The sequence below is a fragment of the Triticum urartu genome, chromosome 7A (assembly GCF_056163025.1).
Source record: "Triticum urartu cultivar PI428250 chromosome 7A, HENAU_Tu73, whole genome shotgun sequence".
NCBI lineage: Eukaryota > Viridiplantae > Streptophyta > Magnoliopsida > Poales > Poaceae > Triticum > Triticum urartu.
Window position 1 is genome coordinate 42,750,594 of NC_141879.1, and position 72,089 is coordinate 42,822,682.

The following is a 72,089-nucleotide window of genomic DNA, read 5'->3' on the forward strand; positions in this document are numbered from 1 at the left end:
CGCCTCCCGTTGTTACCCTCTCGCCTCCTTCTCTTGCGCCTATAAAAGGGAGGTCGCTCCTCCCAGAAAGACGCACCAGAACTACTCCTTCCATCGCCATCGGTTCCATCTCTGAGCTGCTGTTGTCTTCCTCATCCCTGCTTGCGGCGTGCACCGCACGTCGGGACAGTAGGCCTCCGAGACCGCACCTTTTGAGTCCTGTACGGGAGAAGGGTGATAAGGTTTTTGGGGAGCGCTCAGCGCGACTACTGGCTGATTCATCACGGACGATCCGGTCGCCGATGACTACTTCCCCGACGACGACTTCTTCCCCGACGTCCACGATCTCCTCGACGACATGGCAGGCGAGGACACTGACCCCAAGTCCAGCACTTCCACTGCTGCTATCCCGTATGTGTTCTTACTCTTTCTGTTAGATGTCATGACATAGTTCTTTTCTCTACTTTCCGTCCTACATGTGTTACGTTCTACTTCATATATGCAACTTCATCTAGTGTCTGTTCTAGATGTGTTTAGTTCAAGTTCATATATGCATATGCTCTTTACCTTCTCTCTGTCCGAACGCATGACTTGTTTTATCTCTACTATATTAGTCATGCTTTATCTAGTATTTCTGTTAATAAAATTATTCGGTAAATTGCTCATATTTCCAACAGCGGGTCCACTAGCAAGATGCGTTTTTTCACTATTCCAATGAGCTAAACCTCTATTGCCTAGTTTGGACCTTTGTGAATCAGATTGCTTTGGATTAGTACATGGCGTTTTGGCTTGGCCGGTACAATATAATTCATTTTTATATTTCTTTAAAACAAAGATGAAACAAGTCTCTTGTTCCATAATTAACCGACTGAGTGGATTCCAATGAAAACCTATGCTTATAAGAAATTATGGAATAGTCTTTACTTCATATAGAACTAAAATCCTAATGACTTTAAATTACCTAAGTTTTAGAATGCCTTGTTTAAGAGACTCAGTTTTTTTGGTTTTGATTGGAATTCCTTTCCTTTATGGAATACCATTCTGAACTTAATTAACTATTTTCATTTTCCCTTCTTTTTATCCCCTGTCTTATCTTATATGGGGGATAAGCTCGAAAATGCACTTTGGTGGCCGAGCTACCCGCAGGCCGGTATCAGACCCGTTTGTGCTTGTCGTGATCAGTGCCAAGCCAGTATGCAGCTACTGTATTTGTAGTAGAGGCCGTTGCACAGTGCCCCGTATCTACTAGAAAGTAAACAGTGTGGCAGCTCATGTATACTAGCAGGCACAACAATGCGTGCACAGCTGCCTGGCATGGTCACACGCACACATTGACAGAGATGCATCTGCACGATATGGGATTGACTCCGTCAACATGTGCTATGGCAGAGAGCTGTTTGCGGGGAAATACCCTTTGGCTCTCACTAGTAGAAAACGGGCCTATTGTCCCGGTTGGTAAGGGTCTTTTGTCCCGATTCCTGAACCGGGACTAAAGGGTTGGTACTAATGCCCTGTCCCTTTAGTCCCGGTTCAATCCAGAACCGGGACAGATGGGTCTCCATGTGGCCTGTGCGCGGAGCCCAGGCAGGAGGGCCTTTGGTCCCGGTTGGTGGCACCAACCGGGACCAATAGGCATCCACGCGTCAGCATTTCTGTGGCTAGGGTTTTTGTTTTTTTTCAAAGGGGAGGGGTTTGGGGGTTTTGGGGGGTTAATTTAGGTGTTTCATATATTGTGTTAGCTAGCTGTAATTAATAGAGAGAAGTGTCCTCTCTATGTCCGTGCTTGGTCGACGCTACGTACTATACATACGTATAGAGAGGACTAGACACGCTAGCTAGCTAGTAAGCAAACGAAGGAAACAGAAGATCGTCATGAACATATATGCATACAGAGAGAAGTGATATCGACCACCTCTCCTTCTCCGAGAGATTGGTCGAACAACAAGTTCTCGTATATCTATCCGACACTACCGGCTACATATATACAATAATTATCTCTTACAAATATAATCTCCTAACATACAGACGCATGGTACACATAGTATTCTCCATCTTGAGCGATCACGTGGTCAAGAAAGAATGCCGCCAATTCCTCTTGAATTGGTCGCACGCGAGATAGTGCTAGGAGTTCATCCCACTTCCGAAACATCTAATTTGAAGAAGGGGGTCAATACATATATATATATGAATGAATGAAACTCAACACAAATGATGGTAATAAAATAAAATTGTGAATATTGTTATTTACGCACTTGATATTGTTCGTCAGAGTAGCCCCGCTCACAGGTCGTGTGGCGGATGGACTCGCAAACGTAGTATCCACAGAAATCATTCCCTTGTTCCTGCCACAAGCACTTTACAAGAAATAGAGGTCAATCAAACTGATAAGTAAGAATGCCAAATGGTATTGATGAAACTAGCGCTTGAATCACTAGGAGATGCGCGGAACATGCTACTATAGTACTTACTTTCGGGTGTCTAAATTGCAGCTTCTTCGGCAGTCCCAGAGCTTTTTTGGTGAATTTTCTCCAAACCCTGCCAGACAAAGAAAACAATTACTTGATATATCAGGAAATGAACAAAGTTGCTGATATGGTGGATAATGATCGATTTAACTTACTTCTCGAGCATTTGAGTCATGTCCGCATAGTCCTGTGGATCTTTTCGTCTCGAGTCTAAGACGGTTACTAGTCCCTGCTCAAGCTTAATCTCTAGGAGAATATAGTGGAAAGTGCACACGCATGCATAACTCATCAATTACATTACTATAACCTTGACTAATATATAAGGGAAACCGAATATGCACAAGACAGTAACACTGTAGGATCGAAAGTATGTCTAGAGGGGGGGTGATTAGACTACTTGACCAATTAAAAACTTAACCTTTTCCCAATTTTAGTTCTTGGCAGATTTTAGCTATCTTAGGACAAGTCAAGCAATCATCACACAATTCAAGCAAGCATGCAAAGAGTATATTGGCAGCGGAAAGTAAAGCATGCAACTTGCAAGAATGTAAAGGGAAGGGTTTGGAGAATTCAAACGCAATTGGAGACACGGATGTTTTTCCCGTGGTTCGGATAGGTGGTGCTATCCTACATCCACGTTGATGGAGACTTCAACCCACGAAGGGTAACGGTTGCACGAGTCCACGGAGGGCTCCACCCACGAAGGGTCCACGAAGTAGCAACCTTGTCTATCCCACCATGGACATCGCCCACGAAGGACTTGCCTCACTAGCGGTAGATCTTCACGAAGTAGGCAATCTCCTTGCCCTTACAAACTCCTTGGTTCAACTCCACAATCTTGTCGGAGGCTCCCAAGTGACACCTAGCCAATCTAGGGGACACCACTCTCCAAGAAGTAACAAATGGTGTGTTGATGATGAACTCCTTGCTCTTGTGCTTCAAATGATAGTCTCCCCAACACTCAACTCTCTCTCATAGGATTTGGATCTGGTGGAAAGAAGATTTGAGTGGAAAGCAACTTGGGGAAGGCTAGAGATCAAGATTCATATGGTAGGAATGGAATATCTTGGTCTCAACACATGAGTAGGTGGTTCTCTCTCAGAACATATGAGTTGGAATGGTGTATGTGTTCTGATGGCTCTCTCCACGAATGAAGAGGAGGTGGAGGGGGTATATATAGCCTTCACACAAAATCCAACCGTTACACACAATCTACCAATCTCGGTGGGACCGAATCAACAAACTCGGTCGGACCGAAAAGGTAAACCTAGTGACCGTTAGAGATTTTCGGTGGGACTGACATGCAACTCGGTAGGACCGATTCTGTTAGGGTTTGGGCATAACGTAATCTCGGTGAGACCGATTACACAAACGCAGTGAGACCGAGTTTGGTAATAAGCTAACCAGAGAGTTGGTCAGGTAAACTCGGTGGGACCGATTTGCTCTTTCGGTGAGACCGAAAAGTTACAAAAAGGAAATAGAGAGTTTACATTGCAATCTCAGTGGGACCGATTCTCTCTTTCGGTGAGACCGAAAAGTTACGAAAAGGAAACAGAGAGTTTGCAACCCCATCTCGGTGAGACCGAGATCCTTATCGGTAGGACCGAATTGCTAGGGTTTGGCAGTGGCTTATGACAAGTGAAACTCGGTGGCGCCGGATAGAAAGAATTGGTATGACCGAGTTTGGCTTAGGGTTTAGGTCATTTGTGGATATGGGAAAGTAGTTGAGGTTTTTGGAGCATATCACTAGGCACATGAAGCAAGAGGCTCATTAAGCAACACCTCATCCCTCCTTGATAGTATTGGCTTTTCCTAAAGACTCAATGTGATCTTGGATCACTAAAACATAAAATGAAGAGTCTTGAGCTTTTGAGCTTGAGCCAATCCTTTGTCCTTAGCATTTTGAGGGTTCCACTTTCACATCCATGCCATGCCAATCATTGAGCTTTCCTGAAATAGTCATCTTGGAATAGCATTAGCTCAATGAGCTATATGTTGTTATGAATTACCAAAACCACCTAGGGATAGTTGCACTTTCAATCTCCCCCTTTTTGGTAATTGATGACAACATATAGATCAAAGCTTCGACAAATGATAATAGGCATGAAGTATATCGTCGCTTTGAGAAGTATGTGACAAGTAAGAGCTCCCCCTAAATTTGTGCATATTTAAAATTTGCTTTGGACTGCAAATGCACAAAGAGTTAGAGCCATGGGTTACTCTTCCATGCCACATACATCTTGGTGGAGCGCTTAAAATGATAAGAATGAAATACATGCACTCCTTACCAAGAATAGTGAGTGATCACATAAGATAGATAAGATAATAATATTAAGAAAACATTAAGTGTAGCATATTAAACACATGATCATCGATGTCTCACACAGATAAGGGCATAGTATCTCACACGAAAGCAAACAAAGTTCGAAAAACCACCAAATAAAACAAGAGAGAATAAAAGCAACACTCTCTCTCGAAGCCTATGATCTATACATTTTCTCCCCCTTTGGCAACAAGTTACCAAAAAGTTCCTAGAAAATGCATAGTGCTAAGTCGACACTCAGGCTTGATCTTCAGGTGGTGGTGGAGTCCGGAGCACTCCAAGGACGAATCCTTCTGTAGACGTGGTAGGAGTCGAGGCTGAAGTGGACACTGGAGCTGGTGGAACTGAGGCTGTAGCTGGTGCAGAAGTGGTGGCTCTGGTGTCAGCAACTGGAAGTGCAGACGACCTCGGACCTCGTGGCACTCTGGCAAAAGCATCAGTTGTAGTCTTGCCTCTCTTCTCCTGCATGTCATCCTGGAGCTGCTCCACTGCAGACTGAATCTCTGTCACTTTGACATCCAAGTCATAGAACTTTTGTTTCATGATCCTCTCTAAGCTTGCCTGGTTCTGAGTTAGGGTGGCTAGTCCTTGCTCAATCCGCAGGGTGGATGCAATCAAGTAACCAAGCTGCTCTTGTTTGATTTTTAGGAAATATTCAGATGCCTCCTCTTGAGTAGGCATCTTGGCAGCTTTCTCCTTCCTCACTTTCTCCTTCTTGGCTTGTGCTTGGGCAGATGATGATTCATTCTCAGTCATGACTACTTGATTATCTTCAAGGTCTGGATGGATTGGCAGATGTTCTTTATCCAACAAATATATGCCCGTGCCCATCTTGGAGTTGATGAGCTCCTGGATTTGTGGGGCATATCCACAGCTCCTCTTCTGGTCTGCTGCTGTCCTCTTGATTGTCTCTACCATGAGGCTCATGACTTTGAATTTCTGTGGCACATCAAAGATATGTAGCAAATTGATCGCCTGGCCTCTGATCATCTTGTGATCTCCAGACTTGGGCAATAAGGTGTGCCTCAGTATCCAATTGATAGTGGGCAGCCCTGATAGAAGATAATGTACTGAGCCAAACTTGAACGTATCAAGTGCTTCATTTGGAATCTCCTTGTACATGTTTGACATTGAGTTGTGGTCCATCTTCTTCTTGGAATAAATGTCCAAGTCATCGTCATGCTCTTCTGGGGCATTAATCAGCTGAGCCCATTCAGCAACTGTGGACTGGTACCTTGTACCCTCTGACATCCATACTATCCTGCCATCTGGATAAAAGTGGGCTGTGGAGTAGAACTGCATGATGAGTTCCTCGTTCCACTTTGTGAGCTTCTGACCAACAAAGTCCTCTACTCCACACGCCTTGAAGCTGTCCTGCACTCCAGGGTAGTACTCTTCGTTGTCCTTGATATATTGCCAATCGACCCATCTCATATCACAGACTACTGGCTTCTTATCTAGCAGCACTGTCTCATAAAAATCTTGCTGCTCCTTGGTGTGAAACCTGTAGTCAACTGCAGTCCTTCTCCTAGAAGCATACGGGTCTGCTTCTCTCCACTTCCTCAGCCCTAAATCTCTCCTGAGCTTCATATCCTCAGCCACAGGATGAGCATCGTTGTGGTCTGGGATCTTGGGCTTGAGTTTTCTAAGAACATTCTCTTCCTCTTCTTCTGCAGTTTCAGGCACTGGGGCCTTGTTCTTCTCAGTAGCTGGGATGCTTCTTGTGTTTCTCTTTGGCTTTGGCTTTGGAGCTGGCTTGGCCTTGGAAGCAGCTGCCCCTGATCTTATGGCATCACCCATCAGCTTGGGTGCCTTTGGTGCTGGTGCAGCTACCTCTTCTTCTTCCTCCTCATATTCCATGATGGAAGCCTTGCCAAGCACTCTGGCTACAGTTTTCTTCACCCTTTCTTTCCTCTTTTTGCCTTCAGCAGCAACTGGCTCAATGGGAGTGGGCTTCTCAGTTGAAGTTCTGGCCTTTGACATAGGCTGCCTGCCTGCTGGCCTTTTGATCTTTAGCCCTGGCTTTGTGCCCTGTGCTGGCTCAACTCTCTTGGAAGTTGCTTCCTCTTCTGCCACATAATCCTCATCTTCTGAGTCTGAGGTTCTCTTCTTTCTCTGTCTTGTGGCAGCTTTAGGCAGATTGCTAGGGGTGCTCCTGCTGCCATCATCTGAGGAACTTGAGGGACTAGTGCCCTCACTCAACTGCACTTGCTGCTCTGACAAGTTCTGTCTATCACTTTGGTCTGACATGATGCAAATTTTGACTGCTGACCCTGTGAATAGGTTATAGATGAGATAGAGTGGATGAGCATCACAAAATGCAGAGATTTTTGTAAAAGATTAATTCAAAAACTTAGTTTTAGTTTCCCACTGAAAGCATCTCAGATCTACCGATTTTCAAACTCGGTGACACCGAAGCAGTTTTTGGAACCTAAACTAGTGAACTCGGTCAGACCGAGTCACAGTTCGGTGGCACCGAGACTGCTAGGGTTTCACAGAGGTCCAAAATCGGTCACACCGATAAGTAATTCTCGGTCAGACCGAGTCTCACTTGTGCAATGGCATAAGCCAAATCGGTGGGACCGAGTTTTTCAACTCGGTGGGTCCGAGATGGTTTCGGCGGAAACCTAACCCTAAAATTTTCGAATTAAACCTAATCTACGAGTTCATTGACTGGATAGGAGTTTATCAAACGTGGCAAGAATCATGATGATCACAATGTGCTAGGAATCGGATTGGAGAATAGCACAAAGATCGAGTCCATACCCTAGTTCGGCGGAGACTCGCTACGGCAGCAACGGCGGGGTTGAATTCCCGTTGACGGCGACGGAGACCAGCGACTGGAGGCGGCTGGCGGTGAGGAGACGATCCGAAGACCAAGTTGGCAGAGCAGGCTATCGCGCGGGCGAAGGGGTTCGGAGAAATTTCCAAAATTTTGCCCGTCACTATATATAGCCCGACCCTGTCGGTGTGACCGAGTGGAACAACTCGGTGGCACCGAGATGCAAAACTGTATACAGTTATTGCAACTCGGTGTGACCGAATGGTTCAAATCGGTTGCACCGAGATCGAAAACCTAGATCAACTTAATGATCTCGGTAGGACCGAAAGTGGGATATCGGTCAGACCGAGAATCACAAAGAGGTTTTGGAAGTTTAAGTCTATGACGAATCGGGGACTCCGAGCGCTCCTCACACAGAGTGGTTCGAATCTGACTTGATCAAATTTTGTGATGCAGCATGAATAGAGTTTGAGACGAGAAAAGCATAGATAGCTAGAGGAGGTTCTTAGGCATTCTTGTCCATCCACTTGGCAAAAGGAAATAAAACCAAACAACCAAAACAACAAGTGGATGTCCTCGAATGAGTAAAATATGCAACCAACATGCTCACACAATAAGATGGCAAATGAAATATGTGACAAAGCATGCACAAACAATTCTAGCATCTATCAAGCAATTTGCGATGACTAGGTCATCTATATATGAGTATATTGACTTAGGAGTCAAGTGAGAACACTTGATCATAGGTCATACTCATCGTTTAAGCTCAAGTGGGGTTACCACTTTTACATAAAGCATTGTTGTGTTCACATCTTTAGAGTTGCTTTAGCTCAAGTCTTAGAGTAAAGCTCCCCTTAGATGTGATATCCCCCCTAAGAGGGATGAACTAACCTTGGGTTTTGTCGATGATGACTTCATGTAGATGTCGAAGATGTGGATGCTCAATATTGATGTAGATCACTTGGAGCTATCCATTTGAGTGAATTGCACTTTCAATACCTACATGGGTTAGTCCCACAAGGAACAAACAAGGATATCCATAGACATAGAGTGATGCACACACAAGATGATGTCCATGAAAACTTTTAGGTTACCTTGTCCCTTGTCTTACCAACAAGAGGGTTTGTGACTCCTTGAACTAGTGCAAGATGTGGAAGTTGATTGCACTCGTTCTTGCCAAAATGATAAGAGTGAGGTATGTTGGCGGAGTCACCCTCAAGAACTCTCTAGTTCTTCTTCTTTTGGATCCACATCATCTTGATGGGAATCCTTGGAGTTGTAGTCGTACTTGATGAAGTGGAACTTGAAGTAGTCTTGGGAATCCACTTGACTAAGGTCTTAGGAGCTTCTTCAAATGCATCAATTTCCTCTTGAAGCTTGTCCTTGCCTTTTTGCTTGTAGTCTTGTGGTGGAAGATCATCTTGAGCTTGTGTCCCCTTGAAGGAAGTATCACACTTCTCTTGTTGAGGAACAAACTTTGTCTTGGGGTATTGATCTTCTTCCCACTCAACTCCATTGGCATTGAACTTTCGTTCAAAACCAACACCTTGATTCTTCCGGTGCATTCCTTGCTTGCGCACAATTTCCTCGAATTGCTTATGTTGGGGAAGGTAGCAGAAATTCAAAATTTTCTACGCATCACCAAGATCAATCTATGGAGTAATCTAGCAACGAGGGGAAGGAGAGTGCATCTACATACCCTTGTAGATCTCTATACGGAAGTGTTCAAGAGAACGGGGTTGATGGAGTCATACTCATCGTGATCCAAATCACCGGAGATCCTAGTGCCGAACGGACGGCACCTCCGTGTTCAACACACGTACAGCCCGGTGACATCTCCCATGCCTTGATCCAGCAAGGAGAGAGGGAGAGGTTGAGGAAGACTCCATCCAGCAGCGGCACAATGGCGTGGTGGTGATGGAGGAGAGTGGCAATCCTGCAGGGCTTCGCCAAGCACCACGGGAGAGGAGAAGGACTTGGGAGAGGGGGAGGGCTGCACCAAAGGCAAAGGTAAGAAGTCCTCCATCTCCCCCCACTATATATAGGGGGGCCAAGGGGGGCGCGGGCCCTAGGAGATCCAATCTCCTAGGGGGGCGGCGGCCAAGGGAGGAATCTCTCCTCCCCAAGGCACCTAGGAGGTGCCTTCCCCTTTTGGGACTCTTCCTTAGGGTTTCCCCACCACTAGGCGCATGGGCCCTAGGGGAAAGTGGCGCCCCAGCCCACTTTGGGCTGGATCCCTTCCCACTTCAGCCCATGGGACCCTCCGGGATAGGTGGCCCCACCCGGTGGACCCCCGGGACCCTTCCGGTGGTCCCGGTACAATACCGATGACCCCGAAACTTGTCCCGATGGCCGAAATAGGACTTCCTATATATAAATCTTTACCTCCGGACCATTCCGGAACTCCTCGTGACGTCCGGGATCTCATCCGGGACTCCGAACAACATTCGGTAACCACATACAAACTTCCTTTATAACCCTAGCGTCATCGAACCTTAAGTGTGTAGACCCTACGGGTTCGGGAACCATGCAGACATGACCGAGACGTTCTCCAGTCAATAACCAACAGCAGGATCTGGATACCCATGTTGGCTCCCACATGTTCCACGATGATCTCATCGGATGAACCACGATGTCAAGGACTTAATCAATCCCGTATGCAATTCCCTTTGTCCATCGGTACGATACTTGCTCGAGATTCGATCGTCGGTATCCCGATACCTTGTTCAATCTCGTTACCGGCAAGTCTCTTTACTCGTTCTGTAACACATCATCCTGTGATCAACTCCTTGATCACATTGTGCACATTATGATGATGTCCTACCGAGTGGGCCCAGAGATACCTCTCCGTCACACGGAGTGACAAATCCCAGTCTCGATTCGTGCCAACCCAACAGACACTTTCGGAGATACCTGTAGTGTACCTTTATAGCCACCCAGTTATGTTGTGACGTTTGGCACACCCAAAGTATTTCTACGGTATCCGGGAATTGCACAATCTCATGGTCTAAGGAAATGATACTTGACATTAGAAAAGCTTTAGCATACGAACTACACGATCTTGTGCTATGCTTAGGATTGGGTCTTGTCCATCACATCATTCTCCTAATGATGTGATCCCGTTATCAACGACATCCAATGTCCATGGTCAGGAAACCGTAACCATATATTGATCAACGAGCTAGTCAACTAGAGGCTTACTAGGGACATGGTGTTGTCTATGTATCCACACATGTATCTGAGTTTCCTATCAATACAATTCTAGCATGGATAATAAACGATTATCATGAACAAGGAAATATAATAATAACTAATTTATTATTGACTCTAGGGCATATTTCCAACAGCTTACTCCCGGCAAGGCTTTTGTACACTCCTTTCTCTATAATTCCCTTCAATAAGCTATTTTCTTGCTCAAGTGTAACTTGGCTAAGAGAATCATTAGTGGAATCAAGAGAACTACTAGAAGCAACAATATTGGATTTAGCATGATCATTGTTACTACTAGAGGAAGAATCTTTCTTGTTCTTGTTATTAGACTTGACTTGAGGCATGTAATTGGATAAGAGTAAACGCTTGGCAATGTAAGAAGAACTTTTCTTGCGGAGATCATCATTGATTGCTTTTAAGAACTCATGCTCTTGCTCAAGATTGAGCTTTTCAAAGCGTAATTTCTCATGAGCTCTTAAAAGTTCTTGATGATCTTCGAAGATAGTTTCATGAGCTAACTTAAGAGTGTTTAGTTCTTCAGTTAGAGCCTCAATCTTCTTCTTATCATTGTCATTCGTTTTTTCTTGATTAGCATGATTAATTGACGTTTCAACATAGTATTCATCACTAGAGTTGTCAACAAGCAAATCATCACCTAACAAGTCATCTTCATCACTATTGAAATCAACATACTCGGGGTGTGTTACCTTAGGGCCTTTGGCCATGAAGCATCTTCCAATTCCTTCATTTGGTGAGTCAAATATGTAGTAGGAGTTGGATGACACAAGTGCTAGACCGGCAACACCTTCATCTTGAGTGTCTTCGGAGTCGGAGTGATAACTTCTCTCAGAGTGGCTGTCGGAGTCGGAGCCGGATACCCATTCACCAACATGAGCTTGATGTCTTCGTTTTGTGTAGCTCCTTGATGATTTTTCCTTCCTTTCCGAATCCTTGCTTCTCCGTGAGTATCTTCGTTCATAACGATCATCTCTACTCCTTCTCTCTCTTGGTGGTGATTCTTTGCTTCTTCTTTTTGGAGAATCTTCTCTTCTCTTGTAGGGAGCCATACACTCATTGGAATAGTGTCCGGGTCTTCCACAATTGTAGCAATTTCGCTCTCGACTAGAAGATTTTTTGTCATTGTAGGACCTTGACTTGAAGCTTCTATCTTTGCTTCTGCTCTTGTAGAACTTGTTGAAGTTCTTCACCATCAAGCTCAATTCTTCGTTGAAGTTTTGTTTCTCACTTGATGATGTAGGGGCTTCACATGAGGCTTTGTAGGCACCACTTGATTTGTTGTGAAGTTCCTCTTTATCCTTAAGTGACATCTCATGAGCAACAATTCTTCCAATCACTTCCGTTGGCTTGAGATCTTTGTAATTGGGCATCATTTGGATCAACGTGCACATGGTATCATATTTTCCATCCAAGGCTCTTAGAATCTTCTTGATGATGAATCTATCGGTCATCTCTTCACTTCCTAAGCCGGCAATCTCATTTGTGATGAGAGCAAGCCTAGAGTACATTTCAGCGACACCTTCACCATCCTTCATTTTGATCTTGTCAAGTTGACTTTGAAGCACATCCAACTTGGATTCCTTGACGGAGTCGGTACCTTCGTGCATATCAATCAAAGTGTCCCAAATTTCCTTTGCATTCTCAAGACGGCTGATTTTGTTGAATTCTTCGGGGAAAATCCGTTGAAGAGAATATCACAAGCTTGAGCATTGTATTGCAACATCTTCAACTCATCCGCGGTAGCTTCACGGTTTGGTTCTCTCCCATCAAAGAAGTCACCTTGCAAACCAACACACACAATAGCCCAAACGGCGGGGTTATGTCCAAGAATATGCATTTTCATTTTATGCTTCCAACTAGCAAAATTAGTACCATCAAAGTAAGGACCTCTATGGTGATAATTTCCCTCGCTAGACGCCATACTCTCCTAGGTTGTGAAACCAAGGCTATGACCACCAAAAGCTATGGAGATCAAAGCAAATGGAGACCAAAGCTCTGATACCACTTGTAGGATCGAAAGTATGTCTAGAGGGGGGGTGATTAGACTACTTGACCAATTAAAAACTTAACCTTTTCCCAATTTTAGTTCTTGGCAGATTTTAGCTATCTTAGGACAAGTCAAGCAATCATCACACAATTCGAGCAAGCATGCAAAGAGTATATTGGCAGCGGAAAGTAAAGCATGCAACTTGCAAGAATGTAAAGGGAAGGGTTTGGAGAATTCAAACGCAATTGGAGACACGGATGTTTTTCCCGTGGTTCGGATAGGTGGTGCTATCCTACATCCACGTTGATGGAGACTTCAACCCACGAAGGGTAACAGTTGCGCGAGTCCACGGAGGGCTCCACCCACGAAGGGTCCACAAAGTAGCAACCTTGTCTATCCCACCATGGCCATCGCCCACGAAGGACTTGCCTCACTAGCGGTAGATCTTCACGAAGTAGGCGATCTCCTTGCCCTTACAAACTCCTTGGTTCAACTCCACAATCTTGTCGGAGGCTCCCAAGTGACACCTAGCCAATCTAGGAGACACCACTCTCCAAGAAGTAACAAATGGTGTGTTGATGATGAACTCCTTGCTCTTGTGCTTCAAATGATAGTCTCCCCAACACTCAACTCTCTCTCATAGGATTTGGATCTGGTGGAAAGAAGATTTGAGTGGAAAGCAACTTGGGGAAGGCTAGAGATCAAGATTCATATGGTAGGAATGGAATATCTTGGTCTCAACACATGAGTAGGTGGTTCTCTCTCAGAACATATGAGTTGGAATGGTGTATGTGTTCTGATGGCTCTCTCCACGAATGAAGAGGAGGTGGAGGGGTATATATAGCCTCCACACAAAATCCAACCGTTACACACAATCTACCAATCTCGGTGGGACCGAATCAACAAACTCGGTCGGACCGAAAAGGTAAACCTAGTGACCGTTAGAGATTTTCGGTGGGACTGACATGCAACTCGGTAGGACCGATTCTGTTAGGGTTTGGGCATAACGTAATCTCGGTGAGACCAATTACACAAACACGGTGAGACCGATTTTGGTAATAAGCTAACCAGAGAGTTGGTCAGGTAAACTCGGTGGGACCGATTTGCTCTTTCGGTGAGACCGAAAAGTTACAAAAAGGAAACAGAGAGTTTACATTGCAATCTCGGTGGGACCGATTCGCTCTTTCGGTGAGACCGAAAAGTTATGAAAAGGAAACAGAGAGTTTGCAACCCCATCTCGGTGAGACCGATATCCTTATCGGTAGGACCGAATTGCTAGGGTTTGGCAGTGGCTTATGACAAGTGAAACTTGGTGGCGCCGGATAGAAAGAATCGGTATGACCGAGTTTGGCTTAGGGTTTAGGTCATTTGTGGATATGGGAAAGTAGTTGAGGATTTTGGAGCATATCACTAGGCACATGAAGCAAGAGGCTCATTAAGCAACACCTCATCCCTCCTTGATAGTATTGGCTTTTCCTAAAGACTCAATGTGATCTTGGATCACTAAAACATAAAATGAAGAGTCTTGAGCTTTTGAGCTTGAGCCAATCCTTTGTCCTTAGCATTTTGAGGGTTCCACTTTCATATCCATGCCATGCCAATCATTGAGCTTTCCTGAAATAGTCATCTTGGAATAGCATTAGCTCAATGAGCTATATGTTGTTATGAATTACCAAAACCACCCAGGGATAGTTGCACTTTCAAACACTCACTTGAAGTTGTAAGGAAAGAGTATTATATCTTTGTTTTCATTTATTACCAACGATCGTAGCAAGTTGGCCTCGGTATCTGCGGCATGAAATTTAACCCGAGTTGCATCTATGAGATTTGTGTTAATGAACCCAATATCACCGATTTGTCTTTTCTTCAATTCGACGATCTTCAATCTGCATAATATAGTGAGGATAATTATAAATACATGCAATGAAAGAGCTGAGCTATATAGAGAGACTTAATAACAGATGTAGTACTACTTACAGACAGTAGCAGGTGACCCTTGCTTTATCGAGGGCCAATTGATTGAAAAACTGAAAGAACTCCTCAAATGGAACAAGCAACAATTCAATTCCGACGAGGTCATGCTCCTTTTTAACTCTCACATACAAAGTACTCCTCCCCCCAGACTCTCTGCAGATTTTCAAGTACCAATCATGCAATCTTCGCATCATCGTTGATAGAGATCTTTCATCTTTGACGAGAGGCTTCCCGTACTCGTATATTTGTATCTGCACCTCCACGAAATCATAATGTACATCATCAGGCAGGTAATCTCCAAGATTGCTATAATCGGGCACCATCCTCGGATCGTTAGCGACGATGTCGCTAGGCACATTGAGCGGGGGGCACGATTGCTTCGCTTGTTTGCCGAGCTGGGCAATTTGTTTCCCAGCTCGTCGTTCTTTCAGCCTTTGATCACTGACAATACTTCCCGACCGATCCGCTTCGGCAAATGCCTTTCCAATAATGCGCTCATAGTTGCCATTCGGCAGAGACTTGGGTGGTTTTGTCAGGGTAGCCAGAGTGCGCTTCGCTTTCACCGGATCTACCTTCTCCTCCGGAGGTGGATGTTTCTTTGCTTTCACCCCTTCAAAGAAGTTCCTCACTTCTTCTCGCGCGATATCGGCATTCTCCTCTGGGGTCCTCTCGTATGGTAACTTCTCTGGAGTCTTCAGAGAAGGGCCGAATCTGTATGTCCTCCCGCCTTTGGCTGTACTGCTAGATGCCGGCAGAGCAGACGGAGCGGCTGTCTTCTTTACTTGCTTACAAGGCGGAGGAGAAGGACTACGACAGCCGAAGCAGCCGGAGCGGCGGCGGGTCTCTTCCGCCCTTGCTGATGAGGCGGAGAAGGAGGAGGCTGGCTGCTCGGGCGCGCCGGCGTAGGCGGAGAAGGAGGCGAAGTGCCGCCACGCGCCGGAGAAGGAGCCGGTCGAGTGCCCTGATCGTCACTCGCTGGAGGAGGAGGCGGTGGAGGAGGCGGAGTGCCCTGACTCGCCGGAGGAGGAGGAGGAGGCGGAGGCGTCCAGTTCGGAAGGTTGATGAGCTCCTTCCGCCATAGGCATGGAGTCTTCAGAGCAGAACCCAGCCGAGTCTCCCCTTCACCAGTAGGGTGGTCAAGCTGGAGGTCCTCAAATCCCTCCGTTATTTCATCGACCATCACCCTAGCATATCCTTCTAGAATCGGCCGGTAGTGAAAAGTTGCGCCGGGTTCAGTAGGAAAAAAAGAGCCAACAGCCGCCTTGACCTTCATATTAATCCATTGCGTCATAAGGTGGTAATTTTGAGACTCCGTGATAGCTTCCACGGGATAGCTGGCAGGAGCCGTCAAGACATGCTCCGGCTGAGGCAGCTCGGTGGAAGCCACGCTGCTTCTCCGCTGAGATGGCGGGGTAACTTCGGGGAAAGCTTCGGTAGTTCGTTTGCTGCGATTTGCTTCTCGTTCCTCTATCACGTGTACCCTAGCGTGCAGCGCCTGCAGTTGGGTCTGCTCCACTTTCTTCCTCCTCTCGTGACATTTGTAACCGCCTGTGTTCGGAAACCCAGCCTTCCACGAAATGGAGCCTGGCGTGCCTCATGTCCGTCCAGGATGCTCAGGATTCCCGAGGGCCATTGTGAGCTCGTCGTTCTCTCTGTATGGAACGAACGTCCCTTGCTGCGCTGCTTCGATATAGTGCTTAAGCCTCTTGACTGGTATTTCCATTTGCTCGTCCGTCCAAATGCACTTCCCTGATACAGGGTCCAAGGTTCCCGCAGCCCCGAAGAACCAAGTCCGGCAACGGTCTGGCCAGTTAATTGTCTCTGGTTCGATCCCTTTATCAACCAGATCATTCTCAGTCTTGACCACTTAGGCCGGGCTACGAGGTAGCCACCTGATCCCGTGCGATGGTGATGCTTCTTCTTCACAGCATTTTGCTTGTTTGTCGCCGACATCTTCTTACTCTTTTCCGATGTCTTGTGGGCCACAAATGCGGGCCAGTGATCTCTAATCTTCTCATACCTGCCCTTGAATTCTGGTGTCTCTTTTTTATCGACAAACTTATTAAGCTCTTTCTTCCACCTCCTGAATAGTTCTGCCATCCTCTTAAGAGCAAAAGACTTGATTAATTACTCTTTAGTTGGCTTCTCCGGATCATCCTCTGGCGGTAGGGTGAAATTTGACTTCAGCTCAGTCCAAAGATCATTTTTCTGCACATCATTGACATAAGACACCTCAGGGTCTTCTATAGCCGGCTTTAACCATTGCTGGATGCTGATCGGGATCTTGTCCCTAACCAGAACCTGCACTGAGCAACAAATGCGCTCTTTGTCCGGATGGGTTCAATCGGTTGGCCGTCGGGCGCGATTGCTATGATCTCAAACCTTTCATCCGAGCTCAACTTTTTCTTCGGGCCTCGTCTCTTTACCAAAGTTGTGCTCGATCCGGAGGGCTAGAAAAAAGAACAAAGACTTAATTAATGTGTGTACATACCAAAACAATGAATGCATCAATTAGCTAGTCAACACAGGCTTAACTAATATATATACCTGGCCGGACTCGGTTCGGTCACCGGAGACGTCATCACGGTCTCCTTCTTGCACCGGCATTGGGTCACCAGAGCCGTCCTCACGGTCTCCTTCTTGCACCGGCATTGGGTCACCGAAGCCATCATAATCATAGCCAGCTGCTTCCAGACCATCGGTGTCGTTGAGAAACAACGAGCAGACGGCATCACTTCCTCGTGCGATTATGTCCCCCAACAACTCTTCTTGTACTTCGTCTCGTGCGGTGTCCATAGTTTCTACAAATATTTACAACATGGCAATTATTATTCAAACATGACAGATGGATATATTAGTGGCAAACGTAGAACTAATATTAATTAGTGGCCTCGACGCTGCTTCTCTAGGGTTTGGGGTGGCCTCGACAACGCTTCAAGGATAAAAAAAAGAAGAGGAAGAAGGAAAAAAAGGAGAAGAAGAGATCTTCTCCTCTATTCTTTCTTCTCCTCCTTTTTTTCTTCTTCTTCCTCTTTTTTTTTATCGGGAACGAGGGTCGTCGAGGGCTTCGCGTCACTTGTGGGATGTGGATGTAGTGTCTGACACCGACGGCCACATGTATCTCACACCCACGATACTTGCTATTTAGGGTTTCCTGAACTCCTCTATTCTTTCTTCTCCTCTTTTTCTTGTTCTTCTTCCTCTTTTTTTATCAGGAACGAGGGTCGCCGAGCGGTAGAGTTTTCCTCTATTCTTTCTTCTCCTCTTTTTTTCTTCTTCTTCCTCTTTTTTTATCGGGAACGAGGGTCATCGAGGGTCGCCGAGCGGTAGAGGAAATCCTAAATAGCAAGTATCGTGGGTGTGAGATACATGTGGCCGTCGGTGTCGGACACTACATCCACGTCCCACAAGTGACGTGGGTCGTCGACACCCACGTCACTTGTGGGACGTGGATGTAGTGTCCGACACCGACGGCCACATGTATCTCACACCGATGATACTTGCTATTTAGGGTTTCCTCTACCGCTCGACGACCCTCGACGACCCTCGTTCCTGATAAAAAAAAGAGGAAGAAGAAGAAAAAAAAGAGGAGAAGAAAGAATAGAGGAGAACTCCTCTATTCTTTCTTCTCATCTTTTTTTTCTTCTTCCTCTTCTTTTTTTATCCTCTTCTTCCTCTCATGTTCGACGACTCTCGACCCCTCGGCGACCCTAGACCACCTCTCGACCCTCGAACCGTCGGCGACCGTCGACCCCCTCTCGACCCTCATATATAAAACCTTTTCTTCTTTCTTCTTCCTTCTATTCTTTCTTCCTAAATATATAAAACTTTTTTTAAAATGAAACTAACCTAAAATGTACTAAATCAGAGAACATATATAGATAAAACTTTTCTAATTAAAAATCTAACTTTTGCATATATGTATTTTTAAAACATCATTACAATTGAAAAAATACATACATACATACAAAAACATGTAAAAATACATACATACATATATGGATATACATCAAAAAAATACATATATCTTCGAGGGCCGGCGAGGGCGCGCGCGACGGCGACGGCGGGGGCGGGCGACGACGGGCGCAGGGACGGCGACGGCGGGGGCGAGGGCGCGGGCGACGGCCGGCAAGGACGCGGGCGACGGCGACGACGGGCGCGGACGATGGCGACGGCGGGGGCGGCGGGCGGCGTCGGGGCAGCCTGGCGGCGTCGATGTGCTCGGCGTCGTCGAGGGCAACTGCGAGGGAAATGTGAAAATTTCCTAAGTGCTGGCTTATATAGCAAAGGTATTGGTCCAGGTTCGTGGCTCAAACCGGGACCAATGCCCCCTTCAGTTCCGGTTGGTGCCACCAACCGGGACCAAAGGCCTCTTTTCAGCAGCCCAAAGGGCGGGAAGCGGCGGCCTTTGGTCCTGGTTGGTGGCACCAACCGGGACTAAAGGGGGGCATTGGTCCCGGTTTGTGCCACGAACCGGGACCAATGCCCCCTTTAGTCCCGGTTGCTGGCACCAACCGGGACCAAAGGCCTTGTGCTGCCCCGCGCCAAAACTTTAGTCCCACCTCGCTAGCTGATAGAGCTCGAGAGTGGTTTATAAGCGCTGCTGTGCCTTCCCTCTCGAGCTCCTCTCAAATGCAGCCTTTCGGGCCTAACCCTGCACTGTGTGCCTGTGGGCCTACTGGGCCTCCTGTGGGCCTGAATTCTGGCCCATGGTAGGGTTTCTAGTCGTATTCAGGCCGTGGGGGCCCAGTAGGTGGCACTTTTTTTTCTTTGTTGCTTTATTTATTTTATTTTGTTTCTACTAGCATAAATGCCCGTTGCACAACGGGAGACAAAAAGCACCACCTCACTAACCCAATGACCCATCACGAGACATGACGACATCAACAAACTCCTTGAAATCCTCCAGGCCGAGAAACAACATGAAAAGAAGTTTTGCGCAAAAAAATAAATCATTGTAGTATTTCATAAGTGTACTAAAGGTGCATGCAATTTGAACCACAAAAATATCTACCTAGTTGTGAGTATCTCCACACGCCTTTGCTGGCACTGCTTAGTGATGCCCAACAAATATCATATTTTATCAAAAATGGTAAAGTGCATTTTAGTACAAGGTCCTTGCTTTACTATGGAGGCGACACCAATTTCCATGAGCCAATGTCGACCAAGGTGATGGACTCGGTAGTGGAGCACAGTTCGTGTTCCATGATATTAGGAGTGTTGTACAAAGATCCTCCATCTCTGACTAATATAATAGAAAAAAGTGTGGAATTTGTGTCACTTACAGCTGGGACTCCGAGTCGGACTCCTTGTACTTTGGTGACGGGCGCTAGTGGATTGAGCAAAAAAATAAGAGAAAAGATTTGTTCGGTTGTTCGGAAAACATAGCACATGACCAAAAATGAAGACTTTTATTTTATGATTTAATCATATATTTTTTGGGGTGTTATAGTTAATATTTTGCTCTTGAGTTAAACAATTCCAACACGTCAAATATTAGTATCACAATATCGCATCTTAGTTCCCGACATCAACAATTCAGATATATAGAAATAGTTCACCCATGGCATGTGCACATAAACACAACACCTAGTAATTCAGCTACAAAAAAGTGGTTAAATAAATTTAGAAATAAAGAAAAAAGTCATCAGTTTAGTAATTGAATAAGCCCTGGACCGTGTAGGAAAACTATGATATTTTTTAGCCATAATTACCAATGGTCTTCAATTAAACCACAAAAAAAACAATTGTACGCTTAGTAAACATGAACATCCATATTTTAAGAATCGTGACTAACCGATGTGGCGCGTATGTTATAGGTGGGTGGGATGATGATCCCGCGGCAGAAGATGGAATCAAATGGTCAAAAATTTCGACTGTGTCAAGTGTCATACAAAATTAGTTCAGTTTTTCTATGAAAAACACTCTAATTAGTCTGAGAGACTAAATGCTTCAGTTTTTAACAATAGGGGGTAAATGACCATTTGTAAACATTTGATATAGTTGAAGTTGTGAGCACACCAAAGGACGTAATTTTTTTTCAAGAAAACTACACTTCAATCTTTTTATCATTTGGCATAAAGCCAAAGGCGACTGCCAGATTTGTTCCTTTAAAAACTTTACTTGTTTGATCATCTAATCAGCTTTGCATCTGCCCGAGAGATCCAGCGCTTGGTATGACAAGATACAATACAACTTTGTTTAATTGGCAACGCATGCATCTCACTTTCCTTCTTTATGTTTCCTTCTACTTTCTTTCTCTCTCCTTCTATTTTTTCCCTCTTTTCTCTTTATTATTTCCTTCTTTTTTCTTCCTCTCTCATTTATTCTTTCCTTCTATATTTCCCACGCATGCATCCCACTTTCCGTATTTATTTCTCCTTCTATTTTCTTTCCCTTTCCTTCTATTTTCTTCCTCTTTCCTCCAATTTCCTTTTGTATTCTGTCACACCCGAAATCCCTAATTCCTTCTTTATTCTTTCTCTTTCCTTCCTTATTACGGGATGATTTATTTCCTTATTAATTCCCGAGATGCCTTCTTAATACCTAAAAAAATCCAAGGCGTATATAAATTAGAAAGATTGGATTTAAGCGAGCAATGTGGGACTATTTAATAGGATTATCAACGTTCTATTATCACACAACGTGAGCTATATGAGTTGGTCGTGACATTTGTTGTTGTACATGAGGTTTGAGAGTTCAAATCGCGCTGCAGACACTAATTTTTTGCACTGGGCCGCCTTGCTGGGCCGGTACAATTTGGCATGTCCCAATAAAAGCACCTGCGCGTGGAAAATCATTCATAACTAGTAGACTGCCCGTGCGTTGCCACGGGCTTTGTAAAATTTGTACTATTGTATGTCAACTTTAACATAGATTGAAAAGATAGCCAATAACAAAAAATAATAATTAAACTTCACTTCACTTGCAATATATTTTGACAAAAAATAGAAATATTGAACTCTTTATTTTGCACTTCATTACAAATGATAATAACACTTGAATGGCTTTATTATTTATGCTTAAGATTCAATCATCTCACATGTGTAGGTTATTATCCATTAGAGAGAGGGAGAGGGAGAGAGAGAGGGGGGGAGAGGTTCTGACAGCACATCAGCCCACTTTCAACTCTCATCGTGAGGCAATATAAAATGTCCGGGAATAATACAGCTCTCTGAAATACTGCAAGGCAGCCCCAAGATATTGAGCTTCTAAATTGCTAAGATTTGAGCCAGTCCAGCTAACATGGACTACTTCATTAATACCTACCATCATTCCAGATAACCTGCAAAACAAGAGGCAAAAGACAGTAAATATTGTACAAGTAAAAATTTCAGTTGAATTGAAAGGCTCAGATTAAAAACAAACACATATATGCAGGGTTATTTCATACTGCTATTTTATTCAACACCAATAACCTCCTTGTCAGCATCACAATATATCATCCAAAATCATATTACCAATTTTGGGGCAACTTTATACTACTTACGAATATAAAGAATAATATTAGTTAAAAAAACCTTGGATTGTAATAGATGTGAAAAATACTACTATGTTTCAAGGAATCATATGGTGTGAGTATCGTCTGAAAGCTTTTAGGAGAAATAAGGATAGAGAGTTGTTTTGTTCAAGGTAACAGAATGGCTCTCCTTACATCATCATCATTCATCATTGTTACATGTATAAATCGGGATAACACACAATTAATAAGAGGAATAAGGATAGAAACTTGTTAACTTCAACACACTGTTCATTTGCTTATACTTGAAGAAATAAGACAACATTGCTTATACTTGAAGAAATAAGACAACATCCCCTGTGACAAATTTACTTTTATTGACAAACGAATTCCCTCCATTTGTTAAAAAGACACCTATTTGGTTCACCTGGAAGGCAAAGGAGAATTTCATAACATGTACTATGGTACCTTGCTAGAAAGGAAAAAGATAACTGGTATACTTGCCTCAAAATCAGAATATGATAGAATTACATAGAGCTATTTGTCCGTTTCAAAGATACAACTTTTGTAAGGAACTGTGTCAACGAATTCCCACAGAAAATATAGCATCTGATTCCAAGAAATGTAATAGCACACTAAATCACATTTATGAATGCGTAGGAATCTGTACTCTTTAGAAGAAATGGATAGAGCAAATGATCATGGTCCAATGCAGGTTCTGCAGGTTCTATTGTACACATTTTTTATAGAAAATTTATCAGAAACACAAGAACAAAATATGTTTGAGTAGGTAACAAAATTTGTTTTACTCCCTCCGTTCCCAAATATATTTCTTTTTAGAGATTTCAAATGGACTACCACATACAGATGGATATAGACATATTTTAGAGTGTAGATTCACTCATTTTGCTCCATGTGTAGTCACTTGTTGAAATCTCTAGAAAGACAAATATTTAGGAACAGAAGGTGTAGAAGATAATGACTCCTTAATGTTGAAGCACATAACTGAACTCTACTGATTAGTGGGATATGAATCGGAGGTACAAGACAAGAATGAAGTAATAGGTTTTATTTCTGTTACTCACAAACTACATGTACAACATTGAGAAGCTCCGTGTGAATCAAGCTTACAACAGTGAGCATTAAAAAACATACTCTCTTCTTGCTAGCCGGTGTTGAGAACACCTTTGCGGCAATTAGTATTGAAATGTTCTCCTTGATAGGTTCATGAAGAATGCCAGAAATGAGAATCTCATCCAGTATTTAGACCTGAAAATTTCACCATTGGTACTCATGAGAATTTCTCAGTACTAAAAAGAAGGGTATAGCTCTCGCAAGAAATTTCATATAACTCGATTGCTGGTTCTTCGGTGTCAAAATTTCAGCATATATGTGAATATTAAATCGACCTCACATACCTAAAGAAATTAGGGAAAACACTAAGGTTGCAGTGTGGCTCCCGTGTCCTTGACAGTTTTGGCGTTCCCACCGCGTCCACGCCAGTTGTGGCGCGACGCCCACATCCTTGGTGGCGGCCACGGTGCCCACATCCACCTGCATCCACGTTTGGGCTGTACTAGAGTATGCGGCGGCACTGGAGCAGCCACACACTTGTATCCGTCACTACTGCATGTCATTGCAGATTAGAGATATACAATTTAGGATCCAGAGACGGAAGAAGATACCTGGGCCGCTGGCACTGACCCAAAAATACCTAGGAGCAAACCCCAGCAGCAGGCCCTCTCATCCTCTTCAAGGCTGTCTACCGCCTCACGCTACTCCTTTTCTCACTTATCTCCACCGGCACTCACCTCCCGCTGGTGCCATCGGTTATGCCCTTCATCTGACAACAAAAATAATTTGTTGTCAATATATATTGCCAATTAGGCATGAACAATCATTAGAAACTCAAAATTCAATTACTATAAAAGAACAAGCTCGATATCAGATTACTTGGTCTTTCGTAGAGAAAAAAAATACTAAACCAAGCTTCATTATAAGGTTAAGATTTATTTTAGGGTAGAGAGACTTTAGATGGTTTCTATTTCCCTAAATTCTAAGCCCAATGTGCCTCAATGTCCCTGTTTCTTACCTCCTCACTCACCGACCAGATCAAGAAGAAGCACTCAGATCATGTTTCAAGTATTTCAAATTTAAAGGGCAAAAAAAGTTAACAACAAAATAATCTCGAATAACAATGTCACCGCCAATACCAAAATTAAGAAGTACGCTAGATGGTCTATCCGAATTTGTGAGATTTTGATATATCTGTAAGTTATTCAGAGATAATTTTGTAATTAACAGAATAAGATAAATTATGCTACAACACATTGCATGTGGAACTTAAGCAGTACCTCTTAAAATTATCTTAAAGAAAATTCGACTCTGGTGAGTATAGATACTCGGCATATACTGCTCCGAAATCTAAATGGACTATTTTTTGTAATGAAGAGATATATTTTACTGCAACACAAGGATGAATGATATTTTCTGACCTTCAGTCCATGTTTCGTGGACAACATTTTCTACATTAGACAAGCACAAACTGAAAATCTAGAGCTAAGATGTACATGTAATAGTTAGTTTACACTCTTTCATACCAAAGTATATGATTTGATCACTTCCAAGTTCGAACATTACCTTGTCTAGTTCATCAGATAGAAAAACATTACCTTGTCTAAGACCTCACTTCTGATAACGTTTAGGTGCAGACCTTTGCTCATATACACTTTCTGAAGTAGGATTTGGATCTGGAAGGTTATCACATAGAAGTTCAATTCAATTAGAAAATATTGATAATACCACAAGGAATAGGCAGGAACCATTAAAAAATATGTGACTGCATCCTAGCTCGTGCTTCTCCAAATTAAACCATGTGACTCACCTGAAAAACTTCTAGATTGCGACCAATGCCACAATTTATGTCGTCATCTACTAAAAACTATGTGCAAGCTCATGTCCTTCTCCATGATTAAATTTTATTAGTTTACCAATGCTAAATTATGTATAAAAACCAAGCTTTTTTTAAAGGCAAAGAAGTATAGAACAACATGCAGCCTGATCTTCTCAAAACACGCACTAAGTAAAATAGCAATAATAGGGGTGGAGGTGGGAAGGCCATGGAAATAAAAGGTAGATTGGATCGAACCTGCTCTAAACAGGTCATCAGAGTCAGTCCTGCTGCGTGAGGCGGTGAAGCTCGACAGCAGATGGCCATCATGACCCTGAAGGTGCACAGCGCCTCCACAGGACACACACGCTCAACTCACTACATATTACTATGTATATTATACAAGGTCAAGGCTGATTCGAGTAAGGTTGTTACCTAGTAGTATGACAATTATAACCACTTGCAAACTCTACAAGCGAGAGACAGTGTTACTTGCAGGAGCCCAAGTGTGAGACTTTTTCAGGTAACTCCATGTATATGTGTGCAGTAATTTGCACAAGAACGTAACATCACTCTATATGCAATATGATTTCAGAGTGAAACATATGATTATTTGCTATTGGACCAACCAAGTGTGGTTTCAACTCCACATGAGAAATACCATGTAGGAACTGAAACATACATCCGGGCATACAAAACCAAAAAGTCAAGCAAGAATTTGATAGGGCATCTAAGGCACGATAACATTCAGTCACGTTGGTATGTAGTGTTGGTAGAGCGAAATGTGTCAATGCCATGATAACATCCACATGTCCACCATCATGACTCCCCGGCTCCTCCTGTCAACCACGCGCCTCTGCCAGCAGCAGCACCGGCAAGAATACCCTGTGTGGTCATTAGAAATCTGTGGGGTCTCCCTTAACCTATTCAGCAAGCTACCATCGACCTTATTGAAGTCCATAAGACAAAGAGACGAACATCTTGTTCTGCTGAAAAGCAACAATATGCTGGAAGACGGCCGCAACCGTCATGTGCTGGAAAACTCCCAGTTCTAACTTCTAACAATTCTAACCTCATTCTCCATGCATAACCAACCTTCATGTACTATATGTAGTGGTTATCTATGCTAATCATTTTTTTTGGATTCAGAAAACTCCACATTGTAAAACAATTCTGGACACCTTAATGCAGGAGTTCAGTTTATAAAACTGGAAGAAATTCTTGAAATTTTCAAAAAAAATTACATTCGAAAGAGTACAGAACCACTCAAAACTCTGTTTTTTGACACACAAAAATTCTGGTAGCTCGCCACTGTAAATTGCGTGTGTGATTGAAAAACTGTATTTTATGGTATTATATATAGTAAGAGTCGTCGAAACCATCAAAGGAACAGAGGAAACAATAGCAGAAATGAATACAAAAAGAAATCTGATCTATATCACACTCCACTATAAAACAACAGTGCATCATTTAATGATGATATACTAATGAAGTATTTTCACAAAGCATACCTCTGGAGCAACTGGTGAAATTCCAATAGCACAAGCAACTCCATAGATGATATATACTGGCACTCGCATCATTTGACATTATGTGTAGTCAGTATGAGTGTATGAAAGTACAAAAGAACAAGCTACAACATTTTAGACCAGAGATTACATCAATTTTCAGTTAGCATGGCAATATGGCAAATGCCTAGCAATCTATGATTGTTATTTTCCAGCACAAGATTATAAACAACTTGAAAAAAAGCTTACGCTATATCAAGTGCTAGGAGTGTCAATATAAGAGCTCTCTTTCCCTACGTACATCTAGTGAGATAATTCTTTGATAGGCTAAATAAGTAGCTCCCCATCCATGTACTACACAACTATCAACTGCCACAAACTGGAAAAAAGGAGCCACCTAAGAATGATGAGGTAGCACCTCAGGAAATTACAAGGGGTGACTTAATTAAGATCCATAAGGTAAGCCACAAGCCTTGATGTAGAATCTGAACAATAGTGAGCAAATAATGAGTCAAAAACATACTCACGGTAAGGTGAAACAGTAAAAGCAAATACAACATGAGAGTTGTAGTTACTAAACAAGGATCAGAGGAAATAGAAAAAAGGTGTTCTTTTTATCAACACCGAAGAACCAAAAAACTTTGTGACTATATTTGTCATCCTGAGTGAGCTTAAAATAGGTATTGTGATAAACGCAAGGTTTTGGTTTATGAAATAAGTATGGATGGAGAAGGAGATTGTTGGAGAGAGCTTCAAGTACAGCCAGAAATGCACGCATCCAGAGAGTGGTTTTCTGCATATGTAGATTGAGCAGCTAAATGAAAAGGCCTCGCAAACTATCAAGAGTCCAGAACATGGATCTGGGGTCAAGCCATTTGAGTACGACATTTTGGAGTTCAGAACTGAAATATGGGGATTCAGATTTACTCAGGGTAGGAGGGTATGTGTGGGCTGTGCTATATCGACGTACACCAGATGATGAAAAATCATATGTCTGGACAAAAATGCACTATAATGTCATCTTAGAATCAATATGGATTCTACCATAGAATTTAATAAACATGGTCACCAGAAAACTGAACTTTACCTTGCCGGAAGAAAGAGAGACTCGAGGGAACTCAGCAGTCAATGAGCTGCAGGTCATCTTCTCCACAGGGAAGAGAGGAAGGAGTGCTGCTCGCCGACCTCTCATAATCCTTGCCAACCATCTCACTGTCGCCATCATCCACCAGCATACCACGCCGATTGCGGCACCTCATGTTGTCATGCACGCAGCGGCAGACCTAGCACCATAGATCAAAGAGTATTATATAAAACTGTAGCAATTGATATCTAAACCATTATTTTTCAATCACACACACATATACCCAAATGGAATCTATAACAAACTTACAAAATATAGCTGACACCACTAATGTAGTAGGCTAATCAATGCCACAATAAACAAAACCAATCAACCAGGTACTCAAGTAGCATTATTTACAACAGTAGTCACTTCAGATTCAAAAGGTGTAGACGGAATGGACAAGCTTAATATCTAGTCTTTCTTGTAGTCTAACCTCACCCGACATTGATGCTAGATAGATGGAATTGCACATATTTAGAATTGGTTCTCCTAGTATCGAAAATCTCCACATGCATCAACTAATTAATCAGTGGCAAAAGGGAACTTTCGATGGAAGAGAAAGAAATAAAAACCCTGCAGAAAATTGACTGTTGGCAGCAGTGGACGGGAACGACCAACAATAAAATAGCAGAAGCTTGTGTAGTTAACCTGTGTACCATGACCTGGCTCATCATAATACCATGACCTAGCTAGTTAATTGTCCGTCGCCGATGCTCCCAAATCCTCACGATACACACAAGGAACATCAGGCCATATGCACTCCTCACGATACCTTGGTCTCTTGACCTTTGAGTTCATAAAAGGAAGGTAGTCTGACAAGCAACTTCATCAGATCAGGTTCAGCCTTTCAGGTACCTAATAAGAAATAAAAACAGATTCGTTAGGTGGCAACTTGAATACCAACGATGACTGGATCGGCACCATGGCGCATGCAGCCGCCTCTCTTCGCCAAAAAGCAAATCCCCGCCGAGAAGGCCGAGCCCTGCGGAGCGGGCCGTGAGGAGTGACGAGAAGGGGAGAGATCGAAGGACCGGAGGTAGTGGTGGTTTCCACAGGCGACCTTGTCCTCGGTGGCAGTGGTGGCTACCCTGTAGTCGGCTCGGATCATAGACGGGGGTGGTTGGAGACGGCGGGCCGATGCGCTCAACGGCGAGATCCGGTAGGCAGCGTGTGGTGGAGGGAGGGGAAGGAGGCGGCCGCGCCACGGATGAACGCTCTATTCCTGAATCGTGAAACTTGTAGTAATAAATGAGATAAGAGTACTTGATCATCAATTCTAAAGCTGCCGTCTTGCTCACAACCTTGGATTTCTTGGTGAACTCTATACATCCACTACAAGACAGTGTCTAGTTTCAGTTATCTGAACATGAGTACTAAATTGATTCAGGCAAGATACGATTGTCAAGAAAAAAAGATAGTAAAGATTGTGCTAAGTTTCTCTCACAGCAGCATGAGGTTCTTAACTGTGCACTTTGCCTGAAGCTGAAACAAAGTTGCAAGATAGGAGTACATTTTTTCCTAATCCTGGATATTGATAAACACTGCATGAGATAATCCTGAATATTACAACTTGTAATGATCAATGAGACAAGAGTACTTGATCCTTAATTTTTAACCTATCATCTTGATCATAACCTTGGATTTCTCAGTGAACTCTATACATCTATCATTTTATATTACCAACAAACACCTAATCCTGACAATTACTGTAGAAAATAATATACAGTAAATGGTAACTGTACGAACACCTAATTCTGAAAGATACAACTTGTAATGATGAATGAGATAAGAGTACTCAATCCTTGTATTGGTCAAAACCATAGATTTCTCAGTGAACTTCATTTGTCTGTCGGTATAGTATGTATTTCCAACAAAGACTACACACAACAGCGTCTAATTCAGTTATCTGAATAATGTCTACTGATCTCATTCAGGCAAGCAACAACCAAAAAAGTTGTGACAACTAAATTCAATCTACAACTTTACAACAAAAGGTTCAAACATTTGTTCAAGGAAATGAATGCAACCTCGGAGTTTAGCAAGAAACGAAATATAACATCACACACTGTGATTCTTTAACATGGTTCTCCTCTCAGTACACGTATATATCAATCAAAAAGGTATTTTGATTGATTCATGTGCCTGCTAACATGCAGACTGCTTGCCTACAGAGACAAGATGGGGGTGAGAGAGGAGGGAGAGGGATATGGCTTACCACCTACAGCGGGGATGAGGAAGAACCTGCACAGCAGCAGCTTCTCTTTGGCCGGGCCCCTTCACGCATGCAGAGCAGATCGGAGGGAGCAAACTGACTGCATATATAGACCACACACACGAATCAGATGTGGAGATGAAGAAGGCCAGAAGAAGAGAAGGGATTCATGGCATACCCTTGCGGAAGTTGCCGCTCTTGCTCTCGGAGGAGAGGAAGATACTGCGGATCCTGAGCTCGGTCACCATGGCCGCCCGCGGGCTAGGGTTTCGGGCGTGAGCAGGGAGGGATGGATGGGCGTGGAGGTGAAAGGAGGAGGGCGCGGTGGTGGCGGCGGTGGTGGGAGGAGGAGGACTCCTCTGCCGCTGCGTGGTCGTGGTGGCGCCGATGCGGGAACGCCGGTGCGGGAACACCGGTGTGGATCTGGTCATGGCCGGCGGCTGGGATGTAGGCGGTCGGCGCGGTGAAGTAGGTGGTCGGCATCTAGTGGAGGGAGGCGACCGGCTATGAGGGGCGAGAGGTGGCCGGCGATGGGGAAGGGAGGCAGCCAACGCACCGGCGGCGGCGGATGCTCGTGCAGGAGGGAGGGTGAGATGCGTGAATCGGGTAGGGATCGTGGAGAGGCGTGCAGGGATGGTTTTCTCTGCACTGTAAAACCAATGGGAGGGAGACAAATAAAAACCGGCGAAAAAAACCGACGACAAAAAACCCTACGAAAATAGGAGGTGGGAGCGGGGGAATTGGAGATGGGAGGGAGGACGAAAATAAGCCAGGAGAGGTGGGACGAAAATTAAACCCGGAATGCGACCTACCAACTGAGACATTAAGAGTAGAGAAAAGTTAGTACCACCTCGGATAACAATAAATCTCCAAAAAAAAATGGGTGAACGGATGAAAAATTTGGCGTACAATACAACTTTGTTTAATTGGCAACGCATGCACCCACTTTCCTTCTTTATGTTTCCTTCTACTTTCTTTCTTTCTCCTTCTATTTTTTCCCTCTTTCCTCTTTATTATTTCCTTCTCCTTCTATTTTTTCCCTCTTTCCTCTTTATTATTTCCTTCTTTTTTCTTCCTCTCTCATTTATTCTTTCCTTCTATATTTCCCACGCATGCATCCCACTTTCCGTATTTATTTCTCCTTCTATTTTCTTTCCCTTTCCTTCTATTTTCCTTCCTCTTTCCTCCAATTTCCTTTTGTATTCTGTCACACCCGAAATCCCTAATTCCTTCTTTATTCTTTCTCTTTCCTTCGTTATTACGGGATGATTTATTTCCTTATTAATTCCCGAGATGCCTTCTTTTACCTAGAAAAATCCAAGGCGTATATAAATTAAAAAGATTGGATTTAAGCGAGCAATGTGGGACTATTTAATAGGATTATCAATGTTCCATTATGACACAAAGTGAGCTATATGAGTTGGTCGTGAAATTTGTTGTTGTACATGAGGTTGAGAGTTCAAATCGCGCTGCAGACACTAATTTTTTGCACTAGGCCACCTTGCTGGGCCGGTACAATTTGGCCTGTCCCAATAAAAGCACCTGCGCGTGGAAAATCATTCATAAAAAGTTAGTACCACCTCGGATAACAATAAATCTCCAAAAAATAAATAATAATATGGGTGAACGGCTTGCTTTATTAGTAGGTATAGACTTACAACAAAATACTTATTGTTGCTATTTTTTTCCAGTTTTTTTGTATTGTTTTCTGCATCATTTATTTTCTTTTGTTTTTTGCTTTATTTTTAATTATTTTTTGCTTTTAGTTTTAGAAAAATTATGAACTTTCTGTTAGTGCCATTAGTTTTTAAATTTGAAAACACTTTTTTTTCTTTGTTGCTTTATTTATTTTATTTTGTTCCTACTTACAACAAAATACTTATTATTGCTATTTTTTCCAGTTTTTTTGTTTTGTTTTCTGCATTATTTATTTTCTTTTGTTTTTTGCTTTATGTTTTTAATTCTTTTTGCTTTTAGTTTTAGAAAAATTATAAACTTTATGTTAGTGCCGTTAGTTTTCAAATTTGAAAACATTTTTTTTAGTTTTTTGTTTTCTTTGTTGCTTTATTTATTTTATTTTGTTTCTATTTACAAAAAAATACTTATTGTTGCTATTTTTATTTTTTTCAGTTTTTTTGTTTTCTACATTATTTATTTTCTTTTGTTTTTTGCTTTATTTTTTATTTCTTTTTGCTTTTAGGTCAGCAAAATTGTAAACTTTCTGTTAGTGCCATTAGTTTTAGAAAAATTATAAACTTTCTGTTAGTGCCATTAGTTTTCAAATTTGAATAGTTAAAATTTGAATTCTTTGAAATTTGTGTGAATCACAAGTTTGTGATTAACTTTATTAAAAAATGAACATAGATGCACCTATAGAGAAAATTTGACTTAAATTCATATTTTTCAAATGAACTCTGAAAAAGTTGGCATAGCATACTCGTGTGTTACAAAGTTGGCATGGTATCATCATAATAGTTGCGGGAGAAAGTCTTCACTTTTTCTTTGCTTGTGTCATTTGCTTATTGCGCCGTAACCATGATAATCTTCATCGTTTATCAGGATGCTTGTGTCAGCCTTGACATTGAAGGGAGGAATTTCATAAAACTTTTCATAATCTTCAGACATGTCTATCTTGGCCTCCACTCCCAGAATGTCCATTTTTCCTGAAAGAACTATGTGCCGCTTTGGCTCATCGTATGATGTATTCGCTTCCATATCTTTTCTTTTTCTCGGTTTGGTAGACATGTCCTTCACATAGATAACATGTGCCACATCATTGGCTAGGACGAATGGTTCGTCAGTGTACCCAAGATTTTTCAGATCCACTGTTGTCATTCCGTACTGTGGGTCTACCTGTACCCCACCTCCTGACAGATCCTTGTATGCACCGCGGTAGAGGATGCAGTCATTAGGGCATGCATGTATCTTCTCCACCTCCAATCCTAGAGGGCATACGACCTTCTTTGCTGAGTATGTACTGTCGGGCAATTCGCTATCCTTTGGAAGCTTCTTCTTCAATATTTTCAGTAGCTTCTCAAATCCTTTGTCAGGCACAGCATTCTCTGCCTTCCACTGCAGCAATTCCAGTATGGTACCGAGCTTTGTGTTGCCATCTTCGCAATTGGGGTACAACCCTTTTTTGTGATCCTCTAACATGCGATCGAACTTCAGCTTCTCCTTTTGACTTTCGCATTGCGTCCTTGCATCGACAATGACCCGGCAGAGATCATCATCATCGGGCACATCGCCTGGTTCCTCTTGATCTTCAGCAGCTTCACCCGTTGCAGCATCATTGGGCACATCGTCTGGTTCCTCTTGATCTTCACCAGCTCCCCCCGTTGCAGCATCACCGTATTCAGGGGGAACATAGTTGTCATCGTACTCTTCTTCTTCGCCGTCTTCCATCATAACCCCTATTTCTCCATGCCTCGTCCAAACATTATAGTGTGGCATGAAACCCTTGTAAAGCAGGTGGGAGTGAAGGATTTTCCGGTTAGAGTAAGACCTCGTATTCCCACATTCAGTGCATGGACAACACATAAAACCATTCTGCTTGTTTGCCTCAGCCGCATCGAGAAACTCATGCACGCCCTTAATGTACTCGGAGTTGTGTCTGTCACCGTACATCCATTGCCGGTTCATCTGCGTGCATTATATATAATTAAGTGTCCAAATTAATAGAAGTTCATCATCACATTAAAACCAAAGTACATACATAGTTCTCATCTAACAACATATATCTCTCCAGAGCATCTAATTAATTAAACCATACATTGAAACTATGTAAAACATTTCAATGCGAAAACAAATGCGATCATAATCACAACCAAGGTAATAATTGATCTAATGGCATAATGATACCAAGCCTCGGTATGAATGGCATATTTTCTAATCTTCAAGCGCATTGCATCCATCTTGATCTTGTGATCATCGACGACATCCGCAACATGCAAATCCAATATCATCTTCACCTCCTCAATTTTTTTATTTTTTCGTTTAACAAATTGTTTTCTTTTTTAACTAAATTTAACCTCTCGACAATAGGGTCGGTTGGAATTTCCAATTCACATACATCCTACATAAATAAAATCTGTGTCACGTTGGTCGGCATAATTTTCATAAACAATAAATGAACCAATAGTTATAAAGATAATATATATATACCACATCCGAATCATAGACAGGACGAGTGCCGATGGGGGCGGATACCAAAACCATCGCACTATATGAGATGCAATAATAAAAGTAAGAAAATAATACAAGTATCTATGTAAACATACAAGTAAGAATATTTTTTCCTTTCAGAAAGAAGATAAGAACAAGAGGCTCACCACGGTGGTGCCGGCGATGAGCTCGGCGCGGGTGATCGACGGCGGTGAAGACGGGGACGGGGCGTGACGGACCGCTAAACCTAGACAAGTATTGAGGAAAATGGAGCTTGGAGGTCGAGCTTGGAGAGGAGAAAGCTTAAGTAGTGTGGCTCGGGCATTCCATCGAACACCTTGTATGCATAGGAGGTGAGCTAGAGCACCACCAAGCCCTCTCCCCTTGGCCAAAAAAAAACAGAGCAGTGTGCTCTGCTCTTACGCAAGGGGGTATATATAGGCACCTCATTGGTCCCGGGACTAAAGGGGAGCCTTTGGTCCCGGTTCAAGCCACCAACCGGGACCAATGGTGGTGGGCCAGGAGCGAGGCCCATTGGTCCCGGTTCGTCCCACCAACCGGGACCAAAAGGTCCAGACGAACCGGGACCAATGGCCCACGTGGCCCGGCCGGCCCCCTGGGCTCACGAACCGGGTCCAATGCCCCCATTGGTCCCGGTTCTGGACTGAACCGGGACTAATGGGCTGACCCGGCCTAGACCTTTGCCCCCTTTTCTACTAGTGTCTGTATGTATATACACCCTATATGGGGTATTGTTTTTAAATAAGTAAACAAAAAGTCAAAATAGTTCATAAATACTTTTAGATTAAACTTGACTTACTTGCGCACTAGTATATAAATTTTCACAAAAAATAAAACCAATGTTGACTTCACAGCGAAAAAGACAATATTTATTTGTTATTATAGGTCACTATTCATGCTATTTTGACCGAAGATTTGTCTTTTTTGAAAATAAGTCAAAGAGGAATTTTCTTTTTGTGGAACTTTTCTCACTAGTACAATGAAAGGTCAAGTTTATTTCAAAAATATTTTCAGAATTTTTTACTTTATGTTGAATTACTAATTTTTTCCCATATAGGATACATATGTACCTAGGAACCAAACATTCCCCTCCGCTGTTTGCGTCCCATTCTGAGCTCAAACGCATGGCATGCACACCCCACGAAGACTGCTCAAGGAGAATCCAGGCATCATATTTTTCAATTTTAGTAATGTTCCATTTACAATTTAGGGTGTTTTTTTTCCTTACAGTTTTTGGCCATTAGTAGTGTACATTGGCAGAAAAGAAAAACCTGCAAATTCAGTGGTAGACAAAGGGAAGGAAAACCTTTAATTGCCAAGTCAGCCGAAGAACCAAAATCAGCCAAAACACAAAGAACCCTGCTATTTTCTCCCAGTGCACACAGCTGCTCCAAAAGATTTTCTGACAACACTACAGATTTAGACAATCAAACACATGCTCTTAACCCAATAACCACGACTCAAGACCTTAATAGGGAGATGTTCTTTATTTTAACATGGCATTACATTTGTGTTCCCAGCGGTGGTTCAATGCTCACACAACGAAAACACATTTGAATGTGGTCAGTGCTAAGGCGTCTCTCTCTCTCTCTCTCTCTCTCTCTCTCTCTCACACACACACACACACACACACGCGCGCGCGCGCGCGCTTGCACGCACACAATCACTCAGAATAAGATGAGAAAAATGTTGTTTTCCCGCGAGGTTTTTCAGAGTTGTGCATGTGTGGTTATCAATGTTTTCTTTCCTCTCAATCTGGTTTTAATGTGTGTTATTTGCAATTTGGATCGCTGCTCGTGTGGAAAAAAACGGACCGTACACTATAGATTAAGTTTGCACCCAAATTAATATTTTAGAAATTTTTAACAGCTAAAAGTAACAGCATATTTAGATTCTACACATTTTTCTAAGGAACCAAACATTCCCCTCCGCTGTTTGCGTCCCATTCTGAGCTCAAACGCATGGCATGCACACCCCACGAAAACTGCTCAAGGAGAATCCAGGCATCATATTTTTCAATTTTAGTAATGTTCCATTTACAATTTAGGGTGTTTTTTTTCCTTACAGTTTTTGGCCATTAGTAGTGTACATTGGTAGAAAACAAAAATCTGCAAATTCAGTGGTAGACAAAGGGAAGGAAAACCTTTAATTGCCAAGTCAGCCGAAGAACCAAAATCAGCCAAAACAAAAAGAACCCTGCTATTTTCTCCCAGTGCACATAGCTGCTCCCAAATGATTTTCTGACAACACTACAGATTTAGACAATCATAGGATACTAGCGGTCTGAACCCACAAACACAAATACACACACGATCTCATACACGCACTGTTAGTTTCAGACAACAAACATCTGATTTTTTAGTCTGAAGTTTGATTTTCAAACATAGACAACAAATAGAATCAATCGTTGAAATCCGCTTTGGGCGTTGGTGCATGTGTTCCTCCGGTGGAGAGGAAGAAGTCAAGAAAGAATTGCAGCAAAAATCAAGCAGCAAATTTCTCGTTGGAAAGAATAAGTTGTTTTCAAACCAGCCCAGCAGGCACATGAACATGCGTAACCATGTGTACCCGAGGCCCACGTACAACGGGAGCAACCCAGCCCATGGCACCGGTGTATTTTAACTTAACAATCAGCATATACACGTGAGAAAACAAGTCAGCACTCATCACCGCGCTATATTACACGGTGCAGATACCGGCCTGCAGGTAGCTCGGCCACCAAAAGGCCTCTCTCGGATAAGCTTCCATACCATATATCTATATATGGAGTATACTTGATATATAAATAGATTTAAATAGATTTAAATGAGAAACACTTCTATATATTCTATATTATTAAGAACAATTATAAAATATATAAATAAAAAATGTTAAAAATTTCTTGTTGTCTCATCCGCATTAGACAAAATGAAGTAAAAAATAATTCAAAATTTAAGTATCTTTCAATATCTAAGTATAAATACTAATAAAAAAAGAAAGAAGGATTGATTTGCAACAATACATGTATGAACGCATGCAGTACAGCCTATGTTCAAGGAAACAGAAAAGAACGTCAAACAAGGTGTGATGTTAGCTAGAAGTCAAATGACGAGGGTTGAACTAAAGCAGTTTAGCTACATTTTAGTCAGCTGAAATTTCACTTTTGGGTCAGTCGAATTTGTGGCCATTGGATTTTTCTTTAAGATTTATGTTGTGTTTACTGGGTGAATCTCACAGGCAGGAGTGATCACTTCAACGGGCAGATCTGGTTGATGGACCGGCCACTCAGACATTCCCACCCAAGACTGGCCGGACAAGGACAACGGGTATCATCGTACGACGGCAACAACAAGCACGGTGCCCCAGTGGCCGGATCTGGCCGAGGAACGATCAGAACCACCGTCCTATGCCTTGCTCCGCCTTGGTAGCACGACCACCAAGCGGGGCAGCGCAACACAAGACGCCGAGGAGCGCTCGACCACCAGGCCCGCGGTGCAATCGACGCCGGCAGACGCCGCCACACCCACAACCTTCATGACGGCATCCAACGAGCACGTGGTAGGAATGGCCCAGGACCAAGAGTTTTGCCGCTGCCATGCCCATGACCTTCATGACCGCATCCAGATCGACACGGGGAGGAAGGGCCAAGGAGCAAGAGTTCCGCGCCGACCACCGACCAGAGCTTTGCCCGGATGGCAACTGCCAATGACGGCGAGGGAGAAAGTGGGCGAGGAGGGCCATCAGCAGCGGCGGCGAGCCACCTGAGTCGCCCGTTGGGATGACGCGGGGCCGCTAGCAAGATGCGTTTTTTCACTATATGCTAAATGAATTGAACCACTATTGCCTAGTCTGAACGTTTGTGAACCGGGTTGCTTTGGATTCGTACATGGCGTTTTGACTCGGCCGGTACAATATACATGTATGAACGCATGCAGTACAGCTTGGTGTCAAGGAAAAAGACGAGAACGTCAAAGAAGGTGTGCTGTTAGCTAAAAGTCAAATGACGAGGGTTGAACTAAAGAGCATACATTGTATCGTGCGCTGTATTTATAGGCTATACATACATTGTTGACCCGAAGAGCATCGATCTGATCCGATTCGATCCCATGGATGCTTTTCCAGTCAACAATGTATCGTGAGGTATCCACTGGATATAAGCATGGAACGTAAGTCAATACAACGTGGTGCAAAAGTCAAACTACATGAAGCTTCATTAATCAACTACTACTAGCCTATAAATAACGTCCCCGGCTCCCGTCTGAGCAATCCAAAAGCATACCATCTCCTCTCCTCTCTTTTCATCTCATGGCTGCTCCCGCTCTCAAGTTCGCCGCAGTCGTGCTCCTGGTTGCCCTCTGCGCCGCTGCGCTGGCCCCGGCCACATCGGGGCAGCCGACTGATAAAGGGCTAGCGACGTGCATCGCGCGCTGCGGGTGTGTGCCCTGCCCGAAAGGGAAGTTCTGCCCTGCCGTGTGCACGACCCCGCCGTCCTGCAAGGCCAAATGCGAGAGCGCCTAATCCGGCGCGGGCCGCTAGGCCGGCTGCGACCTGCCAACGCCGCCTGCGCCCGCCACCGCTGCATCCGTCAGGAAGCCTGCGAGCGCATGAAGCCAACACTCTCTTGTAAGACCTGTATGTCTGCATGTATTTGTGCGTGTGTGTGTGCTATGATGTTGTGATAAAATGTCAACGGATCAATCCGTGAGAAATAAATAAATAAATGGATATGTTATCTTTGTTTCACTTTGTATATTACTTTTATCATAGTCAAATTCAGAACAAGTATACTCGAAACATATATTGACCTATATAATACCAAATAAATATAGTATAAAAAATGTTTTATGTGGATCTAATGGTTGATTTGGTATTGGATATAATGATTATTTTGTAAACTATTTTTTCAAAAAATTATTTTGTAAACTTGGTCAAAGGTCAAACTTAACTATGTTTGACATGGGTCAAAATGAATATGCATTATATTTCAAAATCAGGAGACTATTTTAGGATGGTAACATCCTAGCTTTACGAAAATTGGGATTGATAAATCTCAGTCTACTGAGATTTAACCAGGTTTCAGTCGATGCTATATCCACGGGATCTTAGGTGGAGACCCGTCCAAACTTTTAGTTTTAGTTTTTCTTTTTTCCTTTTTACATCTCAATCGACTGAGACCTAGTCACACCCTATGAAAAAATGGTAGCCGACATGAATTACGTTCACGAAGTAACTATTTTCAATGGGCGCCATCCTTTGCAGGAGAGGGGTCGTCGTCTAGCACGCCGAAAGTAGCATGAGCATAATAAAGTCCGGGTACGAGTACCTCGAGAGCTAAGGGTGCCCGAACATCAGCCTGAACTAGATAAATAGCTTAGGATAGGATGAGGATTACAAATCTTAGGATCTTAGTTAATCAGTCGAAATTGTAAGGTAGAGAAACTAGCTGCCCGATAAAACCACCTGAATAGGAAAATACTGATCACCACCTCGTCATCCAAAGGCCACGCGGCGACATTCCGATCCAGTTGCCTCACGCTCTCCACAATGGCAATTTCAACATTTTCATCACCAGTGTTGGCCGTCGCGGTGGGGACCTTGCCTTGGTCAGTCACACGCGGATGCGTGTACATCGTGATGGCCACCATAGAAAGGCGTGGAGGCAGGGTAGGTGACATAGGGAAAAGAATTCTATGAGACCAGGTCTCACGCGAGATTCATCCTGATAAATGACATGTGGCATTTACAAATCACAAAGCATCCCCGTCTCCCACTTAAAATCAGGGAGGAGAGAGATTAGATGAACATAGCGCTGGTGGAATACACATTGGCGATAGCCAGCATTCGCGCCAGCAGCTGCACTTTCTTCGGCGCCACCACCACCAGCAAGCTATGCTGGTAAAAACTGATAAAACTATCTCTACTTTACAACAAAGTTAAAATAAAGGTAAATAAATAGTTTTTCGAGGGAGTACTCTACAATTATACGAAAATACTCTGAAAAAACAAAACTAGTTGCAATATTGTGTTAAACGTGTCACATTTTTGTATGTACAAATAAGAAGACTGATGCAAGTTCATAATTTGTAAAGATACATATTTAGTTACTTGTATTGTACATATCACACAAAAAATGACTTAGCAATTAACTTTACCCATTAACCATTCACTAGTAAGTGTGCACGTGCAACGCACGTCTATTTGAACTAATAAGTGTGCACGCGCAGCACGCGTCTATTTAGATTAACACATTATACTAAACTTAATACAAGACAATTTATTCATAAATTTAAAATTTTCCTATAAAGTACACGATCTTTTATTCCCAATTCGTACAAATAATTTGAAATATCGTTTCTCCTTAATCAACATGTCTCCTGTATTAAAAGACCACCCACTTTTTCCAATGTATAAAACTCAAAATTATTTAGAAGATTCATCATGATTCTTCATATGCACACATTTATGCAAGTATAGTCACACATGAAAATGTCACTTAGGACAAGCTAAGGAACCGTTTCAGTGCCAACAAACTCCAATCAAGAATTACACAAGATCATCATGAACATATACAGAGAGAAGTGACCTCTCTTTCTCCCAGATTGGTCGAACAACAAGTTTTCGTATATATCTATCCGACGCTACTACATATATACAATATAACATCTCTTACAATCCCTAACATTTAAAATCAATTTCAACTTCCACATGGCATTGTTCATCTTTATGTATGACGTGGTCAAGAAAGAATCCCGCCAATTCCTCTTGAATTGCTCATATGCGATCATGTGGTATGAGTTCATTCCGCATCTGCCACATCCAATTTAAAAAAGAGGGTCAATACATATATATGGAAGAAACTCAACACAATTGATGGTAACAAAATAAAATTGTGAATATTGTTTATGTACTAAATAATATGAGAATTTACCATGACCACAAAATATCCTACATTCATCATCATCATAATCAACATGCAGTTTTTGCTTCTCTTGTATGTGGTCCAAGTTTTCTATCTAGAAAATATGTTAACTCAACTGTAGATAAGGACGGTATGAAAATGCTCATGTAAAATTACAATTGCCATGTATTTGCTGGACAAACAAATACACTTATGCAAACTTTAGGTTTTTTTAGTAAAACTTATGCGAACTTTAGTTTTTTTTCACTAAAACTTATGCAAACTTCTGGTTTTTTTCCAGTAAAACGTAATTTCATGACTGCAAGTACGGTCTTGGTTCAGCGAATTTGCCTGTGAGTTCACTATGTAGTCGTGAGTCGGCCATGTAATAACCGGTAGTCAGTACTTAAAAAATAGGGATGTCTGTTGCAGGTACGCGAAAATCAGTGAAAAATATAGAAAGAAAGAAGGCGAGCGTATCTGTGTGTGCTCCAGCGCTCCTCTGTTTCTGATTGCCTCTTCTCTAGTTCCTGTACTTCAAGATGTGTCACCACCGGTGAGGTAGCGATGACAGTAAAAAAACACTCGGTACTTACCTGATTAGTGTGTGTGCGGTGCGTTCGCGTGAAGGCGAGCGACTCCGTCGTTCAGGCCTGCGAGCGGCCGCGGCGACCGTGTCCTCTCACCAGCTGGGCGGCGTTGTCCACGCAGGTGAGTCAGTCATCCAGCTTTGAGGCGGTGGCCTCCACGCACCGGGGCTTGGGGAGTTCCAGCGTCCGACGAAGGTAGGATGTCTTTGGACGACGCTGTCCATGCGTGAGTACTGGACAAGCGTGTCCAACGGAGCAGCACGCGTCAGAGCTGAGGGAGTCGGCGGTGGCTTCGGGCGAGTCAGATGGGGCCGTGATTAGCTACCTGTGCCGCCCTAGGGACGACGATGGTTGGCGACCAGACGAATCTACATGCATGACTGTGGAGGCAGTTTTTTGGCCCGCTTATACTGGTCCAGGATACTCAGCGTTGCCCCCACTTGAAGGACGTCGGCGGTGGGTGGTTGTCAGCGTGGGTGTTGTGGATGGATCTGAAGTCGACGTGGATGTCGGTGGTTCCCTGAAAGCATGCCCAGGACATGGACGAAGTCGTTGCAGTCAGTAGAAGAATGACCTGGCCTCCAGGCAGAAGACGAAGGCGGCGACGGCACGTGTGTGTGTGTTCGAAGGAGATGATAGGATGCGCTCGCGATTAGTTTCCTAATAATTAGATGCGTCCGTGATTAATTTCCTAATAGGATGGCTTGTAATTATTTTCTTAATAATAGGATGCGCGCGTGATTATTTTCCTAATAGTAGGATGTGTTTGTGATTAGTTTCCTAATAATTAGATGCACCCGTGATTAGTTTTTTAATAGGATGTGTCCGTGATTATAGTTTCCTAATTGACCAGACGTGGACTTTCATATTTTCGTTCACGGTGGAGTACGGTTAGTCAATGTAAATTGCTAAGTGCACGCAGAGAACAGATTAGATTAAGGCTAGCCGTCAGATTGAGTTTAGTGGAACTAATTATGCGGTGGTAATGTATTCGTGTACGTTTTGTGAGATGTACTTAGAGAAGATAATATTTGCTCCTTTATAAGTAGTATAGATACGAAAGTATCCGATATCAACATAGGACAATAGTACATGTGAGTTTTAGCAAAAACAACTGAGATGTTGACACACTCTTTGCGGCACTTCTTTTCGGTAGTGGATCTACATCTGTCCATTTTTACTCTTCTACTCGTCAAACTTCACATCGGAAGGCTACACAACCAAATGCATACAGTAGCCAAAATAATACCTACTCAAAGCAAGCAAGATAGGAGGCAACACTGACAAATAGAAGGCCAACAGCTCAGCGAACCGGTCCCTACAGCGATTGACCAGCATGCAATCCCAGACACAACCACCAATGCCAACAAAGAACGGCAAAGAACAGTGCAGCCAACTTTGCCGAGGCAATGAACACATGGTTTATTCTTCCAGACCAAGCAACCTCGATCTCACCAACAACGTCGACACATGATACACATGGTCCTACACACGCTCGCCACGCATACTTGCAGTTGGGCTCAATCGGCATACACAAGTGGTCCACACGGCAAAAGTTGGAGCCAATGCAGCAGCCCAACCCAGATACACCACAAGGCTCTAATTCTATGGAGCTTAGTATTTGTAAAAATGGCTCGGTGTGCCCATTCTATTGCCTGATGTCTAACTCGGTGTGGTCCCACTGCAACACCTAACTCGTCCCATATATGTTGTGTTTGCATTGAATCCACTGCATATGCTTCCTACTTAAGGACATATAGATATGGAACTTCCATTTCCTTGTGCCCAGGTGACTAGGGTAAAGCCGTTCTCCTCCTAATCTCTGTTAGGCAGCCCATGTATTCGCTTCCGTTCCAACAGCCGCTCCGATGGCCAGTGGTGTGATGGGAATTCTAAGGACCTCCGATGGCCAGTGGTGTGATGGGAATGCTAGGGACTCAGTTCTAGCTAGTAGATAGGTTAAGGTTTTAGTTCTTGCATGAACAGTGCTTGGGTGTGGATGGCATCACTTCATCTTCCAGACTATCTTCCGGGTTCCGATCCTTCTTCAGTTGGTCCGTCAAGGCACATTAGACAGGGATAGGTATTCTCGTTATGTGTACATGATGTTGATGTTTCATGTTAGTTTCTTCAGATTGATCAAGGGTTTAACGGTGACCACTGCGGCCCTGGGCCCTGGTCCTTGGGCGAACATGCTCAAAGACATTAGGCTATCATCGACAAGGTCAGACCGGCTCCCATATGATAGCATCAACAGTGCCACATCGTTGGTTTGTTTTGGCGGTAGTGGTCATTATGTGGTCAAGGAATCTCGATGTAACTTTTATCATGTTTTTGGGTGCTTTGTGCGTCTTGCGAACGTTTATAGTATATCTATATCAGTTTGCAAAAATAGAATAGAAATCAGTTTTGCTATGTCTCAGTCGACTGAGACATCATTATGACTCAGTCGATGCTATCTTCTTTTGATTTTCCATGGAGATTTGTATAAAAAATTTATTTTCAGTTTTTCTTTTTCTTCTTATATACTATATAACTTGACTGAGACTTCGTTAAGTCTCAATCGACTAAGACCTAGCCACACCCAATAGAAATATGATCCCTGCTTTGCATACCATTACAATTCAATGCAGTCTATGCAGATTCATATACCTTGCCTCTTTTCTGAATCTCAAAGGCATTAGTCCAACAAGATCCCAGAAACAGGCGTCCCTAAGACCCAAAACTGTCCTCTCTATTTATCTACCCTATGTTGCTAGTATACATGGGGACATGCATGGATAGTAACAGGCTTTCACTCCTCTTTATAGATAAAGCATCAACCATCGTATAACCCGATAAAAACATATACACCACCACAACACACACACACAAGGCCGAATACATAGGCGCTGCAAGCAGACAACCCCATCGATCCGCCCATTTTTGCCGAGGGGATCCACCAGCACGGTGTTTCCACCTCTGCCGGCTGACCGCCATAGCGGAAGAGGCCGCCTGAAGCCCACACCACCCTCGACCCGCACCAACCCGGATCATGGATGATGTCGATCGCCACCACCACCACCATACACGTGTGTCATGAGCCCATGACATGCGCCCTACGGCAATGCCACAACCAGATCCCGGACCGCCCCATGCGCATGCGGCAACGAAGATACCCAACCGGCAGCGCCAGAGACCAGGCTTCGCCCATCCTTGTCCTTTGGCGGTGGTGGCGATGCCGCCCTCCCCATCGCATGCGGGAGGGGATAAGGTTTCACTCTTGCAGACAACTTTCACATGCATAGATAGCATAACTAGAGATACGAAGGATCATGGTGCGTGCGTGACACAGTGTTCTAACTAAGAGAACTTTTATGGTACATCAGCTCCATATAGACCGTTTATTTCTATAGTTCGACGGTCCAGATGATACAATACTACTTTAGATTTTCGGTAGTATATTAACTAAACAAGGGCGTTTTCGGTAGTTCACATTTATCCATCTTGCAGGCACCTGCCCCTCAAAAACAAGTCACTACCGGAAAAGAGTCCTACCCCGACAGCCAAAACAATGCCAACGGCCACCGTCGGCCTACTTGGAGCAATGTCGACAGCCACGTCCTGGCCGTCGGCTTATCCTAGCCGTCGGGCTACCCCGAGCTAAGCCGACGGCACCCGTCGGCACAATATGGCCGTCGGCCTAGCTGCGAATACGCCGACAGCAGCCGTCGGCATAGCAGTGGGCCCGGCGACCCTGCCCGTGACCAGCGGCTAACGCCGTCAAATCTATGCCGACGGTCGGGACGGGCGCCGTCGGCATATCTCCGCATGCCACGTCACCAATCCGTGGCGCACCGTCCAGCACATATGCCGACGGCGGCCGTCGGCATACGCACCACGTCATCGATCCGCGGCACGCCGCCCACCTAAACCCTGCCGTCTCTATGCCGCCGGCAATGCCATCGGCATAGTTATTTTATTTTTTATATATGTTTTTATTCTTTTTATGTATTATTATATTAACTGACATGTAGCATATGCTTTTTTTATGTATTATTATATGAATATATATGTACTTTGTAATTTTTTCCATAGATTATGAATATATATATAGTTTGTATTTTTTTCGAGCACGTCAATAATGTGCCATCATGTTCTTTTGAATATAGGTCCTTATATTTTATTAAAATGAAAAACAACTATGCCGATAGAAGTTTTGTGGCGGTTGCAAACGCCCGGCACCCGTCTCCGGAGTGTGATCCCCTCACGTCCGCGGTGTGCCCCCCTCACGGACGGCGCCACCGCCAGCACCTGGAGGACGAAAACAGCCGCATCGGGTCTATACGGAGGGGACGTTGCTCCCAAGTGCTTCTATAGGATGACCTACCACAACCGGGTGGTGTTTTTGCATGTCCGAAGAGGCGGCACGCATCTCCGGGGCGTGCCCCCCCTAACGGACGGCGCCGCCGCCGGCACCTGGAGGGGGGAAACGGACGCGTCGGGTCTTAGTATTTAGATCCAGCTGCCATCAAGGAGAATTTCATGTCCCTTAGGCGGGACGGGTGGTGTTGTGGCATGTTCGAAGAGGCGGCACGCATCTCCGGGGCGTGGCCCCCTCATGGACGGCGCCACCGCCGGCACCTGGAGGGGGGAAGCAGACGCATCGGGTCTACATGGAGGGTATGTAGTTGTGGGTTTGGCCCGGATGTTGCTCCCAAGTGTCCCTCTGGGCTGACCTGACACAACCGGATGGAGAGGTCCACTGGTCAAAGCCCGTCCGCGGAGAGTCAAAGGGCTAGATCTCGTGGTCAACCGCTCCAGGGTTAGGCGGGACGGGGGCCCTGGGGGGTAGCAATGCCACCGGAGCATCGCACCGGCCCCTCATACATGCGGGGTGGTGTTGTGGCATGTCCGAAGAGGCGGCATGCGTCTCCAGGACGTGGCCCCCCTCACGGAAGGCGCCGCCGCCGACACCTGGAGGGGGGAAACGGACGCGTCGGGTCTACACGGAGGGGATGTAGCAGTGGGTTTGGCCCGGATGTTGCTCCTAGGTGTCCCTATGGCTGACCCGACACAACTGGGTGGAGAGGTCCACTGGTTAAAGCCCGTCTGTGGAGAGTCAAAGGGCAAGGTCTTGTGGTCAACCGCTCCAGGGTTAGGTGGGACGCTGGCCCTGGGGGTAGCAATGCCACCGGAGCGTCGCACCGGCCCCTCAGACATGCGGGGTGGTGTTGTGGCATGTCCGAAGAGGCGGCATGCATCTCCGGGGCGTGGCCCCCCTCACGGATGGTGCCGCCGCCGGCACCTGGAGGGGGGAAAAGAACGTGTCGGGTCCACACGGAGGGGATGTAGCTGTGGGTTTGGCCCGGATGTTGCTCCCAGGTGTCCCTCTGGGCTGACCTGACACAACCTGGTGGAGAGGTCCACTGTTCAAAGCCTGTCCGTGGAAAGTCAAAGGGCTAGATCTCATGGTCAACCGCTCCAGGGTTAGGCGGGACGGGGGCCCTGGGGGTAGCAATGCCACCGGAGCGTCGCACCGGCCCCTCATACATGCGGGGTGGTGCTGTGGCATGTCCGAAGAGACGGCATGCGTCTCCAAGACGTGGCCCCCCTCATGGACGTTGTCGCCGTCGGCACCTGGGGGGGGAAACGGACGCATTGGGTCTAGAAGGAGGGGATGTAGCTGTGGGTTTGGCTCGGATGTTGCTCCCAGGTGTCCCTCTGGGTTGACCTGACACAACCGGGTGGAGAGGTCCACTGGTCAAAGCCCGTCCGTGGAAAGTTAAAGGGCTAGATCTTGTGGTCAACCGCTACAGAGTTAGGCGGGACGGGGCCCTGGGGGGGGGGGGTAGCAATGCCACCGAAGCGTCGCACCGGCCCCTCATACATGCGGGGTCGTGCTGTGGCATGCCCGAAGAGGCGGCACACGTCTCTCGGGCGTGGCCTCCCTCACGGACGGCACCTGGAGGGGGAAACAGACGTGTCGGGTCTACACGGAGGAGATGTCGTTGTGGGTTTGGCCCGGATGTTGCTCCCAGGTGTCCCTCTGGGCTGACCTGACACAAACGGGTGGAGAGGTCCACTTGTCAAAGCCCGTCCGTGGAAAGTCAAAAGACTAGATCTCGTGGTCAACCGCTCCATGATTAGGAAGGACGATGGCCCTGGGGGGGTAGCAATGCCACCGGAGCGTCGCACCGGCCCCTCATACACGCGCGGTGGTGTTATGGCATGTCTGCAGAGGCGGCACGTGTCTCGAGGACATGGCCCCCTCATGGACGGCGCCGCCGCCAGCACCTGGAGGGGGGAAACGAAAGCGTTGGGTCTACACGGAGGGGATGTAGATGTGGGTTTGGCCCGGATGTTGCTCCCAGGTGTCCCTCTGTGCTGACCTGACACAACCGGGTGGAGAGGTCCATTGGTCAAAGCCCGTCCACGAAAAGTCAAAGTGCTAGATCTCGTGGTCAACCGCTCCACGGAAAACCAAGCTAAATTTTTGCACTTTCATTCCTTCCGACCTTCTAGTTTGCTTGTTTAACTAACATCCAGGCTATGTTGGCGTCTTGGAGTAACCGCACGGATCCACCACAAATGGGACCCCCACCACCACCTGCGGGAGAACCCCCACACGTGCCCACGTTCGATGAATGGGTGGCACTAGGCAGTGATAGTCTGGTTAGTACATTTGCCTAACTACTGACAAACTAGTTCTCGTTCATTCAACACTATCATATCATATTTACCGTTAGAATCTTCTCTCAAACATGTAGGGGACCGGTGGCTCGACTCCTGCTTCGTCGACCCCAGTCACTCCGATCTTCCAGAGTGATGGTGGTCGCGGTGGCGGTTTTGGCGGAGGTGGTCTTAGCGGTGGTGCTTTTGGCGGAGGTGGTCTTGGTGGTGGTGGTTTTGGCGGAGGTGGTCTTGGTGGTGGTGGTTTTGGCGGAGGTGGTCTTGTTTGATGTCATGATGATTCCGTGCATGTGGCCGTCGTGCCATGCCTTTCATGCTGCTACTTTTATTATGTTCCATGTCTTGCACTAGTTTTATGTTCATGAACTTTCGCCGGTGATGATCTTTAGATGATGATGATGAACTTGAGTATGTTTAGATGATGATGATGAACTTGAGTATGTTTAGATGATAAATTGTCATATTTCTGCATAATTCTATATTATTCTGCTTTGAAATGCTGTCAAATGAATTGAAAAGAGAAAACAGAGAAAAAAACTATGCCTTCGGCAAAGCCGTCGGCATATATAAGCCCAGGACATACCAGGACGCGCCACGTGGCAGAGATATGCCGACGGCAAAGCTGTTGGCATAGTTTTCTGTCCATGCCGATGGCTTTGCCGTAGGCATATCTCTGCCGCCAGGAGAAACCAGGGGCCGACACGTGGCAGAACTATGCCTACGGCAAAGCCGTCAGCATAGATTCTGTCTATGCCTACGGCTTTGCCGTAGGCATAGACCTGCCACCAGGATGCACCACGGGATGCCACGTGGCACTGATATGCCGATGGCATAGATTTCTATCTATGCCGACGGCCAAGCCATCGGTATACCTCTGCCACGTGGCATTCCACGATTCGCCCGCGCTTTTGACGGCGCCGTCCGTTGACGTCAAACGAAAAACAGTGCCGACGGCTATACTATGCCGACGGCTGACGCCGGGCCGTCGGCATAGGCCCCTATGCAGACGGCTATACTACGCCGACGGTCTGACAAGACTACGCTGACGTGATCTACGCTGACGGGTCTATGCCGACGGCAGCCATAGGCATAGATCTATGCCGACTGCATAGGACCTTTGCCGACGGCCCTGGACCGTAGGCATAGTCCGCGAGTCTGGTAGTGAGTGGAGGGCGGACCTGAAATTTCACGTAGTAATTCTCCATCCGCAGTTGTTCATTTGCCGTCGCCATTGCCAGCCGGCACTATCATCGCTCGTCGCCTCCGTCCAGCCCGCCACGTGCCAGCGCCCCCGTACTGGCCTAGCTAGCTATCGGCAGCGGCGAGATGCCATGCCTTTCATGTTATTGTCAAGCCTACATAATTTGGAGCGGGTCGCCGACGGAGACGAGGGCGTCACCCCGGCCGCATGCCCGGCCCCGTCCTGGCCTTGCCTGCCATGGTCCGTGGCTAGATCACCGGGTTTATGGTATTCCCATCGAGCCTCTGGAATCTGGAGCAGAGTCGCTGACATGGAGACAACGCCGTCGCTCCGGCCGCATAAGCATGACCCCGACCTTGTCCAGTCGGTCCCATGAATGAACTTGCAGACACTAGAATACGAGGCCATATCATGGCAAGTACTCTACTCCGTTGAACTCTCCACCAACTAGCTAATTACATTGCTATATGCTACAATTGCTAGTTCATGCCGCCGTCGGAGGAATTTCTGGCAGTGTTGAGTATTTGAGTTGACGGTGCGTTGGGAGAAGTGCAGGCGGTGTCGGGATGCCAGAGCTCCTGAGAGCGCCAGCCTGCAGGCAGCTTCGGGATGGCCAAGAACATGGGGCGGGACCTGGCCGTCATTGGGGACGGAGGGCTACAGCGGCGTCTATCGTCTGCGATTTGTCTAATACTGTAATTAATTAGAGGAAACATAATTACCAATATGTCCTTAAGCCAAAATCTGGCCGCCTCATACTGACCATTGGATTAATTTAATACTACCTGTTATGTTGAGTAGTATAACTAGCAGAAATGCCCGTATGTTGCAACCAAAAAAAAAACCATACTTCCTGAACCCAATAGCTCAAGACCCTTCTTCCTCCTCCTCCTCCCACGACTGAAAAGATGTGTTGTGCGAAAGCATAACCGCGGAAGGTATTCGTAAGTGTACTGTAGGTGTGTGCAATTTAAATCACAGAAATATCTACATGGTCGCGAGTATCTCTTCATGTATTTGTTGACATTGTTTAGTGATCCCCAAAATATCGCACTATAATAAAAATAGTAAAGTCTTATAGTACAACATTCTAGCTTCACTATGGAGGCAACAAAGATTTCCATGAACCAGTGTTGGCTAGGTTTAGGACTGGGTAGCATAGCACTATTTGTGTCCAATGATATTAGAAGTATTTTTTGCGGGGCAATGATATTAGAAGCATTTTTTGCGGAGCAATGATATTAGAAGCACTGTACAAAGATCCTCCATGTGTCACACACAACAGGGAGTCCGATTGCTTGTGCTTTGGTGACCAAAATTATTTTTATTAGGAGCATTGGAATAGTTTGTGACGGGCACTAGCGTGTCAAGCAGAAAAATAAGAGCAAAGATTTGTTTTGTTCTCAGAAAAATATTGTACATGACCAATATAAAATGAGTCCTGTTTATTGTAATTTAGACATAGTATTTCTTGTGCGCATGTTAAACAATTCCAACATAATTTGCTTTTGAGTATAATTTGACGTCAACAATTTAGATATAAAAAAGTAGTTCAACTTGCCTGATGTCGTTGCTACTATTAGTATTCCATGCACGGAGACGTTTGTGCCATTATATCCCATTTGGAGACCCTCTCTTTCCTTTTTTAGTTTTCTGTTTCCTTCCTTACCTTATTATGGGGGACAGCTTCCACTTTCCATTTTTTTCTCTGTCTAGAGATGAAATCCCCGCCCTCTTTCGTTCCTTATTCTGCCATACGACATGAAATCTCCCTTCTCTTTCCACATGAAATCCCCCGCCATATTTCCTTCTTTATTTTTGTCCTGTCAAGAGACATGAAATCCCTCATCTTTCCTTCTTTATTTTTCTCTCTTTCCTTCCTTGTTATGGAAGGACTTATTTCCTTCTTTAATGGTTCCTGAGATGGCTCCTTGGTACCGAGAAAACTCTTAGATGTATATCTCTACTCCTAACTAGTAAAATGCCCGTGCGTTGCCACGGGCCTTCTAATTGCACGTAATATACAGAAAAGACAACCTGCAACAATCGAAAAATAATCAAAAATCACTTCACTTGCTATATAACTCGATGATGTACATAGAGAGCAAATCTAAATAATTAGCTTCGGCATTGGGGAGGCTTACCCCCTATCAAATTCGAAGTAAAAAATGGGAGGCTTGCCCACTTTTGGCTCCATCACTGCATAGGGGAGGGGTCCCTTAGATACAGATTCCCATGACTCTGTCATTTGGCATACTTCAAGAATAATGGAGGTCAGGGCGGACGACAGATGGACTCCGTTGTTCTAGCAATCATTTGGGCCCTTGGAAGTGGTGGATTGGGACCTCCTCGAGTATGAGCTAGCCGGAGTGAGGTTAACTTACAAAATTTCTTGGAAGTTGGAACCATCTGGCCAATTCTCCATTGCATTCCTATACAAACTAATTTTCAAGACGGATAGACAAAGTGAGGTGATGGATATCTAGAAGATGAAGATTCCTTCCGAAAACAGTTCTTTGGCAAGTTGCCAGATCCGAAGTCTTAGTGATAATCAAGTGATCAAACGGGAAGGCCCAGAAGATAGCAAGTGTACTTGGTGCAACCAATATGAAACTTGAGACCATGTCCTATTTAGATGCATCATTGCAAAGTTTATTTAGAGTGTCATTAGGGAGACCACGGGTTGTACCTGAAACCCACGGGTTTTCCTGATTTACACCATCTCTTATGAGCAGGGTCGGCTCTATGTCTCGGAAGGCTCTAGAGAGAACTCGGCGACACGGCCCTCTAAATCGTAAGACCATATATATGTGTATGTGTGTGCATGATACATAACCAAATATAGAACTTTATTTCCATAATATTAAGAGTAAATTTTCAACAATACATCTTTAGTTTGAGATGACTATAATAATTTCTGGACACTTGAACAATGCCATATTACGACTGAAAGACTAAGAAGATAGCAAAATGAAACTGACACGATTACCTCAAATAAGAACCTTTATCTGATTGAATTTTCAGATCGCTTATTTTTCTCCTTTTTAAGCACCCGACAAATGCTCCTTGGAAAACATTGTAAGGCAGGCTAATGCCTTAAAATTATGACGAAAAGAGGAGCCAAAAAATAGAAACTTATACATCAAACCCTAATCATGTACAATAAAAACTGGGATGGATGAATACGTACTCGCGGTCTCGCGTATGCCGGATGGAGGATGGCCGAGTCACCGACACGGTGGCATAGGAACGGCAGATGGCCCACAGGAACGTCAACGACAATGAACAAGAATACCGAGCGTCCGACCCGAGCGACGGTTGAGTGTTGCAAACAGACAAAGACGAAAAGAAGGGATCAATATTGAATTTATTGGTTCGGGCGTGTTCACGTGCGGCCGTGCCTGGCATGCTTCACTTTTTTTAGTCATTGGTGTGCTTCACGTATTGCTAGAAATCAGGTCGGGCCCATATCGTTCTTTTTCTCCTATAGTTTGGATTGGTTTTGAAGCGATTGCTTGGGCCTCATGAACAACCCGCAACAAAGCTTTAATAGAGGGACGATCTATAAAATACTTGGCTGACCTAGTGTACAAAATTATGATTTTGTTTCAACTCTGGAAACTGCTTGGAACGACGGCTGGACCGACCTCATCTTGGTCGCCTGATCAACATCCTCGTGAATAAGTGTTGGAGCCTTCACGACACATCACGATGAAATGACATTGGCTAGTGGAGCCATCCTCGTGGTGAAGTGGCGTCAGAGCCACCTTCGATTCTTATATCATGCTTGCTTAGCTATGCTCTATGACCGCTTAGTAGTTATTGTTCGAGAAATGCTTCTTAGTAGTTGTTAGCCTCCATATCCTGCGCTCTGTCGCTATGATGGTCCTATGGGCCACGTAATAATTTAGACTTTTTTGTAGAAAATGTAATAATTTTAGACTTAGTGTTGGCTATCTCTTTGTGTAATAACTGTAAGGCCTCTGTCTAAGATCAGGCAAGCGTCTTTTACGTGAAAATTAGCTTTAATTTGTACTTTGTAGGTCTATTCGTTAAAAACCATTTTTAGACCCACATAACATCCCTTATCAAATAAGCTGCTCATTTCTCATTTTCTTAAAGAAAAAAAAAGCCTAAGATGATAAGGTCGTGTGCTTGTTAGTTGTTTTTTTCATCTACATAGAAAAAGGCCTTGTGCCCTTGTTCTCACCGCACTGTAGCCAGCGGCTTGTTCCTCACTCCCTCAGCAGCTTGTTCATCTGGCTCTTTCACCACAGCACAGCCGCCGCTTCCCCTCCTCTCCGCGGTGATGGCGTCGCTCGCCCCCTCCTATCCCCCCACCATCTCTCCTCCACGGCACAGCGAAGATCGTCCCCTCCTCTACCCGATACCTCCCCTTCCCTCTAAGGCGTCGCCGTCCACCCTCTCCCGCCACGGCATCGCCAGCATCCTTCTCTCCCCGACAACCGCTCACGTGGCTGCGTCGGGACCGAGCCCGCGCGCACGCCCGTCTGGCATTCTGGGCAGCCAGATCCGCCCGGGAGGTGCAGAAGGGGTCTACAGTCTCCGTACGGGCTGACTGCGCTGACCACATAGCTAATCCGTCCAGATGTAGTTTTTTTAAAAAAAGGGATCCGTCCAGATGTAAGTGGGACGACCTCGGGCACATCGGTGTGACGCGGCGAGGAGGAGGGACGACACCCCTCGTCGTCGGGCCCGGACTTCTACCCCAGCCGAGCCGCGCCGTCGATCCGCACCCATGACGAGGCCATCCGAGGCCAATTCCTCGTGCCAAGGAGTTCACACCGTCACGCCGAGGGCGACCACCACAGAGACGCGACCTGCTGCTCATTATAGAGCCGCCACCTTCTCTGAGTAGTGAGTACAGCAGCCACCGGAGGATTAACGCCACTGATTCGAAGGCTTGCCCTGCCTGTTCCACCCACCGTACTCGTCTGCTGCTGCTGGCCTGCTGCTAGCACAACTGCCCTTCGTCTCGATTAGTTTTATGGATAATATTTCAGTCCTAGTGAAGCAATGGATACAATATGCTTATGCTCTCCAAGGATTGATATATTAGAAACTGGAGCTAATTATTTTGTGTGGCTCAACATGTCTAACATTAGTATTCTTTTGTCACATTGTGTACCCGGTATATCAAATGTTGATCACACGAGCAGTTGACTGAAAGTGTTTCTACAAAGGATATAATCGAGTGATTTAGTGCTCAGATGTGATGTAAACTACACCTAAAACAACCTTATCAGGGTCCCTATAGTATTTGATTGTTTGTTTTCAAAGGAATTGATTTTTTTTCCAATGTCTTGCAAAATTGCGCTCCAACATACTCTTCAGAGCTAACAAAATGCTTCTTTTTTGGTTAAAATCAGCAGCCCCTGTGTGTACAGTACTCTTGCAAAGCATAGGGATGGGCGATTGCCCCTGGTGTCTCTCCACCCAGATGTCACATGCAGTTGTAAGTTGCCAATTTTCCCCTGATTTAATATCACATTATTGTTGATGCAGTGCAATATTGATATTTCATTCATAGCTGAATGGTCGTGGGAAAAAAATAGCATCGTACTGTTTGTTCTATTTTCGACCGTGTATTGACAAATAAAATGTCCATTTAGTTTTCATCTTTAGTAGCCAAAAATAACCCATTGGCAGCCAGTGTCCACCAATTAGTCCGCACAGGTGTTTTCCATTACAAAAATAACTCGGAATGAAAGCCAAAAGGAACACAAATAAGCTCAACCTTTTGTAACCCTTGCTGTTTACAAGATTGTAATAAAGCCAATCATCAAGAGTGCTTTTTTGGTCATCTGTGTCACAGAAATAATTTGCAACCTCTATTGTACAAGAGAAGACAAGCTTGACAAGTTTAGCTTGCAGTATCCAACCTGATTAGTGCAATGAAAGCTCCTCCTTTCCCAATCCGTATATTCTTGTCAGACACCTCAATCAGATCAGTTAGTGAAGTCCTGACCTAGCCTACATAAATGAATGGCGGTGCCACCACAACATCTACAACATATAGCATCCAAGTTAGTAAAAACAAGTAGGAAACGAAATCTGAAATCGACTACATAATCATGTGTACAGTGTGGAACCCATTAGCCTTGCAAGTGCTTCCTAGGGTAATTTGAAATTCTCCTTTCTTGACAGTAGTCTTAAACTCAGGTAAAGAGTTACAAATTAGTGCGTGCACCCTACTTATACTCGTGTCTTCCATACTGAAAATTTACTGCCTAATATACATAGTTGTCACCGGTGGATTTCCTCTTTGAAAGAAATGCCGAATTCTATTAAATAAAAAAATTCAGTATACCGAGCTTTGTTGGAAACCACATCTCAGAGCATTAGCCAAACCTAAACAGTCTTTATCCAAACTCACTTAAGACACCTTGGTGACTGTAAACTGTGTATCTCCAAGTCCAGAGATAAAGTAAACTTTTCATCCAAGACACGAAATTCTGCTGTGTCGATGCTGACAAAGGATTAACCTACATAACTTAGAGGAAGTTCTTTTCTATAAAACAAATCTACTTCATCTACCATCCCTCTCCTGATAGTAGCAAAGTCAACAGCAGTATATCTGCAATAATGTGCCATGTGAAAAAAAGTTGGTTTAGAAGAATTCTTATCTAAACATATCCTAACCATACCCATGTGGTCATGTACAAATGTTAGTTTCAAAAAAGAAATGCTTCGAATGGTAGTTTTCTGAACACACACACATGCTCAAGAATAAAAGAGTTCTTCAATTTCTTGACACACAGACTGCTGTGAAATGGAAAGGGAAATAACAGCAGTTGGAAAAAAGTTGCTCCATCTGTTCCAAAATACTTGAAGTTATAGGTTTGTCCTATGTCAAACTGATGTAAGTTTGACCAACACTATAGAAAAATATACGAACATCTACGGCGTCAAATATATACAGAGGGCGTACAATAGTTGAATAGTGCAAGGATGGAGGTTGTACAACAATAGCTAAGTCAGTCTAGAAGATTGCGAAAGAACATTGTTTCAAAACGATATTCAGAGACAAACACACGTGCTGCCAACAAAAAATTGGCCACAAAATAAGTTAGGTTGCCTAAGATATAGAAGGATAGACCCATATCTTGTTAGGGACACAAATATCTTCTTAGGGACACGACCACCTTACACACACCTAAGGCAGTAGGTAGATGCCACGCAAAAAACAAGGCAGTAGGTAGATCACAGTGAGCACACATATTCAGAACTTAAGTATATCTCTAGGTTTGAAACGCAAGATCTCAAAGAAGAGCTAAGCTGATGTTCAAGTATCCAGCACCAGTAATAACACAGAAAAGTAATCATGATATGCTTATGTGCCGTCCTGCTCTCTGAGCCAATCCGAGTTGATGGGGTGGAAAGGGAACTTGAAGATCACAACCTGAACGAAATAACCAAAAAAAAGAACAGGTGAATAAACCCAACATATAACAGGATTGAACACATGAATTACTTACACTGTTTGTGGCAAGTTACAACTGAATTCTACAAAGCATGATTAACAAGTAACTGACAAATATAGACTGGACACATGAGAACTTCAGTAACATAACATGGTTATTCATTAGAGATATGCATCTGGGCGAGGCATTGCGATGCATTCAGCGCATGGGGTCTTCCGCTTAGTTGCGAGGTTTGCGTTTCGCTGAGCCCGCAATGCCTTCCTCTCATCCGGTGGTATGCTCTACCTGTGTGCTCTTCGACGGGCGTTCATCTCTTGCCTCTGCTCAACTGGTATATTTTTACTCGTTGCCCTTCTATGGGCGTTCATCTCTTGCCTCTCCTTAGTAGTCAGATTTTGTCTGGCAGCCCTTTGGCTCGCATTCCTATCTTATTAGTTTTATTTTGTCTAGATGCTCTTCGACGTGCATTCATTTATTCTCTTTGCTCAGGTGTTAGGCTATCTTGCCTTGCTTTATCACGGTTCCGTCATTGTTGATTTTTGTCTTCTTTAACGCTTGCATTGGAAGCAATATCTCTAGCACCACTCGGTGTTCCTTGAGGTGTTGTAGGCTTTTCTGCATGGCCAGTGTGTAATTTGTTAAATCCAAGGCCCACATTTGAAGCAGTATACCCAGCACATGGTTAGACTTAATATATCTAGATCTACAGATGACCATACTTCAATGGTAAAAACACCATGTGAAAGGGTAAATACCATTTGATGTTCCCACATGCTCCCCTGGCTCCAATGCTACCATGGTACTGGCTGTGGGAAGCATCATAGCTAATTGGATGGTTGGTTCACATATGAACATTCCACATGACTGTTCCACATTACCAGATGGTCAGCTTCAATCATCAATTAAGGCATTATGTCTACACAACTTATTAGGGAATAAACATCTCTATTTCCCTTATCCTTCGACATCTTATAAGCAAATGTTGCATGGAAAATGATTAAGTTCAGCACCGTGGTTCATAAACAAAGTACAAAATGGTGTGAAGATGTTATGAGGAAGAATTCAGACAAAAAGGGCAAAATAAAATATTTTAGTAGTAAATGGTGTGAACCTACTTCAACACCATGGTTCATAAACAAAGACAAATAAATAATAAGTACCTACATACGCAGTTTCTCCTCCATGCACACATTATTGTCTTCTCTAGACATGAATGGCTAAATTTTGATGAATTTCTACAAGTTTGCTTGGTAAGCATTGTACATGCAGTTTCTCCTCCATGCACACATTATTGCCTTATTGCTCAAGTTGAATGTTCCTGGAGACCACCAGTGGTCGCTATGCATGTGATTATTGTGTTTCATTCTTGAAGTTGATTCAAATTAAGACGTGGCATAGTATTACTTCATAAAGCAATTTTGTGTAATTACAACCTATCTAGACTATAAATTGCAGAAACTATGAAAATCATTTTTAATAGTAGTTTGCCATGCATCGTCTTTTGCGAACTAATGCATATATCAGGACATTGAAGATCCACAAGAAAGACAGCGTGACATCGGAGAAACAGATGGTTTGTCAAAAGATGAACTCACCTCCGGTTGATGAAGCCAGGCTGACTGGTTGATGATAAACTCATGTGACATCGATGCGAGGATAGACCGTGATGGGCGTGGTTGATAATATGCTCGTGATTGCTACTACAGGTGACCTCGTGTGATCTCCAGCGTGATTTCCCAGCGATCTGTTGTCTGTGTTTACGGTGAGTACTTGAGGCAGGGGTGTTCGTGAATGACCAAACCCGTATCAGAATCGTACGACTTAAATAGGCACTCCTACCAAATATGGTAGAGATTGTGTTTTCCTGGGATATGCTTTTCATAGCATTGGCTATAGATTCTTGGTTGTAAAATCGGAGGTACTTGACATACATGTCGGTATGATCATGGAGTCAAATGATGTGACTTTCTTTGAAGATATCTTTCCCATGAAGGATATGGCTACCTCATCTAATCAGGAGATGCCTAGTTCATCGAATCAGGAACCAGTTACAATTACCGAACCTGCCATTTCGATGGAACACTTTGAAAGTCCTGTGGAGGAGAACAATAAAGTTCCTACTAGGAGTGCAAGAGACAAAGGACTGTAAAGTCTTTTGGTGATGATTTTCTTGTGTATCTCATAGATGACACTCCCAGTTCTATTTCAGAGGCCTATGCATCTGAAGATGCTGACTACTGGAAGGAAGCGGTTCGTAGCGAGATGGATTCCATCTTGGCGAATGAAACCTGGGAGATAATTGATCGTCCTTATGGGTGCAAACCTATAGGATGCAAATGGGTATTCAAGAAGAAGCTTAGGCCTGATGTTACTATTGAAAAGTACAAGGCTCGGCTCGTGGCTAAGGGTTATACCCAAAAGGAAGGTGAAGACTTCTTTGATACTTACTCACCTGTGGCTCGACTGACCACTATTCGAGTTCTACTTTCACTAGCTGCCTCGCATGGCCTTCTCGTTCATCAAATGGATGTTAAGACTGCTTTCCTAAATGGAGAGTTGGACGAGGAAATTTATATGGAACAACCAGATGGGTTTGTACTTGATGGTCAGGAAGGAAAAGTGTGCAAGTTGCTAAAGTCTTTGTATGGAATCAAGCAAGCACCCAAACAGTGGCATGAGAAGTTTGAAAGAACTATAACAGCTGCAGGCTTTGTTGTAAACGAAGCTGACAAATGTGTGTACTATCGCCATGGTGGGGGCGAGGGAGTTATCCTTTGCTTGTATGTTGATGACATACTAATTTTCGAAACAAATCTGAATGTTATTAAGGAGGTCAAGGATTTCCTATCTCGTTGTTTTGAGATGAAGGATTTAGGAGTGGCTGATTTCATTTTGAACATCAAGTTGTTGAGAGACGATGATGGTGGGATTACATTGCTTCAATCTCACTATGAGGAAAAGATCTTGAGTCGCTTTGGCTATAGTGACTGCAAGCCCTCCCCAACACCATATGATGCGTGTGTGTTACTTAGAAAGAATCGAAGAATTGCTAAAGATCAATTGAAATATTCTCAGATTATTGGCTCGCTTATGTACTTAGCCAGTGCTACAAGACCTGACATCTTTTTTGCTGTTAGCAAACTGAGTCAGTTTGTTTCAAAACTAGGAGATGTGCATTGGAAAGCTCTAGAGAGAGTTTTGCGTTATTTGAAAGGCACTGCAAATTATGGAATTCACTACACCGAGCACCCAAAGGTGCTTGAAGGGTATAGTGACTCAAACTAGATCTTATATGCTGATGAGATAAAGGCCACGAGCAGTTATGTATTTACTCATGGAGGTGGCGCTGTTTCTTGGAAGTCTTGCAAGCAGACCATCTTAACGAGGTCAACAATGGAAGCAGAACTCGCAGCACTAGATACAGCTACGGTTGAAGCAGATTGGCTTCGTCGGCTCTTGAATGACTTGCCGGTTGTTGAGAAACCTGTACCAGATGTCCTTATGAACTGCGACAATCAAACTGTGATCACGAAAGTGAGCAGCTCAAAGGATAACATGAAGTCATCAAGACACGTTCAGAGAAGGGTAAAGTCTGTCAGAAAAATGAAAAACTCCTGAGTTATTGCATTGGATTATATCCAAACGTCTAAAAATCTGGCAGATCCTTTTACTAAGGGTCTATCACGTAATGTGATAGACAATGCATCAAGGGAGATGGGTATGAGACCCACAATATGAGTTGTTCACAGTGGTAACCTATTCTTTGTGATCGGAGATCCCGTGAATTAGATGTGGAAGACAAGCTGTTGGTCAACTGAGAGGAGAGTATCCTTACTATTCACAATACCACTCCATGAAGATGCAATACTCTCCTAATCTGCATGGCAGGTTGATATATATCTTAATGTGTTCTAAGTGGCTTATTTAAGCAGAGATGTTATCCTGCAGAACATCTTTTGAAGAACACACCTATATGAGTCTGATTGTCAAACGTCGCAATTTATGAGAGTAGGGTTCTCTCTAGTAAACTTATGAAAGGTCACTGAGTATGACACATAAGCTCCACCCGCGGGGAAGACCCACGGTAGCCACGTATCGGTCAAGGCATTATGTGAAGCTAGATTCGCAGAAAACATGCAGTTCAAGGCCCAGTCCACTGTTCAAGTTGCTTACTAGTGTAGCATAGAGTTCTATGTGGAAGTTCAACTTAACAGTCTCCACTGCAGTACCAGTATATAAAACAGTGTTTTGGAACCAAAGGCAAATTTTTGTGTGCCTCTGGGATCTGGTGGGGGATTGCTGGAATTTAGTCTATTTTGGGCAGCCCAATAACTATTTCAGAAATTCCTAATAAATCCTAGAGGCCCACTTAGCCCATTTGTGCAAGGCAAGGGATACTACTAAAGTTTAGTCTCACATTGCTAGTTGAGTGGGACTTGGACCTCCTTATAAGGGAGGTTCTTTCCCCACTTGTACGAGCATGAGAGCAAGAGGGATATCCACGCGCGCTCCTCCTCCGCCGCCCGCCTCGTCACGACGCGACGCGCCGCGGGTTGCGGGAATGAGCCGAGCCGATATCTAATTTTTTGCCACGCACTACGGGTATACGAAAGGTCACACGGAAGCTAAAAAGATTTTTGTGAAAGTGGAGTTCGAATGCGAACGGTGCAGCCCTTCGGCTGCTGGCTGTTCGCTTCGTCTCTGTCTCTTTGTTTCGCCTCCCGTTGTTACCCTCTCGCCTCCTTCTCTTGCGCCTATAAAAGGGAGGTCGCTCCTCCCAGAAAGACGCACCAGAACTACTCCTTCCATCGCCATCGGTTCCATCTCTGAGCTGCTGTTGTCTTCCTCATCCCTGCTTGCGGCGTGCACCGCACGTCGGGACAGTAGGCCTCCGAGACCGCACCTTTTGAGTCCTGTACGGGAGAAGGGTGATAAGGTTTTTGGGGAGCGCTCAGCGCGACTACTGGCTGATTCATCACGGACGATCCGGTCGCCGATGACTACTTCCCCGACGACGACTTCTTCCCCGACGTCCACGATCTCCTCGACGACATGGCAGGCGAGGACACTGACCCCAAGTCCAGCACTTCCACTGCTGCTATCCCGTATGTGTTCTTACTCTTTCTGTTAGATGTCATGACATAGTTCTTTTCTCTACTTTCCGTCCTACATGTGTTACGTTCTACTTCATATATGCAACTTCATCTAGTGTCTGTTCTAGATGTGTTTAGTTCAAGTTCATATATGCATATGCTCTTTACCTTCTCTCTGTCCGAACGCATGACTTGTTTTATCTCTACTATATTAGTCATGCTTTATCTAGTATTTCTGTTAATAAAATTATTCGGTAAATTGCTCATATTTCCAACAGCGGGTCCACTAGCAAGATGCGTTTTTTCACTATTCCAATGAGCTAAACCTCTATTGCCTAGTTTGGACCTTTGTGAATCAGATTGCTTTGGATTAGTACATGGCGTTTTGGCTTGGCCGGTACAATATAATTCATTTTTATATTTCTTTAAAACAAAGATGAAACAAGTCTCTTGTTCCATAATTAACCGACTGAGTGGATTCCAATGAAAACCTATGCTTATAAGAAATTATGGAATAGTCTTTACTTCATATAGAACTAAAATCCTAATGACTTTAAATTACCTAAGTTTTAGAATGCCTTGTTTAAGAGACTCAGTTTTTTTGGTTTTGATTGGAATTCCTTTCCTTTATGGAATACCATTCTGAACTTAATTAACTATTTTCATTTTCCCTTCTTTTTATCCCCTGTCTTATCTTATATGGGGGATAAGCTCGAAAATGCACTTTGGTGGCCGAGCTACCCGCAGGCCGGTATCAGACCCGTTTGTGCTTGTCGTGATCAGTGCCAAGCCAGTATGCAGCTACTGTATTTGTAGTAGAGGCCGTTGCACAGTGCCCCGTATCTACTAGAAAGTAAACAGTGTGGCAGCTCATGTATACTAGCAGGCACAACAATGCGTGCACAGCTGCCTGGCATGGTCACACGCACACATTGACAGAGATGCATCTGCACGATATGGGATTGACTCCGTCAACATGTGCTATGGCAGAGAGCTGTTTGCGGGGAAATACCCTTTGGCTCTCACTAGTAGAAAACGGGCCTATTGTCCCGGTTGGTAAGGGTCTTTTGTCCCGATTCCTGAACCGGGACTAAAGGGTTGGTACTAATGCCCTGTCCCTTTAGTCCCGGTTCAATCCAGAACCGGGACAGATGGGTCTCCATGTGGCCTGTGCGCGGAGCCCAGGCAGGAGGGCCTTTGGTCCCGGTTGGTGGCACCAACCGGGACCAATAGGCATCCACGCGTCAGCATTTCTGTGGCTAGGGTTTTTGTTTTTTTTCAAAGGGGAGGGGTTTGGGGGTTTTGGGGGGTTAATTTAGGTGTTTCATATATTGTGTTAGCTAGCTGTAATTAATAGAGAGAAGTGTCCTCTCTATGTCCGTGCTTGGTCGACGCTACGTACTATACATACGTATAGAGAGGACTAGACACGCTAGCTAGCTAGTAAGCAAACGAAGGAAACAGAAGATCGTCATGAACATATATGCATACAGAGAGAAGTGATATCGACCACCTCTCCTTCTCCGAGAGATTGGTCGAACAACAAGTTCTCGTATATCTATCCGACACTACCGGCTACATATATACAATAATTATCTCTTACAAATATAATCTCCTAACATACAGACGCATGGTACACATAGTATTCTCCATCTTGAGCGATCACGTGGTCAAGAAAGAATGCCGCCAATTCCTCTTGAATTGGTCGCACGCGAGATAGTGCTAGGAGTTCATCCCACTTCCGAAACATCTAATTTGAAGAAGGGGGTCAATACATATATATATATGAATGAATGAAACTCAACACAAATGATGGTAATAAAATAAAATTGTGAATATTGTTATTTACGCACTTGATATTGTTCGTCAGAGTAGCCCCGCTCACAGGTCGTGTGGCGGATGGACTCGCAAACGTAGTATCCACAGAAATCATTCCCTTGTTCCTGCCACAAGCACTTTACAAGAAATAGAGGTCAATCAAACTGATAAGTAAGAATGCCAAATGGTATTGATGAAACTAGCGCTTGAATCACTAGGAGATGCGCGGAACATGCTACTATAGTACTTACTTTCGGGTGTCTAAATTGCAGCTTCTTCGGCAGTCCCAGAGCTTTTTTGGTGAATTTTCTCCAAACCCTGCCAGACAAAGAAAACAATTACTTGATATATCAGGAAATGAACAAAGTTGCTGATATGGTGGATAATGATCGATTTAACTTACTTCTCGAGCATTTGAGTCATGTCCGCATAGTCCTGTGGATCTTTTCGTCTCGAGTCTAAGACGGTTACTAGTCCCTGCTCAAGCTTAATCTCTAGGAGAATATAGTGGAAAGTGCACACGCATGCATAACTCATCAATTACATTACTATAACCTTGACTAATATATAAGGGAAACCGAATATGCACAAGACAGTAACACTGTAGGATCGAAAGTATGTCTAGAGGGGGGGTGATTAGACTACTTGACCAATTAAAAACTTAACCTTTTCCCAATTTTAGTTCTTGGCAGATTTTAGCTATCTTAGGACAAGTCAAGCAATCATCACACAATTCAAGCAAGCATGCAAAGAGTATATTGGCAGCGGAAAGTAAAGCATGCAACTTGCAAGAATGTAAAGGGAAGGGTTTGGAGAATTCAAACGCAATTGGAGACACGGATGTTTTTCCCGTGGTTCGGATAGGTGGTGCTATCCTACATCCACGTTGATGGAGACTTCAACCCACGAAGGGTAACGGTTGCACGAGTCCACGGAGGGCTCCACCCACGAAGGGTCCACGAAGTAGCAACCTTGTCTATCCCACCATGGACATCGCCCACGAAGGACTTGCCTCACTAGCGGTAGATCTTCACGAAGTAGGCAATCTCCTTGCCCTTACAAACTCCTTGGTTCAACTCCACAATCTTGTCGGAGGCTCCCAAGTGACACCTAGCCAATCTAGGGGACACCACTCTCCAAGAAGTAACAAATGGTGTGTTGATGATGAACTCCTTGCTCTTGTGCTTCAAATGATAGTCTCCCCAACACTCAACTCTCTCTCATAGGATTTGGATCTGGTGGAAAGAAGATTTGAGTGGAAAGCAACTTGGGGAAGGCTAGAGATCAAGATTCATATGGTAGGAATGGAATATCTTGGTCTCAACACATGAGTAGGTGGTTCTCTCTCAGAACATATGAGTTGGAATGGTGTATGTGTTCTGATGGCTCTCTCCACGAATGAAGAGGAGGTGGAGGGGGTATATATAGCCTTCACACAAAATCCAACCGTTACACACAATCTACCAATCTCGGTGGGACCGAATCAACAAACTCGGTCGGACCGAAAAGGTAAACCTAGTGACCGTTAGAGATTTTCGGTGGGACTGACATGCAACTCGGTAGGACCGATTCTGTTAGGGTTTGGGCATAACGTAATCTCGGTGAGACCGATTACACAAACGCAGTGAGACCGAGTTTGGTAATAAGCTAACCAGAGAGTTGGTCAGGTAAACTCGGTGGGACCGATTTGCTCTTTCGGTGAGACCGAAAAGTTACAAAAAGGAAATAGAGAGTTTACATTGCAATCTCAGTGGGACCGATTCTCTCTTTCGGTGAGACCGAAAAGTTACGAAAAGGAAACAGAGAGTTTGCAACCCCATCTCGGTGAGACCGAGATCCTTATCGGTAGGACCGAATTGCTAGGGTTTGGCAGTGGCTTATGACAAGTGAAACTCGGTGGCGCCGGATAGAAAGAATTGGTATGACCGAGTTTGGCTTAGGGTTTAGGTCATTTGTGGATATGGGAAAGTAGTTGAGGTTTTTGGAGCATATCACTAGGCACATGAAGCAAGAGGCTCATTAAGCAACACCTCATCCCTCCTTGATAGTATTGGCTTTTCCTAAAGACTCAATGTGATCTTGGATCACTAAAACATAAAATGAAGAGTCTTGAGCTTTTGAGCTTGAGCCAATCCTTTGTCCTTAGCATTTTGAGGGTTCCACTTTCACATCCATGCCATGCCAATCATTGAGCTTTCCTGAAATAGTCATCTTGGAATAGCATTAGCTCAATGAGCTATATGTTGTTATGAATTACCAAAACCACCTAGGGATAGTTGCACTTTCAATCTCCCCCTTTTTGGTAATTGATGACAACATATAGATCAAAGCTTCGACAAATGATAATAGGCATGAAGTATATCGTCGCTTTGAGAAGTATGTGACAAGTAAGAGCTCCCCCTAAATTTGTGCATATTTAAAATTTGCTTTGGACTGCAAATGCACAAAGAGTTAGAGCCATGGGTTACTCTTCCATGCCACATACATCTTGGTGGAGCGCTTAAAATGATAAGAATGAAATACATGCACTCCTTACCAAGAATAGTGAGTGATCACATAAGATAGATAAGATAATAATATTAAGAAAACATTAAGTGTAGCATATTAAACACATGATCATCGATGTCTCACACAGATAAGGGCATAGTATCTCACACGAAAGCAAACAAAGTTCGAAAAACCACCAAATAAAACAAGAGAGAATAAAAGCAACACTCTCTCTCGAAGCCTATGATCTATACATTTTCTCCCCCTTTGGCAACAAGTTACCAAAAAGTTCCTAGAAAATGCATAGTGCTAAGTCGACACTCAGGCTTGATCTTCAGGTGGTGGTGGAGTCCGGAGCACTCCAAGGACGAATCCTTCTGTAGACGTGGTAGGAGTCGAGGCTGAAGTGGACACTGGAGCTGGTGGAACTGAGGCTGTAGCTGGTGCAGAAGTGGTGGCTCTGGTGTCAGCAACTGGAAGTGCAGACGACCTCGGACCTCGTGGCACTCTGGCAAAAGCATCAGTTGTAGTCTTGCCTCTCTTCTCCTGCATGTCATCCTGGAGCTGCTCCACTGCAGACTGAATCTCTGTCACTTTGACATCCAAGTCATAGAACTTTTGTTTCATGATCCTCTCTAAGCTTGCCTGGTTCTGAGTTAGGGTGGCTAGTCCTTGCTCAATCCGCAGGGTGGATGCAATCAAGTAACCAAGCTGCTCTTGTTTGATTTTTAGGAAATATTCAGATGCCTCCTCTTGAGTAGGCATCTTGGCAGCTTTCTCCTTCCTCACTTTCTCCTTCTTGGCTTGTGCTTGGGCAGATGATGATTCATTCTCAGTCATGACTACTTGATTATCTTCAAGGTCTGGATGGATTGGCAGATGTTCTTTATCCAACAAATATATGCCCGTGCCCATCTTGGAGTTGATGAGCTCCTGGATTTGTGGGGCATATCCACAGCTCCTCTTCTGGTCTGCTGCTGTCCTCTTGATTGTCTCTACCATGAGGCTCATGACTTTGAATTTCTGTGGCACATCAAAGATATGTAGCAAATTGATCGCCTGGCCTCTGATCATCTTGTGATCTCCAGACTTGGGCAATAAGGTGTGCCTCAGTATCCAATTGATAGTGGGCAGCCCTGATAGAAGATAATGTACTGAGCCAAACTTGAACGTATCAAGTGCTTCATTTGGAATCTCCTTGTACATGTTTGACATTGAGTTGTGGTCCATCTTCTTCTTGGAATAAATGTCCAAGTCATCGTCATGCTCTTCTGGGGCATTAATCAGCTGAGCCCATTCAGCAACTGTGGACTGGTACCTTGTACCCTCTGACATCCATACTATCCTGCCATCTGGATAAAAGTGGGCTGTGGAGTAGAACTGCATGATGAGTTCCTCGTTCCACTTTGTGAGCTTCTGACCAACAAAGTCCTCTACTCCACACGCCTTGAAGCTGTCCTGCACTCCAGGGTAGTACTCTTCGTTGTCCTTGATATATTGCCAATCGACCCATCTCATATCACAGACTACTGGCTTCTTATCTAGCAGCACTGTCTCATAAAAATCTTGCTGCTCCTTGGTGTGAAACCTGTAGTCAACTGCAGTCCTTCTCCTAGAAGCATACGGGTCTGCTTCTCTCCACTTCCTCAGCCCTAAATCTCTCCTGAGCTTCATATCCTCAGCCACAGGATGAGCATCGTTGTGGTCTGGGATCTTGGGCTTGAGTTTTCTAAGAACATTCTCTTCCTCTTCTTCTGCAGTTTCAGGCACTGGGGCCTTGTTCTTCTCAGTAGCTGGGATGCTTCTTGTGTTTCTCTTTGGCTTTGGCTTTGGAGCTGGCTTGGCCTTGGAAGCAGCTGCCCCTGATCTTATGGCATCACCCATCAGCTTGGGTGCCTTTGGTGCTGGTGCAGCTACCTCTTCTTCTTCCTCCTCATATTCCATGATGGAAGCCTTGCCAAGCACTCTGGCTACAGTTTTCTTCACCCTTTCTTTCCTCTTTTTGCCTTCAGCAGCAACTGGCTCAATGGGAGTGGGCTTCTCAGTTGAAGTTCTGGCCTTTGACATAGGCTGCCTGCCTGCTGGCCTTTTGATCTTTAGCCCTGGCTTTGTGCCCTGTGCTGGCTCAACTCTCTTGGAAGTTGCTTCCTCTTCTGCCACATAATCCTCATCTTCTGAGTCTGAGGTTCTCTTCTTTCTCTGTCTTGTGGCAGCTTTAGGCAGATTGCTAGGGGTGCTCCTGCTGCCATCATCTGAGGAACTTGAGGGACTAGTGCCCTCACTCAACTGCACTTGCTGCTCTGACAAGTTCTGTCTATCACTTTGGTCTGACATGATGCAAATTTTGACTGCTGACCCTGTGAATAGGTTATAGATGAGATAGAGTGGATGAGCATCACAAAATGCAGAGATTTTTGTAAAAGATTAATTCAAAAACTTAGTTTTAGTTTCCCACTGAAAGCATCTCAGATCTACCGATTTTCAAACTCGGTGACACCGAAGCAGTTTTTGGAACCTAAACTAGTGAACTCGGTCAGACCGAGTCACAGTTCGGTGGCACCGAGACTGCTAGGGTTTCACAGAGGTCCAAAATCGGTCACACCGATAAGTAATTCTCGGTCAGACCGAGTCTCACTTGTGCAATGGCATAAGCCAAATCGGTGGGACCGAGTTTTTCAACTCGGTGGGTCCGAGATGGTTTCGGCGGAAACCTAACCCTAAAATTTTCGAATTAAACCTAATCTACGAGTTCATTGACTGGATAGGAGTTTATCAAACGTGGCAAGAATCATGATGATCACAATGTGCTAGGAATCGGATTGGAGAATAGCACAAAGATCGAGTCCATACCCTAGTTCGGCGGAGACTCGCTACGGCAGCAACGGCGGGGTTGAATTCCCGTTGACGGCGACGGAGACCAGCGACTGGAGGCGGCTGGCGGTGAGGAGACGATCCGAAGACCAAGTTGGCAGAGCAGGCTATCGCGCGGGCGAAGGGGTTCGGAGAAATTTCCAAAATTTTGCCCGTCACTATATATAGCCCGACCCTGTCGGTGTGACCGAGTGGAACAACTCGGTGGCACCGAGATGCAAAACTGTATACAGTTATTGCAACTCGGTGTGACCGAATGGTTCAAATCGGTTGCACCGAGATCGAAAACCTAGATCAACTTAATGATCTCGGTAGGACCGAAAGTGGGATATCGGTCAGACCGAGAATCACAAAGAGGTTTTGGAAGTTTAAGTCTATGACGAATCGGGGACTCCGAGCGCTCCTCACACAGAGTGGTTCGAATCTGACTTGATCAAATTTTGTGATGCAGCATGAATAGAGTTTGAGACGAGAAAAGCATAGATAGCTAGAGGAGGTTCTTAGGCATTCTTGTCCATCCACTTGGCAAAAGGAAATAAAACCAAACAACCAAAACAACAAGTGGATGTCCTCGAATGAGTAAAATATGCAACCAACATGCTCACACAATAAGATGGCAAATGAAATATGTGACAAAGCATGCACAAACAATTCTAGCATCTATCAAGCAATTTGCGATGACTAGGTCATCTATATATGAGTATATTGACTTAGGAGTCAAGTGAGAACACTTGATCATAGGTCATACTCATCGTTTAAGCTCAAGTGGGGTTACCACTTTTACATAAAGCATTGTTGTGTTCACATCTTTAGAGTTGCTTTAGCTCAAGTCTTAGAGTAAAGCTCCCCTTAGATGTGATATCCCCCCTAAGAGGGATGAACTAACCTTGGGTTTTGTCGATGATGACTTCATGTAGATGTCGAAGATGTGGATGCTCAATATTGATGTAGATCACTTGGAGCTATCCATTTGAGTGAATTGCACTTTCAATACCTACATGGGTTAGTCCCACAAGGAACAAACAAGGATATCCATAGACATAGAGTGATGCACACACAAGATGATGTCCATGAAAACTTTTAGGTTACCTTGTCCCTTGTCTTACCAACAAGAGGGTTTGTGACTCCTTGAACTAGTGCAAGATGTGGAAGTTGATTGCACTCGTTCTTGCCAAAATGATAAGAGTGAGGTATGTTGGCGGAGTCACCCTCAAGAACTCTCTAGTTCTTCTTCTTTTGGATCCACATCATCTTGATGGGAATCCTTGGAGTTGTAGTCGTACTTGATGAAGTGGAACTTGAAGTAGTCTTGGGAATCCACTTGACTAAGGTCTTAGGAGCTTCTTCAAATGCATCAATTTCCTCTTGAAGCTTGTCCTTGCCTTTTTGCTTGTAGTCTTGTGGTGGAAGATCATCTTGAGCTTGTGTCCCCTTGAAGGAAGTATCACACTTCTCTTGTTGAGGAACAAACTTTGTCTTGGGGTATTGATCTTCTTCCCACTCAACTCCATTGGCATTGAACTTTCGTTCAAAACCAACACCTTGATTCTTCCGGTGCATTCCTTGCTTGCGCACAATTTCCTCGAATTGCTTATGTTGGGGAAGGTAGCAGAAATTCAAAATTTTCTACGCATCACCAAGATCAATCTATGGAGTAATCTAGCAACGAGGGGAAGGAGAGTGCATCTACATACCCTTGTAGATCTCTATACGGAAGTGTTCAAGAGAACGGGGTTGATGGAGTCATACTCATCGTGATCCAAATCACCGGAGATCCTAGTGCCGAACGGACGGCACCTCCGTGTTCAACACACGTACAGCCCGGTGACATCTCCCATGCCTTGATCCAGCAAGGAGAGAGGGAGAGGTTGAGGAAGACTCCATCCAGCAGCGGCACAATGGCGTGGTGGTGATGGAGGAGAGTGGCAATCCTGCAGGGCTTCGCCAAGCACCACGGGAGAGGAGAAGGACTTGGGAGAGGGGGAGGGCTGCACCAAAGGCAAAGGTAAGAAGTCCTCCATCTCCCCCCACTATATATAGGGGGGCCAAGGGGGGCGCGGGCCCTAGGAGATCCAATCTCCTAGGGGGGCGGCGGCCAAGGGAGGAATCTCTCCTCCCCAAGGCACCTAGGAGGTGCCTTCCCCTTTTGGGACTCTTCCTTAGGGTTTCCCCACCACTAGGCGCATGGGCCCTAGGGGAAAGTGGCGCCCCAGCCCACTTTGGGCTGGATCCCTTCCCACTTCAGCCCATGGGACCCTCCGGGATAGGTGGCCCCACCCGGTGGACCCCCGGGACCCTTCCGGTGGTCCCGGTACAATACCGATGACCCCGAAACTTGTCCCGATGGCCGAAATAGGACTTCCTATATATAAATCTTTACCTCCGGACCATTCCGGAACTCCTCGTGACGTCCGGGATCTCATCCGGGACTCCGAACAACATTCGGTAACCACATACAAACTTCCTTTATAACCCTAGCGTCATCGAACCTTAAGTGTGTAGACCCTACGGGTTCGGGAACCATGCAGACATGACCGAGACGTTCTCCAGTCAATAACCAACAGCAGGATCTGGATACCCATGTTGGCTCCCACATGTTCCACGATGATCTCATCGGATGAACCACGATGTCAAGGACTTAATCAATCCCGTATGCAATTCCCTTTGTCCATCGGTACGATACTTGCTCGAGATTCGATCGTCGGTATCCCGATACCTTGTTCAATCTCGTTACCGGCAAGTCTCTTTACTCGTTCTGTAACACATCATCCTGTGATCAACTCCTTGATCACATTGTGCACATTATGATGATGTCCTACCGAGTGGGCCCAGAGATACCTCTCCGTCACACGGAGTGACAAATCCCAGTCTCGATTCGTGCCAACCCAACAGACACTTTCGGAGATACCTGTAGTGT

At 44.5% G+C, this 72,089-nt stretch overlaps 1 protein-coding gene across 3 annotated transcripts; it reads right to left on the reverse strand.

Annotated features, from left to right (window-relative positions):
* Window positions 1–21,748: 21,748 nt before the first annotated feature.
* Window positions 21,749–30,563, reverse strand: LOC125521683 (uncharacterized). Of its 3 annotated transcripts, XM_087536946.1 has the most exons (10): window positions 30,112–30,563; window positions 29,937–30,033; window positions 28,370–28,576; window positions 27,683–27,878; window positions 26,599–26,654; window positions 24,870–24,947; window positions 23,883–24,040; window positions 23,616–23,791; window positions 23,353–23,466; window positions 21,749–22,023 (listed from the first exon to the last, which is right to left on the reverse strand). In XM_087536946.1, exons 1-3 carry the CDS (start codon window positions 30,362–30,364, stop codon window positions 28,561–28,563), a joined length of 366 nt encoding a protein of 121 aa, XP_087393072.1. In that variant the 5' UTR covers window positions 30,365–30,563; the 3' UTR covers window positions 21,749–22,023; window positions 23,353–23,466; window positions 23,616–23,791; window positions 23,883–24,040; window positions 24,870–24,947; window positions 26,599–26,654; window positions 27,683–27,878; window positions 28,370–28,560. The 3 variants fall into 3 exon arrangements, with proteins under 3 accessions (XP_087393072.1, XP_087393073.1, XP_087393070.1); XM_087536947.1 differs by lacking the exon at window positions 26,599–26,654; XM_087536944.1 differs by having other exon boundaries at window positions 26,599–27,878.
* Window positions 30,564–72,089: the final 41,526 nt, after the last annotated feature.

Coding starts and splice junctions, on each gene's coding strand:
- LOC125521683 (XM_087536947.1), bottom strand. CDS start 30,364: ATGACCAGATCCACACCGGTGTTCCCGCACCGGCGTTCCCGCATCGGC. Junction 30,034..30,111: donor GAGCGGCAACTTCCGCAAGG/GTATGCCATGAA, acceptor CTATATATGCAG/TCAGTTTGCTCCCTCCGATC.